Genomic DNA, 70,753 nt, shown 5'->3' on the forward strand with positions numbered 1-70,753 from the left:
CAACCTTGCAGCATCACGGCAGTACCTCCGGCATCAGTAGCAACGTCAATGATACCCGGCACCTCCGGTAGCCTCACGTCGGCGGTGGCCAGGCCGTCATGGGCTGATGGCGCAGCTACTCCACGGTCGACGCGGATGAAGTGATCAGCGGAATTGCGGACGGGCCACGTCCTTCAAGGCTCCTTGCTAGCCTCCTGCGTTTTGAGCGCCTCTGGCCGTCGGCGTGTGTGGGTCACACGACGTCATGGCACCATCGCAGCTGCGTCGTGTCGCCTCCGGCCGGTCAGCATGGCATCGTCGTCGTCTCCCATAGCGCCATTGGCATCCCGTAGTGTATAGGCGCCATCTCCAGAGTGTCCAGTGGTTTCGTGGCATCTTGATCTGGCTCCTCCGCAAGCTGCACCCCCAAGACGAAGGCCATGGCTTCCTTCTCGCTTGCTTGTCTCGCTTGCTTGCTTTCGGCTGGACTCCAATCCGGCGTGACCGCCGGCTCCGAGCAACAACGTAACGTTGAGAGACGAGCCGTCAACGATGGTCGTGAAGAGTGCGGCCGGTTTGGTGAGGATGGACACCGGCCTCTCGACGGAGTGTGTCAGTCTTGACTCTGGAGAACGTCTGGGCGGATGAACGGCTCTGAAGCGTGTGCCTGATGAGAATCCCACGATGTAATCAGGAAGCGCATGTACATGTATAATCCAAATCTTGTTTGGTATCCTCCTGGTTTCCATGTGACATCTGATCCCTTACTTGCTGGCCTATTAGTCAAGATGTTAATCGGCCGAACATGACAGGGGCTTCTAGAATTTCCCGGCATCTAGAATCTTCCATCAGCCATCCTGCGGGCACGACAGTAGCTCTGTATAGTGGATCCCGATGCGTATGTGACGACCGATTCGGGAGAACACTCGTGCACGCACATAACCATCTTGGCCTTGTGTACACACCAATGGTTAGTTGTATTAGTCTGTCATGCACGTGCGTGGAGCTTCTACACCTGCTAGCTTGCTTCTTTCCTCTTCTATTGGTCACAAAGCCATCCGTAAAAGAACGTGCAGATTCATCGGCTGGTCAATTATCCAGGATAGCTCATTAGCACTGATAACCGCACCATCGGCAGAAGTGAATTGGACATCAGCCTTGACGTAATCTGTCGACGTGTTGATAGACGGCCGGAGCAATCGCAACATCGGCCTTCTTTGTGCTCGATAAAAATAACTCTTGGCCGTCGTCGTCTTCGTCCCCCGGCACGTCCGCGGGCGTCTCGCCCCATTCGGCACCCACTCAGCAAGATGTCGCCGTCGGGCTCGGCGCGCTGTCGTGGTGACGGAACTTGGCGCTGGCGTCGGCGAGGAGGTGGTAGGCGACATGGTGGAACTCATCGACGCCCGAGGAACCAGCGAGGTGGTCGACGGCGGCGGCGAACAACAAGAAGGGGGCGCGGGCGGAAGCGGTCGACGGCGAGGTCGTCGGCGGAGAGCCCGATCTGCTCCTTCTTCTGGTTGATGAATCCACCGCTGTGGCACGAGTCGGACACCATAGTGAAGGTCGCACCCTGCGGCACACGGTCCACGAGCTGCCGGAAATCCACATCAGTGATGAGGTTGAAGTCGCAGGGCACGATGGCCTCGTCCGGGCGCTGTAGTGGAAGAAGAGCATGTCCCCGGGCACCACGCGGGACACCTCGGCCAACGCGCGCCTAATGTTGGCGCCGGTGGGGACCACGGCGGACGACGGCGAGGAGCCACGGTCGCAATCATCATCGTTGGTGAAAACGGTGGTGTCGCTGGGCGTGAAGTCGAAGCGAGCGACGAAGGTGTCGCGCATGGCGAGGACGTTGTTGATGCAGCCCCGCAGCTCGTGCGGCGTGTCGGCGTAGCGGTGGCAACGGCAGCGACACGACCGTGTGGAGTTGCGACCTCATTGCCTTCCCTCTCGCTCGCTCGGCGCGCGCTGTCTTGTGGCATATCGGCTCTTGGTTATGACGAGGCCGTGGCCGGCCAGATGATAGAAGGCCACTCAATTCTGAAAGATTGGCAATAATGTGTCAGCAGCTCAGCCCCTGCTTCCTCATTGGTTACAAGGTTATTCATCGCCCACTGTAGTGTCGATAACTAAAGAAGGTAATGCAGGCGCGTAGCATCGGCTCCAATAATAACCACACATGCTCAAACTCTGCCTCAAGAGGAACCAACCAACGATAACCTCTATCCCTCAGGAAAATCTAGACTCAGCCAATCCACACCACGACTTCGTTGGCTTCCGATTTTCACATATTTTATTCTAAAGACGACACCATGGGTATCGGCTGTTTTGAAGTTGATAGCATGCATCGGCTCTATCACGCATCGCTGATTAGAATAAACTCTCTGATCCGATCATTGGGTCAGCTTGACTTCTTTGATCAAATATCTTGTGGAAATAATCTTTCCAGACAGAAGCATTCGACATCTTCAAATTTTCAAACCAATAAATCGGCTGTAGCTATGCTAGCCGATCCGTCGGCTGGAACGACTTTAATTTCATCATCTTACCGTTGAATTAAACAATCGTTAATCCAAACATAGCTTCTGAAAAATCCACAACAAGATGCTCTTGATCTTCAATTAAATCTGTTACGGCCATTGGAATCATGTTGCTTGGAGCTTATTCTTAATCGCCATTGGAAATATCAATCGGGTCCCACTGGGCGTGCCGCAAAATCTAGACTTCAGGCTTCAACGTTGAGCAACACGGAAAACCTGAGAGATATGCTTAACTCCAGTGCAGGCTCCAAATCGGCTCCCGTAGGTGCGCGTGCCAGTCAATTTGACCTGCAATTCATAAGGAAAATGTAAAATTCATGAACCGATGGGCGGCAAAGCCTTCGAACTCATAGGTACGTGTTCTTTGAATAAACACCATGACAGGATAGATTATTTAATATAATCATGCAGTGTAAATAAATAAAATATTAATGGCATGTGCCATCAGCTATACGAGCCGACGGGCTAGAATAAAAGAATTATAAAACGACAGTCATAGAAGGAAGCTCTTATTAACCACGCGCTTATTAGATAAGCTAATAGATCTAGCCAATATCTTGATAAGTGTTTCGAACTCAGACAAGGTAACACAAATGAGAGGGCAATGGCATCAATCTACTAACTTGAAAGATTAGAACATAGCAACAAGGATCAGCCGATACTGACTATACACAAGCCAGATAGATTAATAGATCTTAATTAATATCTTGATAAGTGTATTGAACTTAGACAAGGTAACACGAATGAGAGGGCATTAACCTCGATCTGTCAATATAAAAGACTAGAACACAATCACCGATGACCTCTTGCCTACCTCTTGCAAACCTGATTAAGATAAAAAAAATCTAATCAATGTCATGACCGTGTAATTGAACTTACACAACGTAACACGGTGAGAGGGCATTAACTTCGACCCGTTAATCTTAACAGACAGGCTGGCGGCAGCAAGGCCTCGCACGCGCCCCTATCGACTCAATGACATCATCACGCTCCTGAGAGAAACGGATAAGACCTGTCCGAAGGATCGGCTCCCAACAGTAGCGTGCTGATGTCAAGGGCCCAACGGTTAGCAATACGAGAGGCATGGGTAAAGATCTATCAGACTTAGCATATGTAAAGTAATAAAAGCATGCTAGATCTACCAGCCGATATGATCTGATAACTATGAATGTTTAAACAAGGTGAGGGAGCCGACGAAGATAACCTAACTAGATCTAAAACGTTCGATAACTTGAGCAACGTCGAAGACAAGCAGAATATTGGACAAAGCCTAGAAAATTCTACTTGTAATCTAAGAATACTCGATTACTAGCCACACAACAATATCAAAATATAAGACTTAACTTAGAAAGTTCTGATAGAGGTCGTAATGACCGGGTGACGGTACTTACAAGCTCGCCTGAGATCGAAGCCGATGCAGCCCTACGTGCTAGAAGGAATTCATTGAAAAGCTATATTACTCCTACTCCTAAGGGTTTGGCGGCGTGACACTAAAAGATTGTATTGATTGATCGAGAGATACCCCTTTACAATAGCCAGGGGTACACATTTATATCCTGGACTAATGACTCCTAATCAGCTAGGATAATGACTCGTATAAGACTTCCCTAACAGTAAAAGTAAATATTAAGATACATGGATTCTAATTTTCCTTCTTGTATAGAATCCTTGCTAATAAAGCTTTTCCTCCGGGCCTTCGCATGCACGTACTACCCTTTCCTTCTTAATTAATCAATCCGGCCACCATCCTTTCTTTAATTATGTTGCATCCAGTCTAACATCAATTTCCAATGTATGTACCCATGCAAATAATCCTCATGACCCATGCAGCACCTATCTCCATGTATACCCATGCAACTCCGAATGTCATACTTGCAGGCATCCGTACATCATACAAACAAAATCATCGGCTTGGTTCCTCTCATTGCGTGTGACTCCCGCAGATGTATGCCAATGGCCGATTATCTTCCCTTACTTCGGATTTTGCTAGCCAAAATCCAGTGTCACCTTGGGGGTAGTTTGTGCACTTGAATTGTTTTGCAGGCATGGTGAAGCGCTTTTATGAAAAGAGAAGAAATTAAAGGATAATAAAGATAATAAAAGTGAAGAAGTATAAAGATAAGTACCGGACGCTGAGAACAAGGATTTCAACAATCACAAAAAGTTTCATCTTCTTCTTCTATACCTAGCACAATTCTAAGAATGGGGGAGAACTTGGCGGACAAAGAATACAAGGATCACAGTCGCAAGAAGATGCTTATTTTTCTTCTTCCATGCTAAACACAATGCTTAAGCATGGGGGAAGCTATGCTACACTTCATTACAAGCATCTAAAGGACGGTAAATTCTTCCTCAACCTTCTCCCATCTCTTTCTAAATGCCTGTGTATATAAGCCTTCAACCAGAGACTCAATGCAACCTTTGTATATCTCTCGATAATAACATGGCTATTAGGAGTACAACCTAGTTTTTATTTTGTTTAAATCATGATCACCATCACCTCGTGCTAACCACAATGTTATTAATTTTGGTATAATCTTGCTTATGGAAAAATGATGAAGGTTGCTGCCTTGTTTTATCTACACAATGTTATATATGATTTGACTAATTGCTCTCTATTTAATGAACATAAATTGATTAAATATGGGCTGTTTTAATTGTGGAGGTTAAATGACTAAATTCTAGACCCACAAACTCTATGTTGATCTTTGATTTAAGTTTTCTGATGACCTAATAACTTGATTTGTTTTTATTTTAAAATTAATTCATATGCTATCTACATTTGTGAATCTCTTGCAAAGTTCAACCTACTAGAGCCTATATACATACATGATCTTTCATGATGAAACCTTTAGATTGCAAACTTATATTTTGATGAGTTGGATTAAGATTGATTTTTGTGGTTTGAGACTTAGAAGCTGGCCATCTCCTTTGTCTAAACCTTTTTCTTGCTAGCCTTTTTGTCCATGCATTGTGAATTTCTACACTGAAAATTTCACAAACATTGCTGGACATCCAACCTAAACCCAAATATATCATTTTTGTGACTATCTCCTTGACCACAACCTATTATTGAGTATGGAAAAATATTTCGACAAAGATTCAGAAGATTAATAAATGTCTTTTCAAGAAAATTAAGACCTGGAGGCGTCCACCTGTACGGAGAATAAAAAACGAAGCAAACAGAGGCCAGAAGAAGCTAGGCCCATCAGCCTGAACACCCTCAGGCTGATCGGCATGAGGTGGTTCCCCCTCTGTTCCCTCTGAATTTTGGCATGGATGATCCTTCAGAGGAATAAAATAATTTTTTGATGAAGATTGAAGATTTTGGTACTTACATCAGCAGTTTATCTTTCTTCCTTTTCATGCTCGAGGACGAGCATCGTCTAAGCATAGGGAAGGAGTCATCGCATTATCTCTTACTACTGTTGAGTAAAATACTATGTTGCAAGAAGTTCTAAGGAGAAAAAAGAAAAAAAATGAGGAAAAAGGAAGAAAGAAGAAAGAAAAGAAAAAAGAATGAAAAGGAAAAAAATAAAGAAGAAAAGAATAAAATGCTCCTCAGTTCTTTGAGCCTCGTTAAAGTTCCCTGTGCTCTCAAGATTAAGGATTGGTCCATACTCAATTTCCAACCATGTGCAATCTAATAAAGAGGACTTCATTTGTGTCTCGAGATCATTCATTTGCCACTTGCACATGTTCATTTATCTAATTGTTTTCCAACATTTATTTTCCATGGTCGTTTTGACAAGTCTCAGTAATCCCAATAGATCTCTCTTAGTTTGACAATATTTCAGATATAATGTTTTGCTAGGATTATTTTTACCTACCAAGCTCCACATAAGCCTTCCACTTTCATATATGAGTAGAATAGGTTGAAAATAATCTAGTATAGGCTTGAGTAACTTGATGAGATGAGTGTTTCCATGAGCTTTTGCAAGAGAATCTCACTTGTGTTGGATTTGCATCTTTTTAAAAAAACTCTTCACGATGAAACAAGGTAAAGGTCCGAAGATCACCTAAGTTTAAGAGCATTGTATTTATTTTATTATGGTATATTCTTTACTGCTACTCTATCTTCCATGATGAAAAAGTAGCAGGTCACAACTTGAACTTGAAATGCTAAATTCTTGAGACAGCAATGTGTCTTGTTATGTATAACTGAGTGCAGGGATGACATCGAAGGGCAATATTGATTGCCTGATCAAGCAAGTATCCTGGACTTGCTCGAAGAAGAGTAAGGTTTAAGCATAGGGGAATTGTTGACGCTCGTTACTGACACACTTTTAGTGCCATTTAAATAGTGTTTTCATACATATTCTTATACTAACCTGTCACTTGGTACCTGAAATAACCCCGTTTTCCCATATGCATTATATTTTGGAGGACATTTTTGCAGGAAATTGAACCTAAAAGTATATTTTTGAATAAAGCCATGAACAAGATATGAACTCAAAGATGAAGGCCAGCGGGCTCAGAAAGAGCCCAGGCCGATCGGCCTGGTGAAGCCCAAGCCGATCGGCCAGGGGTTTTCTTACCCCTTCTGACGCTCATTTTTTGCAAGCACTCCTCCAAGATTACTTAAGGGCTAAGATTGTGAAGATATGGCAAGTATCACTTCGGGACCAAAGAGGAATCGAAAAAGACCAAGCGGAGATTTGGAAAGTTATCAAAGATCAATCTCATCCCGAAGCTATCGATGTGCCAGGCCCACATGCATACAAAAATAAGCTTCCAAAACATCAGAGAAGACTTGGCGATGAAGTTGGGCGCGAGGGGATAAAAGGAAGGGCCAGGCCGATCAGCCTGAGGCTTTCCTTGCTTCCCTCGCCTTCCAATTTTTACCACACGCTCTCTAGACTATAAATACCCTGAAAATTCATTGAGCCCAAAAATCAATCCACCATAACTCGACGAATAGAGTGACACACACCAGAGGGAGCTAAGGGCCGCTGCAAGTCTTTGAGATTGTCTAGGAGATGGCTTAGGCTAGACCCTAGCCGCCAAGGTCATCCCTACGCGGCGAAGCCATGGTGGAGTTTTGGAGCCGAGCCTTGTGATCATCAAGGCTTATGTACACACGATGGTGATATCAATCTAAAATTCTGCTTACTTTGATCTACTATGATGCATGCTTATTCTCATATGTCTAGCTAGCATATGTTCTTAGTAGGAATAGATGTAATCGTGGTGATTAGTCTATATCTTGCGGATACATCTTAGTAGTGCGTAGGAAGTCGGTGTGAGTACCCTTGCGTGGTGACAGCATGCGAGTAGGGAAAAGGCCGAACAATTGCGTAATGTGGAGTAGGATCGATGGTGAGTATTGTGGGAGTCGTTGGGGTAAAGCTTTGGGAAACCAGAGGCATCAACACACACCTCACAGTGGCGACCACAAAAAAGTAGGCCACTTGCGAGACACCTTTCTGAGAGATGACTCTTTATCAAGGTATGAGATACATTGGCTATCGCTTTGGTTGGAGCTACAACTAGAAGACGATAGACCCTTATTACCCTTGGTAGTGTTATCTTATTTATATCTGTGGATGTGATCAATCTTTGTTCTATCATTCATATCTATTAGGGTTACCCTTCTTATGCAATCTATGCTTCATGTTAGGATTAGATCTATTAGATTAGATGGAAAACCCTAGTTAGTTCACTGCTGATCCACGAATTGATAAACCTTGGATGGAATACTCTAAGGGAAAAGCTACGATGATCCGTGCACTTGCAATTCACAAATTGGCACGCTAGCTGCCGTCAACGGAGAGGAACTTAAGGAACATGAAATTCATTCTATATTGCTTTGAAGCTATGTCAGGCATGAACATCAATTTTGACAAGAGCGAGGTCTTTGTTATTGGAGCTGAGGTAGAGGAACAGCAGAGAGTTGCAGAGGTGTTTGGCTATAAGGTGGGGGTTTTGCCGATGATCTACCTAGAGGTTCCAGTGAGCAATCTTAACATAAATAAGTTGCAGAGCTATACAGTGGATAAAGCAAATAGAAGATTGGGTACTTGGAAATGCGACACCATGTCCTCGGGAGAAAGGTCAATTTTAATAAACTCATGCCTATCCAATACACCTATGTATATTATGGGTGTGTATATGCTATACAAAGGCAACTACCAGGCTCTTGATACGATCAGATCTAGGTTCTACTGGCAAGGGACAAACAAGAAGAGAAAATATCGCATGGTGAAATGGGAAGCGCTCGCAAGACCTAAAGAGTTTGGAGGGCTCAACTTTATGGATGTTAGAGTTATGAACACCTGTTTGTTGGGGAAGTGGATAGACAGATTGGAAAGGGGAGGCAAAAGCATTTGCATTGAGTTGCTAAGAAGGAAATATTTAGGAGATAAGAGTATTTTCCAAATAAACAATGTTTCTAGGTAACAATTCTGGAGAGGTATACTCAAGGTAAGGAAATGGTTCCAGCGGGATAGAGTGATGGAGGTGAGAAGTGGATTTCAAACCAGGTTTTGGGAAGACACATGGCTGGGAGGCTGTACTCTGAAGATTGAGTTTGACCAGCTATTTAGATATTGTAGTAACCCTAACATCTCCGTACAGGAGGTGCTTGGAGGAGGTTTTCACCTATCATTTAGAAGATCCCTGACACCAGGGGAGTTGCAGGACTGGCATAGACTAAGGGAGAGGGTTAGTCAGGTGCTAGTGACAGAGGGTAGAGACGAGATGAGATGGATGCTGGAGAAGAAAGGGAGATACACCACAAGATCACTATACAAAATCATGACATTTGGAGGGGTGCGAGACATGGTAATGGAAGCCGTGTGGAATTGTAGAGTGCCTTTAAAATACAAATCTTTCTCTGGATGGCTTTCCACAACAGGATCCAGTCGGCGGTGTAGTTGAAAAAGAGGAGATGGGCTAGCCTTGCTCAATGCAAGCTATGTGAAGAGTTAGAAACGACAGACCATATCTTGTTCCAGTGCCCTGTTGCGAGGTTTTTGTGGGCCTTTATTAGAGAAAGCCTTGGTTGGAGCTCGATGCCATTTTCTTGCTAGAATTTAGTAGAGGTAGTGCTAAGAAACAATAATGGTAAACTATGTGCTAAAAAACTCTTTGTTTCTGCAGGAGCGATGTGGACTTTGTGGAAGGCAAGAAACGACATGGTGTTTGAAGACAAGTTGATGGCAGCCTCAGAGATGATGGTGTACAAGCTACTAGCTCTCCTCACACATTGGAAGCTGCTGCTGAAGCAAAAGGAGACGGGGGAGGTGGAGGCAATGAGCAGCAAACTTGTGCAGGAATGCCGCAGGTTGTCTCCGTGAACCTACCCGAGAGATAGCTGCTTTTGTGTAGAATGGTGATGCTCCTTTTCTCTGAAGATTTAGTCTTGAGGAGCTCTTTAGATTGAGAGAAACTACTTAATGTCTGGTGTGAGTTGGCCTCGAATAGGTGTTAACCCTTGTTATTGATATACTTTTAGTGTTTTCAAGCATATTCTTATACTAACCTGCCACTTGGCACCTGAAATACCCCCATATTAGCATATGTGTTATGTTTTGGATCATATTGTAAGATTATAGGAAATATGACATAAATGAAGGGTTTTTCTACAAGTTGGATTTGGGCCCGGACTTTGGGATATTGAAAGGCCCAAATACGAACATTGAACTGCAGGCCCGTAGGAAGAGCTAAAACTTGCACGGGCCATATCTTCCTCATCCAAACTCTGATTGGGGTGAATTTACAGGGAAAATTGCATGACTCGACAAGATCTACAACTTTCGTATGAAGTGCTCAGGCATTAGAGGCCAAAATAGGGTAGGTTGATCGGCCTATGAGGGTCCAGGCCGATCGGCCTGACCCGTTTTCAGCTTTGTTCGTCGCCCCCTTTCACCAGGAGGAAGCCCACGAGGTCCCTAGGGTTATTTTCCAGATACTTGGCCTTGAAGGCACCCTACCGACGCCCCAACTATAAATACCTAAGACATTCAACAAAGAGGGGGATCCCGACGAGTTTAGACCTAATTGTCGCCACCACAAGAGAAGAAATAGGGATTTAGATCTGATCAGGAGTTCCATCGTTGAAGTGGACCTCTAGAGGAGGGAGGAAACCCCTAGGCCGATTGGCCTAGGGTGCCCCAGGCCAATCGGCCTGAGGCCCTTGTGTCTCCCCTCGTCTTCGTCTTCGGTCAAGGTGTTCTCCATGTGCTCTATACCCCCTTTAACCGTCAACATGTGTAAGATCATGGGGTAAAGCCTTTGTCCATCCCTAGGGTAGTTATGATCCTTGATATGTAACTACTACATGTTCTTTATGCCCATTAATGCATCATGATCTATGTCGTTGCAATGCTTCGTTACATATGTGAGCTCTTGTTCTATATAACATATGTTCTTAGTAGAGTTTCTGATAATCGTGGTGATTAGCTTAACTCTATGGATGCTTCGATATAGTGTGTGCGAGCAAGGCGTTGAGTATCCCTGCGTAGTGACAGTATGTGGGAGGGAAAAGGTCGAGCAAGCACGTAACCGTTGTGATAGCTAGTAAGGGTAGCACCCATCTGTGTAGTAGATGCATATTCTTGTGAACCTAGATCCTAGGGAGGGAACGCTTATATCTATCTTTATCTCCTATCTTTTGTTACCTTTGCTATATTGTCTCAATCTCTGTTATTAGTTTAGTTTGTCTCTCTACAAAATACATACACTCAGTTTCGTTAGCAAGATTGGTATAAAGTGAGAGACAGCAATTCATTTGTTCCACAGATTGATAAACCTTTAGGGAATACTATAAGGGAAAAGCAATAACTGATCCGTGCGCTTGCGGTTTACGAATTGGCGCGCAAACTGCTATCAACAATAGGCGTTTTGTTTCCCTTGCACTATGCGTCTTTTGGACCCGTTGTAATGTGGCTGGTAACTCGGCTCCCGATGGAATGTAAAATGCTAATTAAGCTTTCAATAAAGCTGGGTGTGATGCCTTTGGTCGAAAAAATGACCTAGCTAGATCTTAAGACCTCCCTCTTATAAATGGATGTGGTTATTACTGCAAATGGTAGCTAAATGTCATCTAAGTGAATTAATAGAGCTGCTGATATTGTTTAGTAGCACTAGCTGAGACCAACGGTGCATGCATTCATTGCTGCAAAATAGTACCTTCGCAAAAAAAATAGAAAAATATGGTTTCCCTCTCTCTTTTAGGGCTTCTATGTGGCTCGTGGAAGCCAGTTAAGGCTTCCACTTTAAAGCCTGTTAGATCCAAATTAGAAGATTAATTCAACGTTTTAGCATATCAAATTCAACATTTTTTAAAAATCATATCAACATTTGCAAATACTTAATTCAACATTTTATAAAAGATAGATGAACATTTTGAAGAAAAATACCACATTCAACATATTTTTGAACACATATTTCAACATCTTAAAAGAACATATTTAATATTTTTCTAAACCTATGTCAATATTTTTTTAAAAAATACCCACTGTTTCCTCTTCTTCGGTGTCGGTAGGGGCAGTAGCTGGGGAGGGGCTGGCAGGCGTGGCAGCCACGACGGCGGTGCTGGCGGGTGCGGCATGTAGAAGGTGAGGAGGAAGCTGGGGTTGAGGGGTCATGAGATGCATCCAACAAACTATATTGTGTGCACGAATATGAAACATATGAAACAACAGAAGAAACTACGTTTCTCGCTTTTTTAGGCTAGAAATCCCGTCTCTAGAAAGGAAGACAAGCTCAGCGGCCCAACAGGCCCACACAAATAAGACACCCGTTCTCTGGCTTATTCTCTGGTCCGGTGGGCTTAAAGCCTAGAAAAACATCATGGTCCTCCTTGCAGAATGCCACCCACTAATTCACTTGGACTGGATTGTATTCTAAATGTTTTTACAGCCCACAGCAGGGCCCAGACCAAATTTTGTGATATCTTTTTCCTACAATCAAAATTGTTGAGTATTGGTTATGTTTCAAAGAAAAAAGAATATTGGGTTTTGATGCAAAATTTCAGAAAATAATCGTTTGTTACTTGAGTTAGTGTCTTTCATTTAACTATAGTTCACCAAAAGAAAAAAGGTTAAATTGAAAAATTATGATGACACTGACGCTTTACAAGGTAAAGTTTCCAGAGCAAGACAGCGTGCATTGATCTAGAACGAAATATGTTTTGGCTGGACCCAGTAGTTCTCTAATAACAAAAAAAAAAAATCGTGCGCTGCTGCAATTGTCAGCAACATGTAACATTTACCTAATGCTGACGTGATATTTACATAATGCTGTACGTGTTAAGTTGTGGCATGAACAGTGTACATTACCTACACCTGTCATTGATGATTGGTACCGCTATCAGATGATGAACCGGTGTTGTTGGTTAAACCAAAACATGGTACTTCCCTATTATAAACAACCTTGAAGATCTATCATAGATAAGCAGTGTGGGTCCAAACTTAGAAATGTGTCTCTGCCACAGGTACATCAAGATGATGTGGCAACAGAAAAGTTGAACTTGTGGGTGACTGGTGCCCAGATGTGAGTGATAATCAAATACTTTACCTGCGGAGAAATTTCTTAGTTTGTCGAAGAAAAGAGAAAATTCGTACGAGGCACCACGACCTACCGAACCATGTGGATGGATATTTTTTACTCAAAACACTAATTGTCAAAGTTTTCAGTGACGTGTATCGAATTAGGCCATGAATAATTTTTCATACATGTGACTCTTAAAGTTGGAGATATAAAAAATATAAATCAGAATGATAATGTTCCAACTCAAAATTCTCCGTTTTCACTTCGTGTAAAGATCTCATGGAGGAATAGCCAAAAGTCCAAAACACTGGGAGATCGAGCAAGAAATAAAATATATAGAGGACCATTATATTATTCAAACGTAGCCCAGGGACCTTGGTTTAACTTTACCCAGACAAGCCAGCATGGCAAGCAAACCCATTAAGAATTTAAGATTGAGAATTGAACAACTGTCCTAGCAAGTGCTAACGGCAGGTGGCACTGCAAAAGAAAGTGTAAAGGAAAAGTTTGGACGGCGCAAAACGGCAGGAACACGTTGGACTGACGTGGTTTCCGGCCAGCTCCCGTGCTCATCAGTCTTATTTTCTTTCACCCTGGAGGAAGGCAGCTAGCTCGTCACATTTGCAGCGTGGTTCTGTTTTCCATTCTCAATTGAACACAAATCTATGTATACGCTTTAATTTTGGAAAAAGAAAAGCAAACTCTCGCAAGAATAAGTTTAGCTGCCCGTGAGCCAAATGAAGTAGAAGGCTAAAAGCCCGACATAGGAAGCCGAGCTATCAAAGCCAAACCGAGCCAGCCGAGGTGCTCTATGCGGGTGAATTTTAGAGTTTACAACTTTATAATTACTATTTTTAATATTTAATATATGTTTTGACGTTAATCCAAATTTACATCAACTCACGAGCCTAAAGCCCGAGCTACTAATAAGCCGAGCCAACCTTTTTAGCTCGTTTTGTAAACGAGCCGAGCTGAGCTAGCTTGTTAGGCTAACAAATCAGACCGAGTCGAGCTGAACTGGCTCGACGTACAGCCCTATGTGGAACCCTAGGGGAGACACTACATCTGCATGTATTTTTATAGTTGTGCTAAAAACTCATCTAATATGTAATTAGACTGTCTTCAAAACAAAATCGTTAGATGAGGATCATACTATTCCATTATTGTCTTGCTTTCGTCCGATTATAGTCCTTCACTACATGACTTTTGTTTTCTCATCATGAGGATCTTTTACTACCATATTCTCTCTCAACCTACCACTCACCATATCTGGCAGCTCTTTTACTACCAGATTCTCTGTCACAACAATTGATAATTCCCTCTCACACACCTATCATTAACGTCTCCCGTCTTCCCTCATACATAACTCGTTGTTCGGCTCTCTATCTCCTCCTTCATCTCTAAACCCTAATCTATATTAACTCGAACCTCGTTTCGGCAAGTGTAGCTTATCATTTGAAGTTTATTCTTATCCAAACAATTTATATGTAGGAGAAGGAAGGTGGCAATCTTACAGTCGAGGAAAGGGAAAGATCAACAATTTATAAACGGATCACTAAACCCTAGGTGCATCGATACATCACCGACGGTGACATATCCACCAGCATCGCCTAAAGGGGGATGTGCGCGGTGACAAATCCACCAGCATCGCCTAAAGGGGGATGTGCGCGGTGCAAAATCCACCAGCATCGCCTAAAGGGGGATGTGCACGTAGGCTAGCCCACTGTCGTACATACATCTATGGGCTCACCAGAAGGTTTGGACAGTCCTAAATATAGCACTGGATACCGAGACGCATCTGACATGTAGACCATGGTGCAGGACGGCGTAGTCTACATGGAAAGGCAGGAACTAGTCGAGGATTAGGAAAGTACTCGTTGTAATAAGAGTAGAACTCCTCTAGTCGTATCCGACTAGTATTCTTGTAACCAACCGACCTGTAACCCTACCCCCGACTATATAAGGCAAGGCAGGGACCCCCTCCAAAAAAATTCAATCCAACCAACACAAAAGACATAGGGTATTACGCAATCTAGCGGTTCGAACCTGTCTAAATCGTGTGTCTGCGTTTACCTTCAAGTTCCTGATCTCGATGAGCCCCACTAACCAAAACACTACCTCGGGCACCCCCCTCGGTAGGTCGACGGGTCTAAACACCGACAGCTGGCGTGCCAGGTAGGGGCTCTCGCTGAGAATCCACTAGCGAACTCGATGGCATAATTCATCATTAAGACAATCGTCGCGTTTGAAGCAGGCGCGACATTCGTCTTCGGCTCCTGGGTTTGCATCGCAGACGGCATTGGAAATTTTCGTCACCATATTGCGTCGACCCCGGAGAAGAAGCAATAAACCATGAAGCTTCAGCGCCAAGCTTTGGAGGATCTTGAGAATTTTGGTGAATTTTCAATTTCTGACCTAGTCAGAGGTTGGGGGGACGAGTCTGAGTTCAACTCAACTTCTTCCACCAGTCGGATTGACTTTCACGAGCTGGCACATAAGCCATCATACGAGTCTGATTACCACCAGAGTTGATTCCGGTTCGGACTCCGCAACGTGACCACTGTTTATCAGGCGGCTCGGTCCAGATTACAATCCGATACAGATGCAATCGAGGACCTCAACTACTACTCGGATCCGGACGAGGAAGCTCCTTTATTGGGTCCACAGCATAGCCTGGTAATCACATCAACTCCTCAAGATAAATTCGTCTACTAGCCCAACATGAAGCCACCTGCTCTTGCCAAGCACGACGATTCACACCTTATCGCCTACCTCGACACTCTCCCATACCATGAGGGAGCTCCTCTGTTGCCCATCTACGAGAAAGACAGCACCACGGAGGTCATCACTTCAAGCTCAGGAAGCTACTCTCTAGAGAGAGAAATCTTCATCGTAATTGCTGGACAAGAGGATGAAGAAGAAGAGCAACAGGACAAAAACCCTCGACATGAGCGTCGCCCGGACGACGTCTCGCAGGATGAGCTCACTACCAATATTGTTGGAGAAGAGACAGAAGCTTAAAGAACTCGACGACGAGCAAGAAAAACCGCAAGAGCAGAGCGCCGCCACTGCCTTGCACCGGATCTACCAATTCAGAACCTGGATAACGCCTTTGAAGAAGTTCAAACGCGACACTATCATACTCCCCTAGCTACCATCGCATCTATTGATCTCATCACCCGCATGATGCCCAAGAACAAGTAAACTAGACAGTTGGCTGAACTGGCAAAACTTGTGTACGAACAACTCAATCAGCAAAATTTGATACAGTCAGTCCAACCCTCCGCATCCCAGCGAAGTCAACATGGCAGCAGCCATAGAGGCTCTCCGTCCAGATCAAGTCAACTCGGAGGTGCCAGACCAAGCCAAGCTGGAGCTGAAGGTAGTTGGGCAGGACTCTCAGGAGGCCGTGGCCACCGTGGGGCTAACCCAGAGCCTGAACGTCCAGTAGGAGGCCTCCACAACAAGATCAACACCAGTCACGATGCCCGCACCATCATCGATGGACGGCGCAGCGAGCGCGAGCAAGAAGTCGAACACCCAAAGGATGATACTGATGGATTCCCTACTTTCTCCAGACGTGTGAGGAGGACAACTCTACCTGAAAAGTTCAAACCCCCGGGCATCACCAAGTACGATGGCAAACAAGACCCAGTCCAATGGTTGCGGTGCTACTCACTGTCAGTACAAGCAGTTGGGGGAAACGACGACACCAAAGTCATCTACTTTCCCATCTACGTGGAGGCGGCGCCACTCACATGGTTCAAATCGTTGGACAAGAACTCCATCGACTCATGGAAGGACCTCAAGGTGGCGTCCACCAACAACTACATAAGGGCAATGCAGCGTCCTGGCAACAGGATCGACTTGTCTCAGGTCAAGCAACAAGAAGGCGAGACCCTGCGGAGCTACTTACATTGCTTCGTCGACAAGGAGGCCACAATCGTGGATGTCACGGAGCGCGACGTCATTGACTGCTTCCAAAACGGGCTCCACGAATGTCGTGACTCAAGACTTCGGCAGAAGATGCCCCGCAAATGTCAAATCTCTCAAGATCATGATACAAACATGGGCAGATGAAGAAGACAGGGAGATCGAAAGGTTCGAGTCCAATCGCAACAAGGGCTAGAACAACAACAATCAGAACAATGGCCAACGCAATGACAGGAACCACAACGATTGCCCCAACAATGAAAACCGAAATAACTACTCAAAAAGTCACAACCACAAGTGCAAGCCAGACATTACTGTCGTGACAATCTCGCAGTCGTCCAAGAAGGGTGGTGGCAAGAACCAAGACATGCCCTTGTTTAACGAGCTCCTGAAGAAACAGTGCCCATGGCACCAATACCACAAGCACTCTACGTTAAGAACCAAGACATGCCCTCGTTTAACGAGCTCCTGAAGAAACAGTGCCCATGGCACCAATACCACAAGCACTCTATGTTAGATTGTTTTAGTCTACGCAGAGTCATGAAGGACCTGCCAGAACCATCAGGCACCAAAGACAAAGGTAAGGCTAAGGAAGATGAAGACGATGTTGACAATGGCAAGTTTCAGAACCCATCCAACACCATCAACGTCATCTTCGATGGAACCCCGGGTACTGCTACTTAACGGTCCCAGAAGCTCCTCTTCAAGAGATAATGTCCATTGAACCCGCGGTGCCAACGTTCCTCAAATGGTCTGAGGTACCAATTTCCTTCTCTAGGAAAGACCAATGGACTTGTTTCTCAAACCCAGGACGGTATCCCCTCGTCCAGGACCCGGTCGTCGCTAGCTCTAGACTTACGAAAGTTCTCATCGACGGCGGCAGTGGTCTCAACGTCCTGTTCGCCAAGACACTAAAGAAGATGGACCTCGACGTCACCGATATGCTCACCCCAACGAACTCTCTGTTCTATGGGATCATCCTGGGCAACGCGGCTGTACCACTCGGACAGGTGGTTTTGCCAGTTACCTTTGGGATCAAAGAACACTACCGGACAGAATACAACCGGTTCGAGGTGGCGGACTTTGAAACATTGTACCACGTCATACTCGGAAGACCAGCATTGGCCAAATTCATGGCCATCCCACACTACGTGTACTTAGTACTCAAGATGCTAGGACCCAAGGGAGTACTCTCCCTGCACGGAGACTTCACGAGGTCGTACGACTGCAACACAGAAGCCATGAAGCTAGCAGCAACTACCTAGGTACCAAACTTGATGATGCAAGTCTTCACCGCATCCAAGAAGCTATCCCCGTCAGAGCTTGAGATTCCAGAAAAGAAGTCGGGGGCAACCAAGGTCAAGCTGGCAAGTGTAACGACCGTAAAATTCACCAACCAAAATCACTCGTTAAACATCGATTTCAAAATCTTTCACTGCTTGGGCTCTCTAAAATCCAGTCTTCCCGGCAAGTTCGCCATCCCAGCATCGAAGCCGACCGTCGTCCATCCGTGTTCCCCTTTTATCTCTCCGCGAGTCATGCCGCGTGCTGGATGTAAGACCACCGTGCATGCCTGCGAACCGTTCCTGCAATCACCGCCATCTCTCCCTTTTTCTTCTCTTTTTCCTTCCCTTTTTCCCTTCATTTTTCTTCCTTTTTCTTCTCTTCCTTATTTCCTTTCTTTTCTTCTTCTCCCTTCCTTTTTCCTTTTCTTTTTCCCTTCCTCCCATTTTCTCTCACGTGCCGCATCTTGCTTCTTTTTCCCCTGCCGCATGCATGCATGCATGCATGCACCGATATTTTTTTTATTTCTTTCTTCCTGGTCGTGCCTGGCTCTCATGCGCACAGCACCCCTGCTAGCCCCCTGCATGCGCACATGCGCCCTTGGTCTCCTGCCGCTTGCATGCACCGCTTCCCCCCTATTGCATGTACCGGCCCCACCTATGCCTGCCTCCTTTCCCTGGCACACGCGCCTGCTCCCACGGCCTGGCCCCCCAGCGCTGGCTCCCCTACTGCATGCCACCTGCGCCTGGTGCCGGGCCCACAACTGCCGCCGGCCCCACCTGCACAGCGCACCCACCCCAGCGTAGCGCTACCCAGCGCTTGGCTCCTCCCTCACGCGTGCCCCTGCGCCAGCCCAGCACACCACACACCGTTTGCCACCGCGCTTGCTCACCGCGCGCCGGCACGCGTCCCTGCCGCCTGCCCCTCCCAGCGCACGACATCGCGCTAGTGCTACACCCCGCCGCACGCGCCCACGCATAGCACCACCGCGCACCCGCCTCCCCGACGTGAGCGCGCTCGCCGCGGTCACCGCCCGGTGTGCCTCGACGACGCCGTGCCACACCAACAACTCGCCACCAGCGCCCGACCACGCCGTCCACGTGCATCGTCGCTCAAGCACGCCACCGCATCCCTGTTCGCCTCACCACGCACGTGGAGCTCTACCTCACCACACCACCGTCCTGTGCGCTTCCTGTTCCCGAGCATCTCGGTAGCCATTAACTCCGCCGTTCCTGTGCGCCGCCCGTCGGCAACCCCTCCCCTCGCCTCCGGCCTAGGCCCTCTGCTCTGCTCTCGACTCCACCACCGAGCTTCCGGCCAACTCCCCTCGCTCCCGTGCTTCCAGTGCCGTTCCCGCAGTCTCCCGCCCGCCGTCGTGGAGCCGCCTCAGCCCAAGGTAAGGAGAGGAATCGAATCCCCTCGGCCTCCTCTCTATTTTCCCCCACTTTCTGGTCGTCACCATGCCCCGGCGCCGCCTCTCCCCAACTGTGCTGCCCTCCTGTTTTTCCCGTGCGAGACGTTCTGTCTCGAGGAAGAAGAAAGGTCATTTTGCATTTTCACCCATCCACTTTTTCCTTTTTGCATACAGACCCTCCCACCTCTCCCAAACTTTCTTCACAGATCAGCCCCTCCATCTCCCAAAGATAATTACAAACAAGTCCCTGGTTCTCGTAGATTGGTCCTAAGCCCTATTTTAACCCCTAAATACATTGTTATCTTGTCATTTCATGCGCCAAACTTCCTCCAATTAATCCCAAATTTGACCACGGCGTCCTCCAATATATTCCTGCCGAGTCATCTCCAAATTCCATGAAAATACTCATTCCTCCTAATTTCCATTCACGTTCTCTGTCCAACCTCATCGGGTAAAGCTTTATTTTTCTTTTATTTATTGTGTGCCCAATTATGTGTGTCGTAGATCACGGAGTGCCCGAGGAGTAGCCCGAAGAGGAGCTTGACGACTAGTACTGTGAGCTGGAGCCCGAAGACCAGCACCGCGAGCAGATACTCCCGGAAGGCTTTGAGGACGGCAAGTCCAATCTCACCCTTTTATGCATACTTATCCTAATTTTTCAAACACAATATATTGGCCTATTTTATAAAATTGCATATTGTTTTACTGCTGAAACATGGTTGGATAGCCACCCCTTGATTGTTATGATTATTCCTTGATTGTCCTATAATTATCTCTAAATATGATTTGCTCTGTTTGGATGATAATTACTGCTAGAATGCTTAGGACCTTGTTACTCAATTCAATCATGACTACAATGTGTTTTGTTAAAGAATAAATGTGTGGGTGTTCTAAAAGGAAAAATAGGTTTTCCGAAATAAAGGAAAGAAATGCTTAGATGAGATGGATGGGTGTTTCTTGTGTGAAATTCCAATAAGTTGGGCTCGTACCTTTGTGGTTGAGCAAGGTTGGGAGATATCCATCTTGTCACAATTAAGGACCAAGTTGATGTGTCATCTTGCCTAACCCAACCATCGTGCAACCACTCGACCATTGTATGCGGCAACGGCTTAGCATAAATCCCACTAGCTAGTCTGTTAGTCATCAAGAGAGCTGGTGAGCAACGGGAGACCATGGAGAAGGAGTAAGATCTTTGTGACTTAGGTCCCGGTTAAGACCCTATTGGTAGGTCATTAACCCCTTGGTTACTTCCTTGTTGGCTAGTCAGGCTTAGCTAAGGTGGGTAATGGCTTTGATAGGATCTACACCGACACTAAGATGATCGTGCTGTGGTACCCTACTTGTGGGAAAACTGTGCAACCTCTGTAGAGTTAAAACCTATCCGAGTAGCCGTGTCCACGGCATTGGACGAGTTACGACTTGGTCACATAACTAGTGCTTGGAGATCGATGGTTTTCATGGCGTGTGTTGGATTTTGGAAGTGTCCGGCAGTTTTGTCGTGAGCTACTGCGAACGGGGCGTCTGGTACCATTAAAACTTGGATCCTTTGTGTAGGATCAACCCCACTTAATGATTCGGTTACTAAAGAAATGCTTTGCAAAAATCCTTTTGAAAATAAACCCTTGCATGTGTTAAAATCTAGCTTCATTGCAAATAAACCTTAGCCTTATCATTGATATATCTTGTGCATATTCTTGATTGTATCCCCCTCTGTGGATGGGGTTGGACTTGTTGAGTACTTTTGTACTCACCCTTGTTTTGTTGCTTCAGAGGAAGACCTGGACTTCGTCGCCGAGGATTTCGAGTAGGAGGTCGCTTTCGCACCCACACTGCCTGTGGTGTTGGCCTTTGCAGAATGCTTCCGCTGCCATGTAGTCCCGAGTGTTGTCTCTTGACAGTAGCTTGGCTCGCTGCTGTTGTTTATTTACTTATCGTTTCGGCGTGGCTTTCACACCCACTCCATCAGGAGTTGTACGGTTTATGAACCATTTGTTGAATAAATGTGTTATCAGCCTCCTAGGAGTGATATTTGTATCACATTTAGTCTCTACTTATGTGGGGACGCTTCAGCAAGTGAAGTAGACATCAAAGCCATTGATCTTGAAACTGGTGATAGCTCCAAGACAGCCCTAATTGGCATAGGGCGGGATCTTAAATAGGAAAACGTGCTCGTCAGCTTCCTCCAAGCCAATCGAGACATCTTCGTGTGGAAACCAGCGGACATGCCGGGCCGTCGGGGGTGCCCAAGGAGTTGATCGAGCACTCACTCAACGTGAATCCAAAAGCTACACCAAAAAGGCAACACCTTCAATGATTCTCCCAAGATAGAACGGAAGCCATCAAAAAGAGCTGGGCAAACTACTCGCGTTGGGCTTTATAAAAGAAGTTTATCATCCAGAGTGGCTTGCCAATCCTATCCTAATGCGAAAGAAAAACAACAATGAGTTGAGGATGTGTGTCGACTACACAGACCTCAACAAGCATTGTCCAAAGGATCCCTTCGAGCTCCCTAGGATTGATCAAGTCATCGACTCCACCGCTGGATGCGCCCTCCTCTATTTGCTCAATTGCTACTCGGGGTATCACCAAATAGCTCTCAAGGAGAAAGTGCAGATCAAGACCGCATTCATCACCCCATACGGAGCTTTCTGCTACACAATAATATCTTTCGGGTTGAAGAACGCAGGCGCTACTTATCAACGGGCAATCCAGGAGTGCTTCAAGAAGCAGCTACACCGCAACGTAGAGGCGTACATGGACGGTGTGGTCGTACAGACCAGAAATCCAGACGACAGGATTGCAGATCTAGAAGAAACTTTTACAAGTCTGCAAGAGTTCCGATAGAAGCTCAACCCGACAAAGTGTGTCTTCTGCGTGCCTTCCGGGAAACTACTCGAGTTAATCATCAGTCACCGATGCATTAAAGCTAACCCCGAGAAGATCTCCGCCATCACAGATATGCATGCCCCATCAGGCATCAAGCACATCCAGAACCTGACTAGATACATGGCGGCCCTCAACAGATTCATCTCAAGGCTTGGAGAGTGGGGCATACCCTTCTTCAAACTACTCAAGCAGCAAGATAAGTTTCAGTGGACCAATGAGGTAGATCAAGCCCTACAACAATTGAAAGACTTTCTATCAAAACCACCAGTCCTCATGGTGCCAAATCCCAATGAAGACTTGCAACTTTACATCGCCGCAACTACTCACATTGTCACCACGGCGATTGTGGTTGAAATACCGGAACAAGGCCATGTATTTAAAGTACAGTGGTCTGTCTACTTCGTAAATGAGGTGTTGTTAGATTCCAAGACTAGATATCCACTGATTCAGAAGCTGCTATACGTGATACTACTCACCTCGCAGAAGTTACAACATTACTTCCAGGAGCACAAGATCTCCGTTGTCACCAACTTTCCCCTGGAAGAAATCCTTCACAATCGGGATGCAACAGGAAGAATATCTAAGTGGGCGGTAGAACTCGGAGCATTGTCCCTGGAATTTAAATCGAGGACTACAATCAAGTCTCAGACCCTAGTCGATTTCATTGCAGAGTGGCAGGAAAATTAACTACCAACACCAGCAGAGCATCTAGAGCATTGGGTCATGTATTTCTATGGATCCCTCAAGCTCGAGGATGCCGGTGCAGAAGTACTCTTGATATCTCCCAAAGGCGAACTACTCAAGTACATCCTGCAAATCTTCTGGGATGTTCCAACAATGAAGCTAAATACGAGGCGCTTCTGCACAGGCTCCGCCTGGCAATCTCGCTTGGAATAAAGCGATTGCTGGTCTACGGCGATTCACTGGTGCTGATCAATCAAGTCAATGATGAGTGGGAACACCCCCAAGGAGAACATGGATGCGTACTTTCTAGAAGTACACAAGCTAGAGAACAAATTCTCTAGTTTGGAGTTCCACCATGTCACTCGCGACAACAACATTGCTGCGGACATCCTATCAAAGCTCGGATCTACTCACGCTCAAGTTCCAGCAGGAGTTTTCATCCATGAGCTAAACAAGCCACCCATAATAGAGCCGACACCATCAACAACCATTAATCGAGATTGGGAGGTTATGATGATCGATGTAGACTGAACCGCTCCCTTGATCAACTACATCAAAGAACACAAGCTACCCTCAGACAAGAAAGAGGCAGAATAATTCTCACGGTGCAGCAAGAACTATGTTCTAGCCGGAGACAAGCATTACAGAAGAGGCACATCGTCAGGAGTGCTCATGAAGTGTGTCTCACGCCAAGACAGCACGGGCATATTGGAGGAGATCCACAAAGGCATTTTTGGCAACCACGCGTCCTTACACACAATCGTGGGTAAAGCTTTTAGATCAGGGTTCTACTGGACTACAACTCTCACTGACGCCGAGGAACTAGTCCGCCGATGCTAAGGGTGACAATTCTTCACCAAGCAGTAGCACATCCCTGCCTACAAGCTAATCACCATACCACCCTCTTGGCTCTTTGCGTGCTAGGGGCTCGACATGATTGGCCCACAGCCCGCGACATCAAGAGGATTCAACCGAATTCTGGTGATCATTGACAAGTTTACCAAGTGGATCGAGGCGAAGCCAATCACTTGCCCTAAAGCAAACAAGGTACTCGACTTCCTTGATGAGCTTGTTCATCGCTATGGCTTCCCTAATCCTATAATCACAGACCTGGATTCAAACTTCAACAACCATGGATTCTGAGAATACTGCGAGAACAATGGGATCAACGTCCTGTACATCTCTGTCGCTCATCCGTGGGTCAATAGCTAGGTTGAGCGCGCCAACGGGATAGTGCTAGACGCCCTCAAGAAAAGGCTGCACGACATCTCCAACACCAAGCAAGGCAAGTGGGTCAAGGAGCTACCCAACGTACTCTAGGGGCTACGTACCCAGCCATGCAAGCCTACAACACAATCATCCTACTTCCTCATCTACAGATCTGAAGCCATGTTGCCCACTAACATCATGTGGAAATCCCCAACAGTTGAGTATATGAGGAAGGCGCAGCAGAAGAAATAAGGCATGTAGACATTGACAGCCTCGAAGAAGCTCATTGTGCAGCACTCGTCCAGCCGCAAGATACCTCGAAGGGATCCGCAGCTACCATGACCGAAACGTCAAAGAACGATCGTTCAACATAGGTGACATGGTCCTTCGTCGTATCCAGGACATAAAGGGGCTGCACAAGCTCAAGTCATCATGGGAGGGGCCTTTCATTGTCTTCAAGGTTACTGTACCTGGATCGTATCGACTAGAACACCCCTCTGGTGAAGACGTCGACAACTCGTGGAACATCGAGCAACTCTGTCAATTTTATCCTTAACTTAGATTTACATATTCATGTAAATTGGCCATCGACCCTAGTTGTAGATTTACAACTCAACAAAGCAGTCATATTTTTAACGTAATTCTACTGCTTATTTCTACCTTATCGCGGCTTGCAGAAGCAAGTTCGCAGTACTCCTAATGAGTTATTCGACTCCTTGGGCAAAATTGTCCAAACATGGCTTGTAATGACAAGTCCACAATACCACAATGAGCTATTCAGCTCCCGGGGCAAAATCGCCTAATCGCGGCTTGTAATAACAAGACTGCACAACTCCAACGAGCTATTCAGCTCCCTAGGCAAAATCACCCAAATAAGGCTTGTAATAACAAGTCTCCAAAATTCTTGTAAGTTATTCAATTCACTGGACAAAATCATCCAATTGCGGCTTGCAAAGCAAGTCTGCAATAAACTTCATGAGTTAGTTAGCTCATTGGAAAAATTTATCCTTTGGCAGCTTGTAGAAAAGAAGCCATCAGTACCTCAGGAGTTAATTAACTACCTGAGTAACTATTCACCAGACAAATCTATCTAGTCGCAGCTTGTAATAACAAGTCTGCAGTTCCAGGCTTTCAAGAGCGTAACATCAATACAACTCAGGGAAGTTGTAAAGATAGGCTATAGTCGTCAAAGCCCTAAAGAGATTACTCGTCCAGTAGTCTACTATCCAGATAGCTTGAGTACTCACGCTCCGCAAAAGGACACGTGTCCTAAGTACTTTACAATGTGCATCTGATGAGGCTCACAAAAGAAGTCTTGTGCGTAGACACTCACATTAATCTAACGAGCAACGATCAGGATTAATTGTGAGAGGCACTAAAAATAACAAGTCGCAAAGCAAAAAATAATTGTGCACAGACTGATGTATATATTACATATGGAGCATACATAACTATTTTCTTTACAATACTAATGTTTGCTTGATATAGATCTACTCAAGGTTCAATTGCTTAGCCACTTCCTGAGCAATGGGATCCATCTCCAGCATAATTTCCTTGAAGCGATCGTCGGAGCAATCATCTGCTATCCCTTCAGCCATGGGCTCGAGATTAGCCCTTGGGTAGAAAGACTTCACGAAACTCAAGACTTGCTGGGTAACGGATCTAGCCATCCTATGAATATAGCCGGAAAGCAACTCCGACACATCCTTGAGTATATCTGTCAGCGGACGAGACTCAACGCCCTCGACTCGGGACTCAACCATGTTTGTAATTAGCTGGGCGTCTTCGACAATTTTGCTCAAAGTGGATGTTGCCATCATCATCTAAGCCTCGCACTCCTGGATGGTCTTAATGGCATTGACCAAGTTGATTTTCACCATCTTTACGCATTTTCTTCTCCTTCTCCAGGTGATGCTCCAGATTCTCATATTTTAATACAAGCTTATCATGATGATCAGTTACGTGATAATGCACGTTCTTCCAATCTGTGAGTTGTCCCTGGAGATCTTCATTTGACTTTTCGAGCGGTGCACAAATAATGCATAAGAGGATCAATATTACAAATAAAATCAGTACTCAGAATCCAATGAGGAGAGCAATTACCTTTGATTTGCTGGTTCAACGATTTGTTGCGCCCGCTAAGACGGTCATTCTCTTCCTCAAGTTGCTGAATGCGGTTACAATACTCGGGAGCAGCCCCATCGTATTTCATCAATAGTCGGGAGGAGTATTCTCTCTCCTCGGCAAGTTTTCTTTTGAGGGCCTTGGCACGGAGAACTATGTCCCCATAGCCTTCAAACATTTGAGATTTACGGTTGGAGCACTTGATAACATCCTACGCCACAACAATAAGTACTCTTATCAAGGTATGGGTACTACTTGCAAGCTATGTGTCAATGGAACAAGCCGAAACAAGCATACCTCTGTGTAAGCGCCGATATGGTGGTGTATCTCCATCACTCCAACAACCACATCCACGTGCAATAGAGGGTCGTCAATCAACTGGATTTCTTCAAGACGTATATTCCTAGCCGACAAAGGATTCACATCAGCCTCAGAACTAATTGCGCCTTGCGGAACCATAGCCAGGTTTTCAGACGGACCCAGCTCGAAAGATACATTGGCGACCAAGGCTTCGAGTGTTGTCGTCACCTCAATTTCTTGCTCTAGCTCATGGGCTACAGAAGTACTCACGGCACCAAATGTAGCCACTGCATCCTCAAGCACCTGTGGCCCAGGGGCTGATGCCACCATACCTCCAGAAGATGAAAATACCTCCCGCATGAGGGCCGCCACAGCAGATATGGCTTTTGGACTGGATGTTTTCTCCATGGGTTGTTCCTGTGGCTGGAGGATTGGCTCGAGCGGAGCAATATCTCAAGTTGAGCGGCTATCGCCATCAACCGAAGGACTGGAGTCAGGTCTAGACAAATGCATATCCGAAGATTTCTTGAATAGATAAGTTCTCGTCAAATAGACAGAAAGGAGAGTTACAATAAGTACTCAAAGAGAGAAGCAAGAACTACCTTGTAGATCTCCGCAACTTCAATTTGGATTCTCTCATAAGGCATAGAGTTTTAACGCCAGGAGATGGTGCCTTTGGCGTGGCCTGACTGGTCGCAGTGCGATCCTTGCCAACCTCATCCTCTGCCTTTATCGTTCGAGTTGTCCATATGTGTTGATATCATCAACAACATTGGGCTCTGGATCATCTTCAATGTTGATTACCTCCTCGATGACCGGCGACTTGTCTTGCGTAGCTAGAGCAGCCGCCTTTTCAACATCCGTCACCGGCTCAAGTACCTGCAGTCCACCAGTGTCATCTTGAGTAGACACAGTGTTGACATTTGAAACATCCTTTGGAAGTACATGATAATCAGGATCTTGTCCTTCCTCATAGGTAATTACCTTGGGAGGCGCATCATCTGCAGATACAGAATTCTTCACAACCCGCTTCGCAATGACGGTCCTCTTTTTCTTCGGTGGCGGAGGGATTGCGGCTTCAACCTCATTTGTTGCAGAGCGTTTCTTCACTGTAGAGGAAGACCCAGCCTTAGCAGACAATTGGGCCTCGACTTCATCCGCGGCATCAGAACTACTGCTGCTGGAGGACTCGACTACCTCCTCCTCTTGGTCATCACCTCTCATAACTTCCCGCGTAAACAAACGAGGAACGGCTTCACAAATATCTTCAGATCCAGGAGCAGGAGGAGCGGAGAAGTACAAAGCAGCATCTTCCTGCAAAATGAGACAAGTCAGTTGACAAGTACATTCAAAATAAGTACTCGGGGGCTAGGGTCACGGGTACTTACAGGCTTCGGCCGGTGTGAGGCACTGAATTCCCGCACAATAGTGGGGATCCCACATACGTTCTTGAACATTCATTTGAGCCTAACATGATTTCATCTGTGCTGATTTCATCAGGAGAGAAATTGGATGGATCATTAAAGCTGATGTACTCGTAGCCTAAATGACAGCGCTACTGCAGCGGCTGAATCTATTGCTTAATAAAGCTGAATGCAACGCCAAAACCGATCAGACCTTATTTCTTCAAATCTGATATCCGCTTCACCAGCTCAGGTACTTGCAAGCAATCACCATGCTTTGGCTCATCAAGCCACCGGTTGTTCCAAGAGGGACGGTGTCCTGTCAGCTTGGGGAGTTTTGGATCATGGTTGCCAATGTAGCACCATTTTTATTTCCACCCAACATTGGAGTCTATCAATTTGTAGTCCAAATATTGGCTACTTACTGTCTCTTGCATCTGGATCCCGACGCCTCCAATCAAGAGGGTATGATCTTTTGAGGGTTATGGCTTCACACGAAAAAACTTCCGAAATAATTGAAAGTGCGGCCTGATCCCCAGAAAAGCTTCGCAAAAATGGATGAAAACAGCAGTATGGAGGATCCCATTGGGGTTTAGATGAACCAATTCCAATTTATAGAAATCCAGCAAGCCCCGAAAGAAATCTGAAGTTGGCAATGCGAGACCCCACTCAATGAAGTGGGCAAATATTACCGTCTCATTGGGATAAGTCTCTAACGGACAGGCGTTGTCATATGCAGATATTGAGTTGATGAAATTCTGATCTTGGAGTAACTTGGCGGCTACGAGCGCCTTAATTTCCTCCTCCATTAGAGTTGACCACTTCCAGGCACATACCGGATTTGGCGGCGCGGTTTGACTGGTTTTCCCATATTTGGGCGCCAACAACTGCGGCTCTTTTTTTTCATCGGACCTTTTCTTCTTCTCTCCTTCATCCGCTTTGGACACAGCAGCTTTCCTTCCCATCTTAATGTCACGAGCGTTTTCAATCGCATATGCTCGGGGGCTGTGAGGTTGGGGACGGCGGTAGTGTTCGAAGATCGAACAGTGGCAGCAGCGTTAGGGCTATGGTGTAGAAGTTGGAAAGGTAAATGGCAAGAGTAAAACAGAAGGGATAACTTTCTCCGTTATTTATAATAATGGCATGGTAACAACTACACAAATGAATGAAGGGATTTCGATTTAAAGGATCCCCATAATTCAGTACACCTGATTGGCAGTTTCCTTTATTTCATGAGGAGATAAGATCTCTTTCCAGAGATGATCACGTTGACCAAAGGTTGACCCTTATACCTACCAAACTAGTCAGCTAAAGCTCACGGGCTGTGTGCCACGTGTCCATCGACAGAAAAGTTTTTTCTTCGAGTTTTAAGGGGAAAGTGATACAAATTATAGATTGACCATTAGCCTGATTCTTCGATTCAACCTAAGGCTTGGGGGCTACTCCATATGGAGTACGGCTTTCGTCACACTTCCATATAAAATTCAAGGTTGAAGGATATGAGCCTGAGTTAAATGAAGATTGAGCACATTCTAGTCGCATGACAGTTTTTGGTACCTTTGAAAACTCAACTAGATGAAGTACTCGAAGAGCACCAAAACTAATCAGTGAAGTTTACAAAAGTACTCGAAACTGCTGCATTCAACTAAAAAAGTATTCAGGGGCTTGTCGTACATATATCTATGGACCTACCAGAAGGTTTGGACAGTCCTAAATATAGGGCTAGACACCAAGACGCATCTGACATGGAGACCATGGTACAGGACGGCGTAGTCTACGTGGAAAGACAGGAACTAGTCGAGGATAAGGAAAGTACTCGTTGTAATAAGAGTAGAACTCCTTTAGTCGTATCTAACTAATATTCTTGTAACCAACCGACCTGTAACCCTGCCCCCAACTATATAATGTGAGGCAGGGACTTCCTCCAAAGCAATTCAATCCAACCAACACACAGGGTATTACGCAATCTACTGGCCCGAACCTATCTAAATCGTGTGTCTGCGTTTACCTCCAAGTTCCTAATCTCGACGAGCCCTACTAACCAAAACACTACCTCGGACACCCCTCTCGGTAGGTTGCCGGGTCTAAACACCAACACCCACGAAGACATCGTCTTCGTCTTCAGCAACTGGCGCACCGACACCCACCGTTCGCCCTGCGCCTTCTGCCATCCTTCTGCTTGCGTGCTCTCCCAGCTTGCCCCCGCGCCACCCTCCTCCTCCATCTCCAGCGGCTCCCGCACCGAATTCGCTCTCGTCGGCAGCCGCCATCCTAACCCGACTCTGTCGGGAAGCTCACCGTCACATCCCCTCCTCCACCACCACCCACTAGTTGTCCTCTGCCGCCCGCGGCCATCAGCGCCCCACCACCTCGCGCCTCGCAACCCGTCGCCACCACCGGTCCCCCCCTCCCCCCCAAAGGACCCTTCCTCTATCACCCTAACATCAAACCCTGACAACCCCAAATTCGAACCTCAAACCTAACCCTAATCGACAGAGCAAGCTGCGCGTGTGGAAGAATTAAGGAAGGGGACGCGAGGAAGAAGGGCGAGCATTGGAATCTCATTGCACATGGGAAATCCGGTAATAGTGTAATACCTCCGTATATGCATCAAATAAATCGAGTATATACGGGCAGGATTTGAGGTATACTTGTACAACACCGTTAAGATGAGTACGGCCGTCCCGTCCGACCCTAATTCCAAGAAGGGCACATCAAATCTCGAAAGATTCCCAAAGCTGACCCTCCAGAAAACCAAGAAATCTCACTCCTCCCCCCTCCTCTCTCCCCTCTCGCCCCCGTCGCCATGGCCGGCCGCCTCCTCCCCTTCCTCCTGCTGCTGGCGCTGCTCCCCTCGCCGGCGCCGGCTGCTGCATCTGCACGAAATAAGGCGCCGGTGGAGCCGGATTCGGGGTGGTGTCCGGGCCTGGAAGAAGGTGGACTGCCGCCGTTCGCCGCCGCGCTCCGGGCAACCTGCCCCGTCTCGGCGGAGGGGTACTCGGCCGAGGAGGTGCGTGCGTGTCTCCCAGCTCTATCCTCCGGCCGTTTGGCTGTTTGGTTGGCCACAAAATCTGTGCTTTCGGGAGGGTGAATCGGGCGGTTCGGCGTACGGTTCTTGGCGGATCTCACACTTGCGCGCGTTCAGATGCTGATGCTGAGAAATTCCTGTGCCGTTCACACTTCTTGATGCTGTTCCCGTCGCAAAAAAAAAAACAACTAGTTCCTCTTGGTTTCTTCACTGATTAGGGTGGATTCTCCTGGGTAGCTATGGATATGGATAAATAATCTTCTGTTTTTCAAAGGTTCGCCGAGACGGTTGGATGCGTCTGGATCAAACTGTGCTGAGTGGATTGCTTATTCATTACTTTCTTGGTAGAATCGCTTCCGTGATCCCCTTTACTTCGTGTTGACGGAATTTACCTGTTCTTTGTTTATTTTTCAAGAAAGATAGCTAAACTAAGTCAACGCAGGAGTATCAAGAACAGTGTGATGCATAGCCTATGTTCTTGGCCTTTCGTTTTACCATTCTATTAGAGTTTGAGACTATACGACCCTAGACTCCTGGTTCATCGAAAGTATTACCTTTCAAGAATTTCTCGCTTGTGATTTGCTTTTGTATTTTTTATTGGTTGAGGTGGCAACTTTCCAACAATTGAACTATTTTTTTTCTTGTATTATTTGCATCTTCAGTTGTTTAAGTGTATGATGCACATGGTCCCAGTTGGAATGACTCAAAAGTTCATTTGATAGTGAATGGCAGTGTAGCACTAATGGGAAAGCTAGGAACTAATGTAGAGTCATGAAGTAGTGCTGCTGGGTAGGATCAGGGGCTGGTAGAGATGTACATGGTGCTTCAATGGAATTTAATTAGCTACAAGTGAAAACAGACGGCCGCTGTATGTTGCTTTGTCCACGTTATTCTTTAATTCGGCAGGAGGCATTAATGTGACAAGGGAGTGTAATACAGTGGATAGCCCATAATAACTTTGTATAGCGAATATATCGTAGGGATTAGATTATTTGCAAAGGAGAATGGAAAACCATATCATGACTTTTTGCTGGTTGGCTTGGAGTTCTATTGTGTAATGTGTAGGGTAACGTACTAACATTTGTTGAGTAACTTTGGATCTGAGGTGTCTAATATGAAACTCATTTCAAACATTTTGGCAGGTTAATGGGGAGGAACTTGTCAGGATGTTAGATGGCAAGAAAGAGTACACAGCTGTCCTTTTCTACGCATCATGGTGCCCTTTCTCACAACGAATGAGACCACTCTTTGATGATCTGAGCTCAATGTTTCCACAGATTAAGCACTTGGCTGTTGAAGAGTCCAACGTCATGCCTGCGTAAGACCCAAATATGTTTTAGTGTTGTTACCTTTCATGGGCATCAATAAGCCAAGGCCCATGGTTAAAACCTCTTTCCTTCTATTATTTGCAGTATTTTTTCAAGATATGCTGTCCGTACCCTGCCTTCCATAATAATAACCCATGGTTCATACGCATTCTGGCCTCTTGGTTCTAAAGATCTGGACTCTATGGCCAACTTTTACACTGCTGTAACAGGTATGCTTTATTTTTATTATGTATTAAAACCTGTGGTTCGAATCTTGCAATATTTACATCATGTCCGTGCGTGCGTGTGTACTCTGTGTGTATGTTGTGTATTCGATTTTTTGTGTGCACTTGTGCGTGTGCATGCATGCGCGCGTGTGCGTGTGCTCACCTGCTAGTGTACTCTGTGTCTATGGTGTATATGTGTTTTCATTTTTTTTTCTGCGTGTGTGTACTCTTTATGTATGTCGTGTATTTGTTTTCCCTTCTTTAATGAAATGATATGAACTATGCCGAATATATTGTTGCAACTACCATTATATTACATTACATTTGTTGTATGCTGCACTGTTCTTGGTTAATAATAATTGGATAATTTTGAACATTATTGGTGGGAAAGAAGAAACCAATTTATGTTACTTTACTCTACTCAAGCAAGAGTTGGTTTCATGCAGGTCAAGAACCAGTCGCATATATTGGTCCTCGGAAGTGGAGCGCAGCTCAGAACACACACTATGCTAAGTTTTGGAACAGCTCTATTAGTGAAGCAGTGAAGCAAGAACCCTACCTAGCATTCAGTATCCTATTTATTTGCCTGAGGATATTCATGTTCTTCTTCCCAAAGTGCTTCGCTCTCATCAAAGGCTTCTGGACCCAATATTTCCAGCAGATCAACCTTGGAATCCTTGCCAAGTTGAACCAGCTGCTTGAATGTGTGCCTCATGCTGTGGACGTGAGGAAGGTGTGGAGCAAGTTGAGGCTCGTGGCTGGAGCTAAGAATGCTAGGGCCTGGGCGTCGTCTCTAGCTTCGGTGTCGCTTGGTGGGCAATCTTCTCCCCGAGCTGCTGTTGGATTGATGGGCTCGACCTTTTAACTGTGAAAAAGGTGTGCTGATTCATTGAATTGCGCTGGATGAAGTAGCTCCTGTAGCTCGCATGAGCATGTAGAGGCAGATAAGATCTCTGCTCAGAAAGATACATCTTGTTTGTAGCATGTAAATCTTAGGGATACTGTTGAGCTTTTGTAAATCATACTGTAACATTAGCCCTGAGCGACCATCAGGCTGCGTCTAGGCCTTTAGCAACAGAAGACGCAGCATAAATTCGTTTCTTCCCCTCCCCTGAAAGCATTGTCAAGACATCTTCTAGCTTCATTTTCTAATGTCTTTGATTTTCAATGTAGAAGTCCTTCATTTGCTTGTAATACGTAAAGCGTTTCAGGCGATCCGTTAGCATCAATCTAACATTTTGATTTATGTTATTTGATTGTGCAAGAACTTTGAAACAAAACACTGAAAAAGATACAAAATTTAATTTGCCGTAATGTTGTAATGCTTTTGATGGACATATTGACCTCTCTTGTCATCTACAGAGGACTGCTAAGAAGTTTTCTTTTGAACAAGGAAAAGTAGTAACTGGTGATACAGAATTACAGATGGGACTGAGTACAAACTAACAACAGCTATGCACCTCCTCGAATCAAAATGTGCCCAATTTCTCATGTCAGGACGGTAACTGAGCTCACCGCCTAATCAATCAATCCTCGCCGAGGGTGTACCGGATAAACCTTCGAACCTTGATGTTCTCCCCGAGGGAGGCTATCGTCTCCTTCACAAGATCCTTCACTGTCTTGCTGTCGTCCTTGATATAGGGCTGCTCCAGGAGGGCCATCACCCCAAGCCTCTTCGCTATGCGTCCTTCGACAATCTTCTCCCTGATGTTCTCAGGTTTGGACTGCAGGTCATCCCTCTGCATCTCAATCTCCTTCTCCTTGCTGATGATGCTCTCTGGGATGTCCTCCACCGAGACATAGTCAACCTGTGGGCATGCCACCACTTGCATCGCGAGGTCGTTCACGAGCTCCTTGAACTTCTCGTTGCGAGCCACAAAGTCGGTCTCAGAGTTGACCTCAATCATGCATCCGATGCGGTTGTCGTGGATGTAGGAGCCAATAAGGCCTTCAGCAGCTAGGCGAGATGATTTCTTATCTGCAGATGAGAGACCCTTCTTCCTGAGGAACTCCTGAGCCTGCTGAAGGTCACCACCGGTCTCAGCCAGCGCTTTCTTGCAGTCCATCATACCAGCACCAGTTTCATCGCGGAGTTGCTTTACCAATGCAGCTGAAACTGCAACAGCTGGCTTCCTGGAACATGTATGTCAAATGTGAGCAGTGTTACCTCTACAAAAGCATAACAGCGTAATTCAGTAAGAAATGCCTAAAACACACACCGGTGCACATGTTGTGCACACAGCGTAATTCAGTAAGAAATGCCTAAAACACACACCGGTGCACATGTTGTGCACACACTCACAAACATAAGCACACAGGCATGAGGGGGGAGATTACTTCTCAGCAGCTTCTGTTGTTTCAGCAGGCTTGTCCTCCTTTGGAGGAGCAGATGGCGGTGGCTTCGCTGCTGTCTGGGCTGCAACTTCAGCAGCAAAATCCTGGTTTTTCTTCTCCAACCCTTCACCAAGGTTGTACCGGGCAAATCTCTTGACCTTCATGTTCTCTCCAGTTGTAGCTATGGTTTGCTTCACCCATTCACTTATTGTTACCTTGTCATTCTTGATGAATGGCTGTTCAAACAATGCAAATTCTCCAAGCCTCTTCTTTACACGTCCTTCAACAATCTTAGCCCGGATCTGCTCAGGCTTTGACAAGAGGTCCTCCCTCTGCATCTCTAGCTCTGTCTCCTTCTTCACAACCTCCTCAGGGACGTCATCAATGGAGATGTACTGCACTTGAGGGCAAGCAGCAACTTGCATGGCAAGATCCTCAACTAATTCTTTGAAGATGTCACCTCGGGATACAAAGTCGGTCTCACAATTCACTTCAATAAGGACCCCAATCCTGCTGTCATGTATATAAGAACCAATTCTTCCCTCAGCAGTAGCTCTGCCAGCCCTCTTGTCAGCAGCTGCCAAACCTTTCTTTCGTAGGAATTCTTGAGCTTTCTCAATGTCACCCCCTGTTTCTGCAAGAGCCTTTTTGCAGTCCATCATGCCTGCTCCAGTTGCTTCACGCAGTTGCTTCACAAGGGAAGGAGAAATAATGGCTGCTCAAGTGCAGAAAAGACCATCAAAATCTTTCTTGTGCTGACCTTAGTTTGGCAACAAATTGCAATGTGCAGTGAATTTTTGCCAAGGAAAATGCAGGGTAGTCCATAAAGGAGAATGAAGTAATTACAAGAAATGAAAATTCAAATACAATACTTTAGTAGCATTCTTAATTTGCACTAACAATTTTGAGAATTATGTTCTATAATCACATTGTGGAATAAACAAACACTGGTGGAAATAAAAAAAATTGAACAATGCAGTTACATATTTCAAGAAATATAGTAATTAGCCAGGTTACATGACTTTATTTATATACCATCAGGAGGTCAGCCTTGTTTATGTTTAGAGCATCAGTAGACAAGTAACATATGTTTATCATATACAATAGTTTGAGCAAAGCATGCAGTTGACATGTCACAGAAAACACAAATAAAAAAATATTCACAAATGTGGAGAAATGCTTTATTGAAAGAATACAGCAGAAGGTGAGGTTGAATTGTTTGTGACCTTGTACAGCAAAAGAGTAACAACCAGGTCAACCCTTTTGGCTATTAGAGGCAGAACTCAAGGATTGCTAAGTGTTGAACCTTGGAGTTCACCATGTGTGAAACAACAATGGACCAAATAAATTAACATGAGATATCTGTGACAGTAATTGGAAAAAAAGCAGTAGCTTGAACAGGTTTCTTGCAATCTATTCTAGTATCCCCTAATCTAATTAGGCAGGGTTGCTTCAGAGGCTTTTGCAGATAAGGCGTGGCTTATCAGATTATTGCATGCCAAAGCCTTTAGGGGATAACATCACTACTCGCTCATAAAATTACTACAGACCTGTAGTGGTGCTTGCTGTTACAGGAACCTCTTCAACTGCTGAAGATTCTTCAGGCTCGGCAGGTTTGTCCTCAGTTTCTGAAACTGAAGACACACTAGTTTCTGGGACCCCATTGGAGGACAGCTCAACACCAACTGTAGATTCTACAGTTTGGTCATCAGCTGCATCTGCCACAGAAGTAGAAACCTCAATTCCCTCCTGAGAAGAGACTTCGGATACAGGGGCAGGAACATCAGTTGCTACTTCTGACACAGTGCTCAATTCTTCACCACTTTCCTCATCCGCCGGAGCAGCTTCCTCGATACTGGTGGTGGCAGCTTCAATGGAAGAGCTAACCTCCTCTTTGCCTTCAGTTTCTGTAGCAGAAACTGAACTATCCGCTTCAACTAATTCAGCCGTGCCTGTTTCGCTTTCCTTGTCCTCGATTTGATCACTGCTTGCTTCAGCATCAACTACAGTGTCCACTGCTACTCCAGCAGCTGCATGTACTTCTGGCACTTTTGTCTTTTCCCTCTGATCCAAGAATGCAGAGATCTCCTTGTTCCTACGGAAAGCCAACTCAAATGCATTGGTTCCTCTGGACCAGTCCCGCTTAAGCTCCATGTTTAGCGTTTGCAAATCGTCTTCATCATCTTCCAAATCTTTCATGGTCAAAGTGGCCTGACCTTGTGCTACATTCAGTACTTTAACCCTTATCTGTTTACCAACTTCCATTGCAGATTGTCCAATAAGGGTAAACAGTGCCACTGCTTCCTCTTCTCTGGGAAGGAACCCTTCACTCCCATCAGGAAGTGTCACAAATGTCCCAGCTCTTGTTGTACTTTTCACAGTGCCCTTCAGAGATTGCCCTGGTGCATATTTTGACTCCCCTGTTGCCTTGGCTTCCTGTCTTTCCTTTGTTTGCCTAGGTGAGCTTCTGGGGGTCGCAGTGGCACTCCGCCCATTACTTTCAGCCTTAGGTGCTTCCTTTTTCGGCTTGACATAGTCATCACCTTCCCTCATGGTCAAAGAGATGCGCCCCGTTTCCTTATTTGCTTCAAGCAATCTGACCGACACATCTTGTCCAACAGTGAAGAGGGAAGATATATCTTTTACAAACCCGTCACTTACTCGGGAGATATGAACAAGGCCTTCCGTGAATGCTCCAATGTCAACAAAAACTCCAAATGGCTTGATAGACCTCACCTTCCCAGTAAAAGATGCACCAGGAACTAGATCCTCATCAGTCAATGGAGGCATCTCACTCTTCCGTATGTTGCGTCCTGATTTACGGGCAGAAGAAGCTTGGTCCGTGCTAGCCTCACCCTGCTCACTTGCTTCAACAGCGTCAGGTGCAGCCTCAGAGGCTTCATCGGAAGCTTCTCCTGAGGGGGATGGATTCTGATCCTCCACTGTGACATCAGTCCCTACAGTTGCAGCAGACAAGGTTCTTGGCCTCTGGGCTGAGGACCAGCTTCTTCTTTTGTAGATACTGATCAAGTGAAATGCTGTTTGTGGCTGCAACAGTCTTCGAGGTGATGGTGATGCTACCCTTGAATACCCAGTTGAGCCCTGGAATCTTCTTATCTGGATCTCTCGGCTGGTCCTGATACTTCCAATGTGAAACAGGCTAATATTGCCAACAGAACAATGAATCACAGGTGTCATTTTGAATCAAGGGAATGAAGTATCCAGAAACTATATCAGAATCTTGATTCCTTCAGAACCCTGTGCAACAGAGGGAGCTCTTTAGACAAAAAGCAATGAGGTCCCAATGCCAGTGCATTGGTTGAACAAAAAAGGATATACCATAGGACAGATATAGCTAGGGCATTTGCTGAAAGGAAATACAAAACCAGAACTAAAAATTGCAGGAGTACTGTTGCAAACTTTAAGCATAAGACATCATAATTCCACCACAAAAGAGTAGCATTTTCAGGGAAAGCAAGCTGAATCATTCCCAAACAAGAAGACTCTCTATTGGTATATTTTCATGCTTGAATATAAAGTGTTTATCTCCGCAAGTCAAAACTGGAGTCATTCCACATCACATCACCTAATGCAATAAAATAGCCCACTAGCTAAAAGAGCAACTGTGGAAAGGTTGCAGCGTTAGACCGAGCATTTCAATTATGAGTAAGATCATCTAAGCAGTATCTTGCAAACTGTAATCGAATCTCAGTGCAGTTGAACAAGGGCAGATGTTTCTGCTCCAATTTGAAATGTCGAACGAACCGGAAAGAAACCAGATCTCTACATTGCTGCAGAGCAGGACTACATGTCGTAAATTTGAACTCGAAAGTTGGAATAGAACCGCCTCTGTCATCAGTGAACTTGGATATTAACCTTCCGCGGCTGCCGTAAAGTTGTTGTTATGTCTCAATTTGCACGCAAACACAGATTTTATTCCCCCCAAGCTTAAAGTGGCCGACAGACACAAGAAGCTACTAGCCGAGCGCAAATGGGGCGAGTGGAGCAGGTCAGTGGCGCGCTAGCACTCAAGCACTACAGCAGGAGCGAAGCAGAGCATCCAAGGCAGCAGGTGGAGAAGACTAAAGACGACTGCATATGCACGGAGAGCGCATGGGAAAAATTTACGGGCCTGCGGAGAGGTCACTAATGCCGCCGCCGCCATGGAAGCGGCATGGAAGGACGAGCCGCTGCCGTCGCACGAACGAGGCTGCTACCACTCCCGCGGAATCGGGGCAGGGGCGTATCCACAAACACATTGCATGCGCGCGCGGCAAGAAACGGGACGGGGGAACCTGGCGTCACCTGGTCATACACACCACGCCGCCGGCCGGTGCGGTGCGGTGGTGGCGGGGCTGCGCGGCTGGCTGGCCCCGTCCTCGTCGCCGAGGGGAGTGGGAGGGGGAGGGGAGGGGAGGAGGGAGGAGGAGGGGAGAGCGGGAGAGGATTAGCTCGGTGGATTTATAGCCTTATCCCGAAGCGGCTCGGGTTCGTTCGGGAGCGAAGCGAAGCGAGGGCGGCCATCAGGAGAGGAGAGGACGGGCAGGAGGATGTGGTTGGGGGGCCAACTCGTGTCCCAACGCCGGCTTCGTGAAAATCGCAAGAAACCACGGCGAGGCCACCCGGCTTACTGCCCACCAAAGGGTAGCCGGACGGAATTCGACAGACACACACTCCATACGAACACGGAGAGCTTTCGTCGCCATTTTTTTTTTTTTTTGCGTATGTTTGTATCAAGAAGGAGAGCTTTCGTCGCCAAGCCCGTCACATTCACATCTCTCTCCTCCTCGGCTCCGGCTACTCCCTCGGCCATTCTATCAGCTCGCTTGGTGAAAGGAGTGGCCAAACAATAACGGATGTGTTCGATGCATATACTAAGGTTCTATTGAACAAAGTTTGTTAAATTTGTGCAAGGTTAAGCCACCAAATTCCTCGTCATGCTTTGGCGAATTAGGAGAATCTTGCCGCACTTTTACTAGTCTTTGACAAGTGAAAATTTGGGACTTTTGAAGCCATAACCAAACTAGTCAAGACCTTACTCATCTTAGACGTGACAAAATGTGCAATTTACGGCTTCGAAAGTCCCAAATCGGCCTGGAAGATCTCCGTCGGGATAGGTCACGGCACAGCATGAGTACGAAATTGTGTGCCGTCACTTCGAAGCACAAGAATTCAACTGAATTGGAATCAATTTAAATACTGATGTGACATTCTCCATCCAAAATCCATGTCAAGGTTCCAAGTTGGCCATGACTTATCAACATTGCAAGGTTGCCATCGAGAACCAGCTCAAATGCAAATCAAACGCATGCAGGAGCGCATCTGCGAGTGATACCAGCTGATCACATGCGATTGTTAGACTGTAACGGCAATTTCAGAGGCTTGGGCCTTTGCAGGTCACGACAGCGTTCCGTAACACTAGGCTACACGACCACGCGAGCCATCACGAAGCATGGGCTCGTTTTCTTGTACAATAACCTACATTATCACTGTTCTTAAACTTCCTAGGGCGGAGCCATGAGAGAAGCAGCTCCTCCATTTTTGTTTCACCTTGCCTGCCTTGATCTATTCATCACTTGGGGTCCCCTCCTTGGTGCCTTTGTCGGCGGCACCATCTGCAGCAGGGCTTTCCTCCTGCAGCCATCACAAAGAAAAAGGTCAAGCAGAACATTAGGACACCGTCCACTGAGAAAGAGAAACAATAGTTCCGCTGCAGCCTGCAGGAAATTAAGCCACTGTGAAAGCATGCAGGGCTATATCATCACATGCTCCTTGATTGCAGAAATAACAAGATACTCATCGTTTGCTTCTAATGTTCATCCAGACAAGGACGATCCCCAACCCCAGATACGGTTTATCATCATGGATGAAGATGAAAAGAACAGTATGCATCGCTTCCCTTTTTCCGGGTCTACTTCTATTGACTAACAGTGCAGTCCCTGCATTTCTCAGATGACATTTTATTTTGTTGTGTGACAACAAATGCAATCCAAGGGGTTCTTTTCATCACAGAAAAGAAAATGGATCCTTGTATTGAAGATGATCTAGGTAGTGTTTGGGTAGATGGATGGACATGGATGGGAGATGGCCATCCCTGTTTTTGTAGTGTTTGGTTGGTGACAAGGTGGATGGGCCAGCCATGAGGATGGTATATACCCTCTAGATGGTGGATGGAGTTAGTTGGGTTTTTTTGCTGGATGAGCTCGTCCAACTTGGCTAATCATAATCATTAGTAAAAGGGTTAGTAATAATTAGCATGCAGTATTACTAATTAGTATTTATTATTATGTGATTGTTGTTGGTAAGTGCGCAATGGGTGTGCCAATTAGAGTACGATTAACGATGATCAGTGTACCTTGGTGTTAATTAGCAATTACTATGCCATGATTAGCCAACCTTGCGCTCAAACCAAACTAATCCCTAGATGGCAGCACATGTTTGGTCCCTCAAAATATTTCATGTTATTCCCTCTAAACTATGATGATATTATAAAGAAAATGGTTTCTCACTCTTGTGTAATCAGACAGACAGTATCTTCAATTTTGACATATCACACACATGGATCATGCTACAATTAGATGAAAAATATAAAATACCATTCTGAATTTCAGAAATGATGCCACTCTCAATTTTCATGGAACTGGGAAAATACTCACTACCCAGCTTTTGAAGGCTATAACATACAAAAGAAGAGTTTTTGTTGCTACTTTGTTCTAGTCATCCATGTAACAAGTAATTACTTACAGTCTTGTCATCCTTAGCGTCTCTGCTTTCATCATGATTTTCAGAAGCATCACCCAACTGGATATGAAGGCAAAAAATGGTTAAGGAATCACTTATTGAAAAGGCATTTAAGTCTTACTAAAAAAAGGCATCTAAGTCAACTAACAAAAGTCATCTACATATGTTGGAAACGACCTAAGCGGCTAAGCTAGCCATTCTACAAGTAAACTATGAGCTACTTACTTTCAAGCTCCCTAAGTTAGCTGACAAGTCCTCATTTGTATTCTCCTCTCCACTTCCTTTGCTCCCATCATTTTCAGTAGCATCTTGAAGCTGAGATGAACAGATTTAAGCATATTGTGCAGAGAAAGTTCCCATACATCAGAAATTGACATGAATGCAGAAAGGCAATTACCCCCAAATTCTTTAAGCTAAGTGACACATCTTCCTGCTGTTTCTTAAGGGTGGTCCTCAGCTCTTGGAAATCCTGGAAAGGAACAGGACAGGAAAGATTTTCAAAAAGAACTAAATGCAGAGATGAACAGCAGAAATTTTAGAATGCAAGTGTGATCCTTACTGAACGAAGCTGTTCTATTTCATTATTGAGTGCACTTTTGATATCAGAAAGTTCCTGCAAGGCAGATAAAATGATAAATGAAGTGCTAATAAATAAACTGCCATGCAACCTGCAACTAAAAGAACTCTGCTGCTAGCTTAAGATTAGCATGGGTTTGCTCAAGGTAGGTTTTAGCTTTATGCTTTACAAACAGGAATTATCAAAAGCATACAACCTTTACAATCCTAAAAGATCTCTAGTTAAATTTTTATTTAATATTTAGCAAAATAAATATTTACACAACCAAGTCAGAAACTAAAGAAAAGGGTAAGCTTTCACTTTAATCTTTAAAAGGAAACTAATATTGTAAAAAGCAAGTATAGATAATCATAAAGAAAACAATACAATAAAGAATATAATCAGACTTGAATACAGCAAATGGCATTAATGTGAAACGCAAAGAAACTCACAACTTTGTATTTTGTCACTTGGGTGTCTAAATTGCTCCTCCAATTCTGCAGATCCTGAAACATCATAAAATAAGAATTTATATTAATGGTTCTGTTATGAGAACTCCACAAAATTCAAAGTACCATACTAATAACAGTGTAAATAAAACATGTCAAGCATGTCACCGTTCAAAAAGGAAAAGAGGAAAGAAAACCCATCACTCCTACATTTGGAAGCAATTGTCCAAAAGGGAAACAGCATATTTTATGCAAAATTCCAAAATTAGGCACTAGAAATAAAAACTTCAATGACAAAATCTGGTTCTCCTATTTATAATGAAGCCAATCTCCTGATAGCTAGATATCCAAATGGAATGAGCAAACTTGCAAATATATCAAAAAGTAGTCATATGTTCATGTGGATTCCATGAGAACTTATTACCCAAAGCATCTAAATTCTAGCAGATCGAGACTGCAACAACTGATTCACAAAAGTACATGATTCATAAGGTAATAAATAACATAAAATACAGTGAATGTACCAAGTTAACAAAATTACAACACACCTCCTTAAGTCCTCGGAGTCTCCCTAAAAGCTCTGATTGTGATTCATTCAATTCCTGCTCAAAACAAAAGCACGGAAGTTAGTTTCATTCAATGTTCATTATGGAGATCTAGATGTTACTTCCAAAAGAAACTTCTGAAAATAACAAGCTCAGAGAAGAGAACTATTCCAGACCAAAAGAAGAAGATGATGATCAGCAAAGAAATTGGTGTCAGAAGACACATGACAGTATACGTGTTAAATATAGCTTCACAACTACTAAGCAGGTTAGCATGTGATATTCTGATTTATTAGGGAGATGAAAATGTTACTTAACACCTGTACTCAGAATGTGAGCACCGTGCATCGGCGTCATATCTGTCAAGGAATAATACGTCAACACATGAAACTTGCATTGCTATGAGTTAGGGCAGGTGACCTAAGTTTGAATGATGTGTTGCTTGTCTAGTGTTGCTCATAGACAGAAAAGGCACATCTTCTCGTTGAGATCAACCCTACAACTCGAATCTGTTTATATTGAAACTCGACCTCTGATCTCCTTGACCTGTACCCTTGATTTCATGATCATTGTATCAGTGATTCAGTTCAATCCCACAACCACATAAGTGACCGTGCACAGTGAAGTTGTTGGTGCCACAAAATATTTGGGCTCTGAGGTGCCACAATCTTTTCAGATTTCCCAGACAAGACCGCACCACATTAACACCCAAAGCATTTGGAGAACCTCCTAACTAATTTCCACACACTGATGCTTCTTTTTTTCTAGAATAGAGATGCTGGAGCCTGATTGGCAGTAAGTTCCGGCAGCATTTGGTAGCTCCCAGTACCTAGCGCAATCACTGTGACACCAAATAACAGCCACGCGGAACATAGCAACGTGCCCCCACCCAACCCACGCACGCACAACATCATCTCCGCCCGTCGCCGCGCCTAAGCAAATGGAGGTAAAAAGAAGAGGGGGGAAACAGTAGTGTAAACCCTAGGTGTAGGAGTGACGGATCCTCACCGAGATCTTTTCCCCCACGGGCAGCAGCTCCTCCTTCCTCTGCGAATCCAGACACAGAACCAACAGCGACGAAAGGAAAATCAGATTTGGCACTGCGGGAATCGAAGGAGACGGGAAGGGGGCGCTGCGCTCACCGCCGGGGACGGGGTCGGGGAGCTCTCGAAGGACGCCGCGGGCGCCGCGGTGGGCGGAGCGGGCTGCTCCGCCGGGGACGCTTCGGAGTCCGACATCTGGAGGGGGGCGGCGGCGGGTAGGGCAGGGTTAGGGTTCCGCGGGGCGGCGAGGAGCTCAGGAGCGGGGGAGCGGGGCGGCGAGGAGCGGGGGAGATAGAGAGAGGAGAGGAGGGGAGATTTGAAATTGAAGGGGAAAGGAAAGGGGGAAGAGCGCAGGGGAGCGGAGATAGGGGAAGTCCGTACGGGAACTGCAGGAACACGGATCCGCTGATCTGAGCCGTCCGATCCTCTCGAGATGCACTATCGGCGCGGAGTGTTCTCGCGTGTTCAGACACGCGCCCACGCCCATCAACGACAACACGGCATCATATTTAGTTTTTGATTGTTTTTTTCAAGCTCGGATGCAGTTTTGGTGGGTTTTCGAAATGATTGGCACAAATTCAGGTAGAAGTTTGTACTAATGTAGATAAAAAGGTACCGAGTAGATAATTGAAACTAATCGTGGTGCTCCTGCACGTTTAGAAACTTGTTCGCACGACCGAATTGGAAAGAGAGACAATTGAAATGGGCAAATCCATGAGCACCCGTCTGCTTGCTCGCGTGCCCTCTCCGTCGAGCCATCGCCTTGGCCCATTGCCTCGATCCGCTGCCTAAGCTGCCTACCCATACTACCACATACCTACCTCATAGTCCTTCAGTTGTCTCCTCTTCTTAGGAAAAAAAAGCATGACTAGATCATTCCTTCTCAATGGCCAGCGTTTTTATGGGACAAGGCCTTTTTGCACCGTGTGCAAAGCTACTCCAACATGTCATGGAAGTATTGATCGCAATGATATGGACATATAGTGTGAATATAGAAATTTCTGTGGGAATATGAACAAACCGTTCAGTAGTGTTGATTGCAACAGCAAGATGTAGCAATGAAGCCAGCCTACTAGCAGTAAAATCTACTACAGCTACTCGTTGCTTGGCTTTTTGCTGTTCAGCTGCCCTGTGAAGCTACTGCTGCTTGGGCTGCAACCGAGCGGTTGTGCTGTACAGTCGCAGCCCAAAACAGTCCCAATAAGCAGAAGCGAACGCGCTAGCACCTAGATAAATTTAAAGCGCTGGGTTTAATGGATTCCCATGAGATAACTCTGATTTCCCGTGGGATAGGAACATTTCTTCACGTTTCAAATGGTCTAAGGCTTGTTTAAAAACTCAAGACTTTCATGTAAAAGACAACTAATCAAACTCGAGAGTATAGGGGGGCTTGAGCCCCCAGACCCCCACATGGTCACAATAGATCATCCTGCTAACTCGTGTAGTAAAGAAGTTGATCATAACATAAGGTTAATAAAATAACAAATATGGCTTTTAGAGTTCTGTTGATGACCTTAGTTTTATTTGCTAGTTAAAATAATATATACTTTTTAAAATGTGTTTCGTTGAAAAATTACTCAACCTTTTTTACTTATCAATCTTTTATTAGATGGGTACGGCTTAAGTTTGTAATAATTTTTAAGCCCCGAATTAGATATTTATATATCTTTAATAGTTGCAAAGAAAATACAAATAAGCGGGTGGTAAATTTATATAAAAGTAATAAAAAAAAGTCAATACGTCTCGCTCCTATTTTTGTACGAAATTGGCAACACGAAAACGAGCGGTGCTATATACCTATGCATTTCAAAAGGGAAAAACAAAAGCCGCTACAACATTACATGGATATCCATTTTGTACAAGTTGTCGTTTCCTAAAATTTTCGTACAAATTGAGCAGCATAAACCAGCAAAAGGACATAAAAAAGAGCAGTACTATATATGTGTCCTATCCATTTCACAAAGAAGAACAAAAGGGGTCAACATTTGTATGTGTGGAGTACTACATTCCTATCCATTTGAAAAGGAAAAAACAAAAGCTGCATAAACGCTATGTTTCTATCCATTTTGCACAAGTTCACGTTATCGAAAGATTTTGTACAAAATTCAGCAGCATAATCCATCAGAGAGGTCACAAACGTGAAACGAGAGGTCACATCCTCTTCTGACGGTCTGTCTGCAATTCTGCTGCTACTCTAAATATAATATATGTGTGCCTTTTTCAAAACACACACACACACACACACTACCAATCTAAGTTATACATGGTCTTTTGTCCTGTGTATCAGAATCAGCAATTATTGTCGACGATCAGAAGTTCTCCTTGTGGAAGACGAACTTGGTTGTGGTCTTGTGCGAGAAGTCATGCGACAGGCGGCGGAGCTCCGGCGTAAGCTTCTGGTCGCCGCAGAAGAAGACTCCCACGCGCTGGCCCTGGTGATCGCAGGCCACCCGCTTGAAGACGTCCCTCCACTTGGGGCGCGCGAAGTGCGTGCGCACCCGCGTCCCGGACACGACGTCGACGCCGCTCTTGGCGTGGTGAAGCGCCTGCAGCATCACCAGCAGCGCCGACCGGGCGTCCCCTTCCCCGTACACGCTCGTGCAGTGGTTGTGGAGCTCCACCACCTCGCCGGCGGCGTCCCGCTCCGCCACCTCGTTCATCACGCCGCGGAACCACTCGAAGGACCCTTCCTCACGCGTGCACCAGTAGAAGTACACCCGCCGCGTCATGAACTCGGGCGATGGCTGCTGCTCGCCGCCGGCGCCGGAGATGGGGATGACGTTGTTGAGCACGTCCTTGACGATGCTGATGAGCGGGGTGGCGCCGATGCCGAGGCCGATGAGGAGGAGCACGTCGTACTTGCGGTAGTCCTGGGCCGGGGCGCCGTAAGGCCCGTCGATCAGCAGCTTCGGGAACTTGCCGGACACCGCCGCCACGGGGGAGGTGAGGTCGGCGCGGAGGAGGCCGCTCTGACCGGCGGCGGGGGGCCGGCACACCTGCGAGAAGAGTGCCCGGAAGCTGGTCGTCCAGTCGCCGCGGCACCGGATGTGCATGCTCAGGTAGTCGTCGCCGGGCGCCGAGGTGAAGGTGAACGGGTGCCTAAGGCAAATTGAACGGAGAATTTATCAACCGTCCATGGCGTTCGATTGCCGACAATGACGGCGCAATCGGAGAGGCCGGCTTGCTTACCACTCGAACGGTGAGACCTCGCCGCAGTTGACGTAGATGTACTGGCCGCTCTTGTAGCTGAACCCGCACGGCTTGCTCATGTGGATGGCGATCACGTTCCCCGGGTACACGGCCACCTTCTCGATCCTCACCGTCGTCAGGCCATGGGACCTCAGCGCCCGGAGAAGCCGCTCGCCGGCGTAAAGCAGGAGAGGGATGGCAAGGTACATCCATGTCTGAATTTCCATTTCAAGACAGTTTTTTGTCAGAACAAAAAGCATGAACATCATCTCCAATCAAATTTTACTGAACTTGAATTCCCTTACCGTCTGCTTGTACCAGGTCCGGTTGATGTAGAGGCAGACGCCATGGACGACAAAGGCGATGTAGACGATGACGAAGAGGTGGTGTGAGTACCAGAACATGTTGAACCCGCTGAGCCGCCGCAGCGGGTTGCCCTCGCTGAGCCTCCCTCGCCGGAACCACGGGTGGGCCAGCGTGTAGGCGATGGCCATCAGCACCACCATGATCACGCCGGTGATCCCCTCCACGCCCTTGACGAACCACCAGTAGTTGGGGATCCGCCGCTGGCCGAAGTAGGCCTTCATCGGCTCGTAGGCGGCGTTGCTGGCGTGCAGCAGCCGCGGGAAGTCGCACGTCAGGTGCGTCACGGCGTGCAGCGCCACGCCGACGGCCACGCCGCCGGCGACCACCTTGTGGAAGTTGATGTTGTCGTTGAACGGGACGACGGCGCCGAGCCGGGTCCGCGACCGGAGCCAGGTGATGGTGTTCCGGCACACTGGCAGGAGGATCAGGGCCATGTTGAACTTGGTGGTCTCGGCGCCGCCCTTGGCGACGCAGACGCAGTACCCCATGACGTCGAAGGTAGGGTGGCGGCGGTAGGCGATGAACTTCCAGGTGAAGAGGGCGGCGTTGATGGCGAGCCAGAGGGACATGACCCACACGCGCTTCCAGTTGTCCTCCAGGAAGTAGAGGAGGCTCCGGGCGGCGCGGCGCAGCGGGTTGCGGTCGGGCGCGGGAGCCAGCTTCTGGCTGATCAGCTGGCTGATGTTGGAGCTCTGCGTCAACAGCCGGGATTGCGCCTGCGACGGCGGCTGCAGAAGCAGTGACTCCAGGTTCGCAATCTGTTTTTTTTTTTTTGTTAGTTTCAGAGGTCAGTGTGAGATGAACAATGATAGTGCACGGAACAGTGTAGTAGGATTGAGAGGGGAAGAGTATGTATGGACCTCAATGTAGCCGAGGTTGTCGGGATCGAGCTCCTCCATGATCAGTGCGGTGTACTCATCAACGCGCTCCAGGATCTTGGACAGCTTGTTCGCCGAGGCGGTCAAAGTGAGGACCTGATGGTGCAGGAAATTCAGAATGTTTAGAGTCCGGATTCTTCACTGAATTAAGTTTATCGAGTAATGTAATGAGGTGTTTGTTTCTGTTGATTAGTTCGTACCTCTTTCAGCTCCTCTTCTGTGATCTGACCATCAGCATTCTTGTCAACCCTGCAACAAGTTCAGAATCAAGCAAGTTCAGACACCAACAGACTGAAACTCAGGGTCTTTGGGTACACAAACTGAACACGTACATGTCAAAGAAGGTCCGAAGCTTTGCATCAAATCCTGGGTCAGAGAGCTGCTCCCAGAACTCCCGGACCTGATCCTTGGTGAGCACCTGAGCTGTGATCCCCCTTCGCCGCGCAAGAGCGTCGAAGATCTGCACCGCAAACTCCTCCGATCCAACCATACCTGAATCATTAGGTGGACAAGAACATTTCAGTACATGGTTCAGAGTTGAGAGAAAACATGCAACAACGGCAAGCTCACCGATGCACTGGCCGAAGCGGGAGCGGAGGAGGAAGCCGTCGACGGCGAGGCGGTGGAAGCGCTTCTCGACCTCGGGCCAGCCCTCGGTGACGGCGGCCTGGTTGAGGAACTGGAGCCCCCTAAGGGCGCTGGTGGCGCCGGTGACGCTCCGGTCCAGCCTGGCGGGCCGGTCGCCGCGAAGCAGCGCAGAGAGGGGCACCGCGCCGCGCTTGGTGTTGTTGTTCCCCGACGCGATGCGCCGGAGGGCCCTGAGCTTGGACGACAGCCCGCCGGGTCCCGGCGCCGCCGGAACCTGCCGCTCCAGGAGCGCCTCCTCCTGCATGTCCGCGGCGCCGCCACCGCCGCCGCCGCCCGGGACGCCCTTGACGCTCCGCACGGCGACCGCGTCGCCGTCGCCCCGGATGTCGAGCGTGACCTCGACGTACTCGTCCTCGTCCTTGAACCGCGTGCTCCGGCGCTTCCCGTCCGTGGACGGGCTCTTGAACGCCGTCGCCGGCGGTGGCCCGGCCCTGGCGCCGCCGCCGCTCCCGGCCTGGCCCGACATGCCCACCCGAACGAAGCTCCTGCAAGGGGCGCATTGCGACGGCGAGGAACATCAGCACCGGCCAAGTACAGAGGAAACAGAGCAGACTGGTACTGTAGCAATTAAGTTGGCATAACAAAGATTCATCAGCAAAACCGAAACGTCCGCATCAAGTTGTTCTTCCTCGGCATTTCAGATAGTAAAAGTGTGATTACAACAAGCTACCTAGCGCATGAAGATAACTAAAATCTAGGACGATGTTACTGTCAAGACTACTCACGAACATGGCAAGTGACATCACATTATTCTCCAGGTAGTTGTTGTTGGCAGCAGCCGCAGCACTACTTACTTTCCACCACGAACGGAACCCGATAACGAACAGTTTTGTCAAAGCAAATGTCAAGATAACCGAGACCCAAAACCCCTGTCCCTCTGAGTCAATCAGGAGCGGAGAATCCACAAGCACCATCAGCGACGCGAAAAACAGAAAGAAAAACCGAGAGCAATTCATGTCGCCCCCACTCACCTCGAGTCTTTAGCCTTTGAATTCGAGCTCCTCTCAGCCCGTCGCAGCTGCCAGGGCAGAACAACCGCCGTGCGGTCCGAATCTGAACGATGAGCTCCAAGAAGAAGAAGAAGAAGAAGAATGTTGCTGGTGGTGCTGAGATGATGTCCAGGGGGCCAAGAACGCGGCGCGGCAGGATATATACGCAGGGCAGGAACAGGGTGCGGAGGTTTGGTAGAGGAGCTCCTCCTAGCAGTCTCCTCTCCTTCACTGGAGAAGGAGATTGGATGGGGACATTGATCGGGGGCTGGTCGTGGTCGTCGGTGTTGGGCTGGGTGGCAAGCAGCGCAGCGAGAGCGCGGCGGGCACGAGTCAAAGGGGAAGGAAGGAGGGGGGACAGCGAGGCAGAGGCGGCGGCGGTGTGAGGCGCCGATACAGGGGGCGCCCCCAAGGTTGGCGTTGGCGCGGCGCTCCGGCACCCGGGAATGGGCTAAACCACCCGTACACCCGGGACTACCCCTGGAAACCAGTGAAGCTCTCAGCCGGTTTTGGCGTTCCGGGGTTGGTTGTTGATCGATGATGATGAGATTTGGTGCCTTTTGCACGTGAGCTGTAACTACATTCTTTCTTTCCGATGTTTGCATAATTGTATATGCTACAAAGGCAAAGCTTTGTAGATATAAAAAGTTCTTCGTAAGGACGTGTGTTCATCTCACCATGGCCGTCGCTATCACCGCGGTTAACCAACTTCTTCGACTACTCTTATGACTCTACCCATGCATGTGCATGCTAGCTGCATTCCAGCAAAGGAGACAAAAGGCTGGATCACTACGCTAATGTAAGGTCTTAGCCATAGGCTCATATACTTACTGGGTAAATGCGCAAGTGCCGAGACTATAACGGTGGTTGTGGGTGGATCGGTGCAGAGACCAGTGGGGAAACCGGATGCACCCTGCTCCTTGTTTTGGCACGAATGGCGCGTGGAGAGCGGAGAGAGGAGATCACGACGCCATGGAGACTTGGTCCGGCGCTGTTTGGCTGTTTGGTACAGCAGCGGGGTGAGGTGCTTCTCAAATAAACGGCATTAAGAAAAAAATATTTCTCTGATAAGCGAGTCATAGTTCAGTTTATACGTTTTATATAAATAGGAGTGGTAGGAAGAAGCGCGGTCAGAAGAAGCTGAAAAAAAAGTCCCATTTAGCTAGTAGTTTCAGATTATTTTGGCTATAAGCAGGCCGTTCCAAACAGATCCTGTCGCCTCTGCGTAAAAAACAAGTGAACTTTAATTTCCTCTTTTTTCGTATTTTATTTTTTAAATAAAAATTGAAGCTACAGTAACAGGGTGCTCCGGACCTCTGGCGGGGAAGCGGGGCCTTGTATCCTCTGAGCCCACACTCTCATAATCCTACAGTACGTGCTTATTAAAAAACCGTACGTGCAGGTGTGTTCGCGTTCCGTACGAGTAGCTTTAGCTTAGTCTATCGCACTTGTCTCCTCTATTTCCATCTCTTAAAAGGAATATTCTATTCTAGTTATCAAGATTCTCTACTCTATACTTATTTCTCCTGTACCGTATTATCTCTATTCCATACTCTATACCTACTATTCCGTATTTTATTCTCCTCCCTCCTCTTTCTCTCTCTCCCTAACTCTCTCTTTCTCCTTTTAGCGTTGCTCCGCTGAAACGCTGGAAGTAGCGGTCCGTGGCCCGCGCGGTAGCGTTCCGCGGCGCATGCAGGCGCGCGGTGCAGCGCATGCAGGTCCCAGGCGTGCATGCAGGCGCACATGCAGTGCTGCGGTGCGGTCAGCCTTAACCTCCAGTATCAGATTGTGTTCAGGGGTCACAAGATTCTTTTTTTTTCCCCGAAACAAAGTATCACAAGATCTTGGAGCCTTATGAGTGTCAAGTGTCAACACTCTGTTGGCATGAGGGATAGAGACAGAGAATGTGTGTGAGAGAGAGCGTGTTAGTCCCATCGAATTAGCATCAGGCCGGCTCTACGATTTTAAGGGCCCTCGAGCGAACTAGAGGCCTTTAGGCTAAATATTTTTTCATTATAATATGATAAAGAAGATAATAATAATAATAGCTATTTAATTCTTGAAGAACAATGTTAATAGCACAAGTCAAAAGAGCGGCAAAATAAAAGAGCGACTGTCCCATGCAGCCGTGCTACCGTTAGGCGTAAGTTGCCGGCAGCCCAAGCCTTAGGAGCGGCGAGGGGGCTCGCAACAGAGATATTCGACAGCCACGCGAACCACGATTTGATCATTCAGCCATTCAGTAGTCCGTTTTGGAAAATTTAATCCCTATCATATCGAATGGTTGGATACTAAGATTCTATTTGGTTGGGCTATGATTTTTGAAAAAACTGTTGTGAGCTGTAGACTATAGAAAAATAGTTGTGAGAAAGTAACTGTGGAAAAAGTAGAAAACCGTTTGGTTAGAGCAGCTGTGAAACTGTAGGCCGTGTAAGAAATACCTATAATATCCTTAAAGGTTTGAGGGTCTGTTTATATGTAAATTACTCGTAACAAAATAATGTGTTTACTAATTCGCGTGTAAATGACTATTTTAGAAAGGAAAAAAAATATATTTTCTATATTTTTCAACTATCAAAGTGATTGGTCCATATTGGGTAACTTATTTTGATTCAACATAGGAACAATACTCTCACATATGACAAGAAAATAATCTGACAAATATGGAAACAAATCAGTAGTGCTTTATCATCTCTAAAAGAACAAGAGAAATCTGTTTAACCTAATGTATCTTTGGTTCTATAATTCCAGGTATGCACAGCTAGAGCAACCAGAAGAACACTCTTTCTTTCTGTTGCCAATTCATTGCCATGCTATCTAGAGAGAACACTCGATCAAGCAGCTGCAACGGTGGGCGGCAGCGACCGCAACGGCACGGCTCTAACCTTTAGTGGCCGCTTCATGACGATGGTGAACTCGAGCTTCTCGGCGAGGTCTACCTCCTCGCCGGCGGCCGTGGCGGCCGGGCGGGATGCAAAGGCTGCGCCACACTGGACGAGGGTGAGGGCGTGGTGCGCGGCGACGCGGCTGACGACGAAGATGGTGGGGTGGGAAACATGAACTAGCAGTCAGAGATGTACCTCGGAGCAGATTTGGTGGCGGGTGGCGATCGGGTGGGGCGGGCGGCTTGTGGTGGGTGGCTGGGGTGGCGGGCCGCCTGGGGCGGGAGTCGAACGGAAATAGAACGGAGAAAATGAATCGGTATCTTTCATAATCAGTGGCAGGTAGGTAATTTTTTTGCTCCCAAAGCAGCTGAAAGCAGGGAGGAAAGTGCCTTTTGATTTTGTACTAGAGCAACAACAGCTTTTGGCCTAAAGCATATATGACTTTTAGGTCCTTTGGTTAGCTTTTGGCTTTTGCAGAAGCAGCAGCAGGTTGGAAAGTCTAACCAAAGGTACCCTAATTAGGAGTATTAAATATAGGTTAATTACAAAACCAATTGCATAAATGAAAGCTAACTCGCAAGATGAATCTATTAAGTCTAATTAGTCCATGATTTGACATGTGATGCTACAGTAAATATATGCTAATCATGGACTAATTAGACTTAATAGATTCGTCTCGTGAATTAACCACGGTTTATGCAATTAGTTTTATAATTAGTTCACGTTTAGTCCTAATTGATATTAAATATCCGATGAGACTCGAACAAAATTAGTGCATGATACGACCACTTTATTTCCTGAGCTCTTTGGGCGCGTTTGGATCCAGTGGCAAGCCTCGCTTCACCTTGTTCGCACAAAAGTTGGAGACAGTAGATGAGTTTAGTTTGCTTGACGTGTTGCCTAGGGGTCTATGCAAGTAAAGGCACGTTTGGTTCTTGTGGCGGATCCACTTCGGATTAGCTTGATTAAACATGATTAAGTCGCCTAATATGTGACACTCATGCCTTAGCCAAGTTAACACGAAGTGCCGTCGGATTTCATCCGATTTAACCACTTGAACAGGACCGAGTTAGCAAACTCACACGAATGTGAGCGGTTCCAGAGAATACAACGAGTCCACTAAGTTAAACGATTGACCATTTAGTTCAACACTTAAAATAAACATCGGAGTTTTACAAGGTTCAAGAAAAACAACAGAAGGTAAAACAACAAGTGGGAGCTACTTCGTCGGGGTCGGACATCCCTGGTGAGGCCAACCAGGACATCAGTGATCCCTCTCCTCGCCATCCGAGGAGGGATCCCACTCAACCGTCCAACCCGGAGGGAGTTGGGGCGGCCGAGCGCCAATAGAGGAGGGCTCAAGAGCAGCAACTTCACCTAAAAAAGAAGAACCACAACAAGGCTGAGCTACTAAGCTCAACAAGACTTAACCGACAGGGAGTAGAGCTACTCCACCACTCTAGACATGCAAGGCTTCTTTGGCTAAGGGGTTTGTTTGCCAAAAAGCACTAGGTGTATTCCTACTTTCAAGTTTTAGCTCAGGTTCTAATTTCATTATCCGATCTAAGTTTGCAACCGATTCTAAGCAACATAGAACCAACCAAAAGGTATATATATCATCATCAAGACCATGTCATCATCAGATTCCTTTATTACTCAGGGTGACATAGCGATCAAGCAGTCTCAAACTGTGAGAGGCAGACGAATCGATTCAAGTTCTTTAACCATGCATGGTGAACCTAACCTCATGACATCCGCGCACCACCGAGGGTCGCTTCCTGTGTCGGCCTTCCCCATCAATCCCCTAACCCGTGTCGGGCCCATTTCCTTTGGTGCAATGTTCCACAGACCCGACCTCTGCCGTTCTGTGACCATACTTGCCACCACGTGCGGCCGCAGGGGAACTCCGTTCCAAGGACAATGGGGCGATCGCTCACGTCTAAGTTCAATCCGGTACTCGGCTTCCTCATCCCATAATAAGTATGAGGTTAGTACTTTCAAACACTTGATCACGAACACCACCACTGCCAGGCCTTAGCAAGTTTCATAGACAGATGGGGCGATCAGCCAACCACCAAAGAGTTACCCAAAACCCGGCCCCGTCCATCGTCCTTATAGTTGTAACAGAAAGGAAACAGCCAACTCCTACAACTCGCGAGTGACAGGAGATCACTCGGCTTTTACCGCTTCCTAGTTAAGCATGGCAACTACTCGGTCCAACAGCTAGTGTTCGAAACAGGGAACTAAGTCATGCATCTATGGTTCCAAACAACTCCTATACGTAAATGCACAAACAAGATAAAGAAGGTGTTGACGCTAGATTTCGTCACAAGTGAAATCGGCGCCAGGAGGAGAGGAAACGAGATGGTACAGTAGAATGCGGAGGTGACAGTTGGAAATCGGCCGAATGGCGCTACAGTAAGGGATCGGTTGGTTGGCGCTACAGTCCAAGATCGGCCGATGCTACAGTACAGGATTGGCCGATGGATCTTTAGGACTTCTGCCTCGCTTAACCCTTGGGGGTTTGGATCGGACACGCCAGGTTCCCGATCGGTTACCCTTTGCCGATGAGGAATCGGCTGATTAGGAGGTTGAAAATAATTGGGCCGGTATGGGCTTGGAAGGGAGCAGTAGGATGAAGAGGAAATCAGCCCGTGAAGCGTATAATAACCAACCTAGTACGAATCATACTTGTAAATATTCGTTTTCTATTTGAATTAGGGATATAGTTCTAGTCAGGTAAGGAGTCGCTTGTACGGGGCTATAAATAGCTACCTTTGTAGATCTGTAATCATCAACTATTCAATACAACCAATTACTATTTCCTCGCACTTACTTTCAAGCAGGCGACTTCGCCAAATACTTTCTTCTTTTTCACGAGTTCGTACGGGTTGGCAGGGCTGCATCAACTTGACCTCCGGCCGATCTTGTAAGTTCCGTTTATCGAGTAAATTCTAAGCTTTAACTTCGGGCGCATCGTTGTTGTTTCGTTTAGATTTATTCACCAGTTATCGATATTTACTAGAATTGTAGGTTTTACCTGTTCTTCTAGTTTTTATCACCAGTTATCCAGCTAGGAATCGGCAGTTTCGGCTTTTCTCACATTCTGCTATTTAATTTACTTATCCCACGCATAGCCGATTAGATCTGTTCCTAGTGTTGCTACTGTAGCGTTGTACCGATTACTTCAGACTAGTCATCATTCACGCTGCTTGATAGTCGGCTGCTTCATAGCCGATTTCTTTATTACGCCAAATCGGCCGATTCGCTGATAAGCTTCCTCGAGATCGGAAATTTAGCCGATCGTGACTTTTGAATCTGACACGTACTCTTCCTTGCCAATCAACAGGTCAGATTGGCTGGCACGCCGCGCGAACCGCACCAGGGCAATCACTCGAACAGGAGTTAAGCGGATTCTCCTGGGTCGTGTGTCGGACGCTGGGGATTCGGTTGACCGATTTCTAGCGCCAACAGAAGGCATGCGCAAGTTTGGTAAAACATAGGGGGTTCATGCATCCGGGGCTTGCCTTCAAGCGAGAAGGAAGGAAGCTGCTCTTCCGCTTGGGCGGCTTCGGCTTCTGGAGGCAGGAGCTCGGCTACACCTTCGTCTTCTGGCGCCGGGTGCAGCTCGTAGAAGCCGTCGGCGAGACGCAGCTCTACACGAATGCAATGCATGGGTTAGCATTTAGACGGTTATTTCAACAGCAACACTTGCAAGTTTGAGCCCAGAAACTTGCGGCAAGTTACGGGAGAGGTGGGGAGGTTCGCTTGAGTTAGTGGAGATGAAGATATGAGGGTCGGATGGAAGGAAACTTATGATCAGACCCTTAAACTAGAGGAATAGACGTGCTGGGGTCCTCAGACTTAGCGCAGAGAAGTCCCCGAGTTTTACACATATACCCTCGGTTCAAGGAAAAAGATACAGACGAGCCCTCGGGCGAGGCGAAGAAAGGTCGGCGAAACAGACAGGGTCAGGCGAGGCGGAGCAGGGGTCGGGCGGATAGGAGGGGTCGGACGAGACGGACAAAGGGTCGGCAGCTTACCTTCGTCTTACAGATGAAGCTTGGGGCCGGGAAAGAGCAGACTTGGGCAGAAAGACTAAGGCTTGGGCAGCGGCGATGATGTCCGACGGTGCTTCGGCGGCGGTGGTGCTTCTTGCAGACCACAAGCAAGCTCTCGCGCAGAGCGGAGGAGCAAGAGGCTGGGCGGATTGGGGAAAACGGTGTGGAGCGGAGAGGAGAGTTCCTCAGGAACTTAGGCGGTGGCGCTGTGCAGGGAGCAAAGCGGGAGGGCAGCGATGGCGAAGGGGAACTCCGGCATTCCCTTTTTATAGCTGCGCGGAAGAGAGAAGGTTGGAGCGGCGCAAGGATCGGGGAAGAAACGATCGAGTGCACCGCCGGGGCGGCGATTGAGCAACGAGGGCGGTGGAGCAGGACTTCGGGGATGACACCGGCGGTCATTGGGAACGATGACAGGGCGGCGCAGGCGCGGGTTTGCCGGTGGTTGAGATTTGGCGGAGGCGGGCGTCGTCGTGCGGTGGATCTGATGGAAGTGACCGCGGGAACGGCGCTAGGAACGAGGGCGCACAGGTGAGAAGACAGGCGACTGCGGTCGCGCGGGCGAGCGCGGAGCAACAGATTATCGGGGGCGGAGCTCTGACAGGGCGGAAAAGGAGCTGTCGCAGCCGTGGTCTGGATTTGCGACGGAGGAATCGTCGCGTAGCGCAGTCTGGGCAGCGTGACTGTGGAGGGGCGGCGGAAAAGGTGGGAGGCATCGGACTCCGCAGCCGGGGGGGGGGGTCCGGTGGGGTGATGATGGGCGCGGGCGGCGAGGTGCTGCAGAAAGGGTTGCAGAGGGCTTCCGCTGCGATTGGGGAAGGGGGCGCGGGTATCCATCCGGTCGCGGCCGGCGACGGGGCGGAGTGGCGGGAGTCGGAAGAGTTGAGCCACGCGGCGGGGGAACTCTGAAGCGGGCATGCTACTCGAGTGCGCCTGTCGCGGGAGATCTGGGGGAAAAGATTTTTGTGGGTCCACCGGTCAGTCTCGGTTAGTCCACTTGCTCAGATCGAGAGAGATGCGGTGGGAAGACTTAAAAGGATCCGGTGGTATGGGCTTGGGGTCGGCAGGGTCGGAACTGGGGTCGGTGGAGAGGGGTCGGATCTCAGGGGTCGGAAGTTGAGTACTTAAACTCGGTAAACCTGAGACAGGGGATTAGGGACTCGGATTAAGATTAACTCATGAGATTTGGGGTCAGTCGTCATAGTTCTCTCGCCGGTTGCTGTGTGGCCTTGCCCAGCAAGGTAGCACAGTTCTTAATTGGTGTCTTGTTCCCTCGTCTAGCTGCCTCGGTGCCCATGCTGGCAAGATTTGGCTTGCTGCCATGGGAGAGCCAGATCGGCTTGCCCGGACAGGCAAGCTTCTTGTTACCCGCGCCGGCCAGGCAAGGCGAGGGGATAAGAGAACCAAATGTGCCCTTAAGTTTTTGCTTGCTGAAGCAAGCCAGCCGGAACGGCTCTCCGCCGCCGGTAAAGCAAGCCTTGCCCCTCCGCCACCGGTAAAGCAAGCCTTGCCCGGCAAAGTGAGGTTAGGCAAAGCTATGTCCAAAACCAAACGTGCCCTTGGTCTCCTGACTCCCGTATCCTCAGTTGCCGTGGTGGCCTCCCGTCTTCTCGATTGTGGGGGGGGGGTTTGGTTCCCTTTACTTATTTTTAGCAAGTGTCACATCAAATATTTAGATACTAATTAGAAGTATTAAACGTAGGCTATTTACAAAACCCATTACATAAGCGGAGGCTAAACGGCGAGACGAACCTATTAAGCCTAATTAATCCATCATTAGCAAATGTTTACTGTAGCAACACATTGTCAAATCATGAACTAATTAGGCTTAATAGATTCGTCTCGCCGTTTAGCCTCCACTTATGTAATGGATTTTGTAAATAATCTACATTTAATACTCCTAATTAGTATCTAAACATTCGATGTAACGGATGATTAAAAATAAGCAACCGAACCAAACCAGACCATCGCGCGCAGCTGCGCAGGACTGCAGGAGGCCTGACAGACTGCGGGGGTGTCCTTTTGCCCATACTAGCTGTTGGGCCCCTCTTTGCCATGGGCTCCCGGTCATCGCCTGAGCTGCATGGCTCTAGAGCCGGCCCTGATTAGCATAAGCTAATTAGGCTACCTCGCTGCACTATACCTCTTTACATCAACATCTCCATCTGGAATAACCTATATTGATTAGCTCTTTTGTGCGTTTAATCATACTCATACCCATAGAATATTTTGGTTATCTTAATTAATGCGTAGTTAAACGTTGTATTCCACTTTGTTCCACGGATTGATAAATCTTACAGGAATACTCTAAATAAAAAAGTTACAATTAATCCGTGTACTTGCGGTTCACCAACTTGACGTGCCAACAGCCACCAACAACGTACGGGAGCTAGCCGACGTCGCTTGTTCGCAAGTGAGGTGCCACAGACAAAAATGGTGAAGTTTAATTTACATTTGAGTACTTTAGTCAAACCGGCCTGGTCATTTTATTAGAGACCGGTTTGCCCAGATCTGTCTAACGCCGGCTCAACCGACAGAGGTCGGCTCAGCCGAGAAAGTTAACATAGTTAACATTTTTATGCAGAGACCATTTTTCAGTCCAGCTTATGGCTGAACCGAGGTCAAACCTGGCTGAGCCGAGAATGTCAACAATTACCTTGTAAACGCCAATCACAACTTTTTCGTACCACAAGAAGAAACCTAGCTTGAGGCGAATTATTCTATCTTTTCCTATCTTTTTACAACCTATCAAGATGCGTGCTCTCTAAGAAGAGAACCATCGTGCTTGTCGCCATCACCGCGGTTAACGAACCAATTAGGCTCCACCCATGCATGTTAGCTGCATTATCCAGCAAACGAGACAAAGAGCTGGATCACCCATGCGTGCCGCCGACCTGGACGGTGGCTGTGCTCCTTGTTCTCGCATAGATGCCGCGTGGAGGCCGGAGAGCAGAGAGCTGTCAGCAGACTCTCCTGTTTGGCTGTTCCCGTGTCGTGTTCGTTGCCTCTGCTCGTGCCGGTCCCAACCCACAGTGTCTAGATAAGGCTCCAGTGAGCCACATCGACAACACAATTTTTTTCACGGATCCCACTATAAATTATATTATTATCTCTCTCCATGATATCTCTCGTCTTCTCCCTCGTCTCTTTCCTCTCTTCTCTCTCCGAACAAACCTACATACATGGCGGTGGCGGCGGCGGGCCGTAGTGAGCTGGCGATGGAGCAAAAGGGCCACGACGAGATAGCGGCCGGCAGTCCCAAGCACAGGAGCGCAGCACCGACGTGGAGGCCGCGCTCAAGCCTCCGCAACGAGCCAGCGGGCTGGGCCAAGGTTGAGCTGCGACCGAGGAAGCTACAGCGAGGTCCTGCACTCCTGGCCATGGCGGACGCCTGGGCATGGGCATGGCTCGAGTCAGTCCGCTGGCGGGTCCAACAAAAGGCGTTGGTGAAGAAACGCATGTGCTCCGACTGTGTCGACTGTCGAGTGCGTTGGATGTCGAGTCGATCCACTTTCGTGCATGCGAAACGTTATCTTGGTTTTATGCTCCCTCTCTCTCCTCAATAATTCCTTGGTAACTTAGGCCTTGTTTAGTTCGCCAAATTGGAAGGTGCCAAATTACTGTGCCAGCACTATAGCACACTGTAGCATTTCGTTTGTATTTGTGAATTATTGTTCAAATATTGACTAATTAGGCTCAAAAGATTCGTCTCGCAAAGTAAAACAAAACTGTGCAATTAGTTTTTAATTTCATCTACATTTAGTACTCTATGCATGTACTGCAAGTTTGATGTGATGGGGAATCTTCTTTTTGCATAGTGTCAAAGTTAGAAGTTGGGAGGTAACTAAACATGACCTTAGACCATGTTTAGTCCCTCCAAACTCCCAACTTTAACACTATGCAAAAAGAAGATTCTCCATCACATCAAATTTGCGGTACATGCATGGAGTACATTTATGTAGACGAAATCAAAAACTAATTGCACAGTTTTGTTGTACTTTGCGAGACGAATCTTTTGAGCCTAATTAGTCAATATTTAGACAATAATTCACAAATACAAACGAAATGCTACAGTTGCGCATTTATGGCAAAATGCCAATTTTGCTACTCCCAAATTAGAAACTAATCAAGGCTTTATTAAATGAGAAACCACCTGAAGGGTTGGGACCGGCTTTCCAAATTGGAAGTGATAAATTTTACATTTTACTATAAATACGTAATTATAGTATTTTGTTTGTATTTATAATTACTCTCCCGGAGAGGAGGGGTAGTAGTAATAAAAGGGAAAAGGGCCCCCTCGGACGACGGCACTGCAGCTTGGCCAGACGCCCAGGCCCGGCGCCCGCAGCCGCACCGCGCCAGTGTTACGTCCACCTCACTTTCCCCTCGCTTTTATCGGGCGTGGGTCAGAGATGCTGTTTGGGGCAAGAAGCCGCTGCACCAGAGCCAGGGCCCCGCCTGGCGACCCCACTGCGCGGACCCTGTTCCCGTTCCCTGGACACCGTCCATGCACGAGCCGGATCGTTGGACGAACGAATCCTTCACGCTTGACTCCTGCATCTGCATGGCTTATCCGTCAAGGAGGACCGGGTCCACTCATGGTCGTCGATCAGCCGCAGCGACCGTCTCGTCCGACGTCCGTGGCCCGCCTGGGAACTCCGCACGTTGTCCGCTGCTCGGCGCCGGGGCCCGCCGCCCGCGCGCCAGCTGCCGCAAAAGCACATGAACAGTCGGGGCATCGTTGGCTTGCGAATGGCGATCGGGGAGAGGGAGAGAAAAGCTTTCACGACGAGTAGCAGCAGAGGCAGGCTAGCAGCTAATGGCCAGGGGGCGTGCGTGCGTGGCTTCCTTGGTCTTTGCGGCGGCAGCGAGACATCAACCTGCCCGCGCCGCAGCGGTGGTGACAGGTCGGGGGAGGAGGTCAGGAGAAGCCGCTCTGCTTTTTCTCTCTGCGGCGCGAGGAGGAAGCTAGCGGAGGAACACGGGGTGGTGGCGCCCGGCGGGGCCGCGCCCACGCGCGCGTTGTCGTCGTCGCCGCTGTGGGCCTGTGGCGACGGGCGCTCTGCTCCTGCCAATGCTAATGCTGATGCTGTTCGCCTGCTCGTGTGTTCCCCTGCGCGCCGCGTCGTTTGCTTTTGATTAGCTACCGAGGGGATCGATCGGCTTCCTTTTTTTATGTCTTCTCAGGGGTGCCGGCGGCCATGAATGGGGTCGGGCGCTGCCAAGAGGATCGTTGTTGTTTTTTCATGGAGGCTTTTGGATCGGCTATGACACGTGACGAGGGCCGGGGTCGGTGTGGAAGCACGTCTGTCACGAAGTGTGCCGATCCATCGAGTACAGTTCCATGCAATGCAAGCAGCGAGCAAACATTTTGATCTGCACGTGAGGTGTAAGATTAGAAATGCAGAAGCAGAACCTCCCTTCCACCCTCGGTTTTGCGATCACGGTTGCAAGGATGTGAGTTCACTTGCAGAGTATCCTGTATCCCTCGCGGCCGCAGCACACGGAGCAGAGAGCATCGGACGGACCCGCTGGTTATCGGAGCGTGCACTAGTGGCAGCCCGGAGCAGAGGAGCATTGGCAAAGGACCGAAGGAGCCGCGCATCAACCTCGCAAGCGAATTGGCAAAGGAGGCCGGCGTTTCCAACATGCTTCTGTTCATCTTCCTTCGACGAGATACCGATACGCAAGCAATGAAGCAACGGCGATTTACTACTACCATTTCTTCAGCACGACACGCAAAAGGAGCCCTGTGTTTGGCAGCTGCACGAGCGGGCCGCTACTAGCAGGCGGGCGGGTGGTACAGTGCAGCAAGGCTCGCGGATCGGCGGGTGGAAATGGCGCGCGGCCGACATGGCGGCAACAGGCGTGGTGCCCGGGCTTCCTCTGACGAGCTCGCATGTCTGTTCGCCGGCCGTCTCTTTATTTCAGACTGAAGATTCTGCCTTCGGCCGTGGCAGCTGTTCAGCGTGCGTGGCTGCGTGAGTCAAAAGAACACGCAAGTTTCAAAGACGCCAGATATAGAGCTCGCGTGTCTGTGCTGTCGTGTACATTTCCGTTTGTAAACAGGCACGCATGCATGCATCGCAGCAGATAAAGATCTTCAAGGCAGCAGTCCTCATAGTAGAAGCCTTTTCGCCTATTAACAGCTTACAGCTACGGTGGTTAGGTTTTGAAAAAGCACGCATGCGCCATGCTCACGCGTTCGTGGATAGTAAACACGATATGTTTCGACCGAGTAGCCGGCCGGCCTTATGGCGCATGCGCCATGCAGCTGGCCGGTGGATGCTAACGTTAGATGATGGATCGTACATGTGCGTACCAAAGACAGGGCCAAACCGCAAAAGAAGCTAAAAATGGTGGTCATGTGATCCAATCCAATTTTGGCCTCCGTCCATCACCGACGTCTTCACATCGGATTTTTGGGTACTAGTCCATCAACACGTGCTCCCGTACGGGCTAATATTTTTAGAAGTTATTGTATTTAAAAATTTATTTAGAAATTAAACTTCTAGCTAATAATCAAAATTAATTACCTACTACTCTCTTATTTTTTTCAACACGTCAACATAATACTTATATAGATATCTACCTATCTTTATCCAGTTGTGATTGATTTTTAATTAATAATTACTCTATGCACTTTTTCATCCATATTCATACTTTTTCCATTTTGTATCACACCTCCAATCCTCCATATATTATGTTTATCATACAAATCAATAATTTTTCATCGATTCCTCACATACATGTATAAATGGTCTAAATGGTGACACTCATCATGTGTATATACTTTAACTTAGTATTTTTATATTAATAATGACATAAATAGGTAATTTAGAATCATATATTAGTTTACTTTTTGACATTTTTGTATGATACACATGAAGATAATTAGATTAAGATTTAGATGTTTAATTTAGGTTATTTTTAATAACAACCTATGTGGGTAATATAGATAAAATTTTAGAATGACATTTTAAGTTATGTTTTATAATGATATGTATTAGTAAATTGGTTGAAGATTATGGGTTACTTTAGATTATTTTTTATAATAGCTGAGCTCGGTAATTTAGATATAGGTTTAGAGCTCATTTTTGAATATTTTCACAATGATAATGGTGGGTAACTTTTTTACAAAATATAATAGATCAAAGAGAGTCAATAATGTTTCAATAGCGTCTTACCTTACACCGCGTGGAACATCTGGTAGGAGAAAAACGCATGTACTTTTCAAGAAAAATCAAGAACCGAGACGAACTTCACAATTGAACATAGATATCAACCAAAGAAAATCGGTCTATTTTCTTCATTGCACTATCTACATAGCTTTTGCACCTTGAATGATACGGCCTTTCGACCTCTGGGAGCGTTATTGTTTTCTGCCAAAAAAAAAGACCTTTCTATCTCCATCTTGATGGTGATGCAGTTCAATTTTTGTTTCAGTATTCTCATCACTTCCTCTATATCTTTATAAATGGTGACACATCATATATATAGACCTTAATTATTATATCATATACTAATAGTGCAAGATATAGACGATTTAGAATCATGTATTGCTGTATATTTTTAATTAAGGTTATTTGATTCAAACGTAGGGTTATCATGTTATTTTTAATAATAGCATGTGTGGCTAATATAGATGCAAATTTAACGGGTTATTTTAAGTTTTAAGTTTTTAAGTAATAGTGGTGGGCATTCGATTGCAAATCAGGGGGTTATTTTAAATATTGTTTATAATGGTATAAGTGGGTAATTTTGATGAAGATTAGGGGGTTGCTTTAGTTTATTTTATATAAGACAGATGTGGGTAATTTATATATAGATTTAGGGGTTACTTTAGGCTATTTTCATAATGGCATAGGTGGGTAATTTTTTAGAAAACATAATAGAGCCAATGGCTATGATGATTTGAATTTATCGATTGGTGGTCGGATGTTTTGCTTTTTTGTGAGAATTTCTAGGATTTCTCTCTTTTTCTAAGGTGTCCACCTAGGAATCCTAGGTGGCTTCACCTGGAAACTTTAAAAGGAGCCTCCAATTAGTAATAGTAAGATTGTCCAAACATTGACTAATTAGGATCAAAAGATTCGTCTCGCAAAAAGTACAACAAAACTGTGCAATTAGTTTTTAATTTCGTCTACATTTAGTACTCCATGCATGTACCGCAAGTTTGATGTGACGGGAAATTTTCTTTTTCGTAGTGTCAAAGTTGGGAAAAAGGCGAACATTACTCTTGCTACTAAACACAAGCAGCAGGTCACGTGACATGTGAGAGAAAATGAGGTTCATGTGTCCTTGTCTCCTTGAAAAAGGTTGGACAGGGACGGGTGCCATATGCTTTGGCTGGAAGGTAGGGCCCTGCGGACCCACTCGTCAGGACCTCATGTTGTGGCGCGGCCAAGCACAGACGCTGACCGGCGTGTAGGGGCAGCAGAGCGGCAGCCGGCGGTGCGCTGGGCATGATGGGGGGAGCCAAGCGAACGACGGATCGGGCGGCCGGCGTGCTCAGGAGGCATGCAGAGGCCCCGCGCAGGCGGACTTGCCCCAACGCCGGCGCGGAGCTTGGCCATGGTGGCGCCCTGCGGAGCTCAGGGGTGGCAACTTAAAAAGGATTTTGCTGCTTTCCACGGCGTTTTTAAAAAGATAGCAATTAGCAATGCATGGTCGTCAAACATGATTCATTGTTTTAATATTTTGAGTTTGGATATTTAACTTCAGTTCTTTTTGATGAAACTGGATGTTAAAAATGACACGAGTAGGACGAACGGCGGCTTGCGGTGTGGATGTCGTCGCGGTTGGACGCATCAATAATGCAAGCGGAACGAGGAGGAGTTGAGGACGCCGTGGCTGTTTAGTTTAATTGGTGGATGATTGATGTGAATCGTGTATTTCTCATGGAATAAATGGCAGACTGGTAAATGGAGACATTTAAATGGCATGATGACTCCAAAGATGTAGCTTATTGGCTATACTGTTACAAATTTTCTTTGAGCGATGGAAGCTTAGAAAATTTAGGAGTGCTGTTTTTTTTTTCTTGGAGGGATGTTTATATCAACTGGAAAGAAGGCTAAGATGCTTTTCATAGAGATGGTAGTCCTAAGGCTCACAAACAGCAGCCTTCTTCAGCCGCTAATAGCCTCACTATTTCTGCTGCAACAATTGTAACGGTGGCTCCGTGGAGCTGCTATGCTATAGCCTACTGTTTAAAACACCGATCCTGAGCATCGGTAAGCAGCAGTTTGAGCCAACGAGGCAAGGTCCAGAAATGTGCTTGCAGTAAGTTCTTTTACAAAATATATATGCTGTCGGCAGAAAATGACCTAGTATATTGTGCCAATTTAAATCTGCGGGAGTAAATCTCAAGTACTTTTAGCCTTGACATTTGAATTAAGAAGCTGAACAGAAAGTCCAAATATAAAATCCATAGGTATTGTCTCTTTTGTTTCTTATCTCAGTTATTGGCACTCGCACTACCAATAAAAAAAGGTCAAAATAAAATGATGGTGAAAAGGGTACCTTTAAAATATAGAACGACTAAAATGACCAAAACATTTGTGATCGGTGGGAGCAGCTTTTTAACGTTTGCACATGTTTTTAGAGAATTTGAGCAAATTGGCAAGAGCTCATATCTGTCCTTCCTACCTTTTCATCACCATGACTAAAATGAAGGGCATAGATTAGTCGCGTGTGTACGGACTATGGAGATATATGCACTGACATAGCTGCTGCTGGCAAGATTACAGCTACCTGCAACCTCGACGACAGCAGCGCCACGAAGCTCCGATCCAACCACTGGATTTCCATGTGGCGATCAGCGAAGGAACCCAGCACAGCCGACGTGCGGAGCGTGCAAGTGATCGAAGCAATAACCTTCGTGATGAACAGGGTCGAGTCATTGCACCTGCATGATAATTCTTCCATCACGACTGTTATCCCCGAGCACATTTTGCTGCCAACATGGGACACTGGTGATACTGTCATGTGGGGCCTCAAGTGGTGCCGTGTCGAGAGGTGCCCGATAATGGACACCGTCTTCATCATCCCGGACGTTCTAAACTACCTTCAAGAACTGGAGACCCTTCAGGCGGCAGATCTCTGTCATGTCCCTGGTGAGCATTCCATCTCTACAAGATGGGAGCAGCAATGGACGTCAGGAGTAAAAGGAATAGCAGACGGAAGCAGGCAAGGAGGAGTGTCTGAAATATGCCGGGCGCGCAAGAGTGCATGGCGTGTTAGACGAACGTCAGAGCGTGCAGTAGCGCGCGTGTGTGCTGTGTATTAGCTGCAAACGAGTGTTGCTTAGTCATTTGATCACGACTGTTAGAAGTGGGCCCAGGTTGTTGTAACCAAAGGGGATATAGAGTGTACGGAACACATGAAAGAGAATCAATGAAGATTTGGATCTCCATTCTATTCCTGAACCTTTCTGTTGCTTCCTCCTTGTTCTGTTCTTCCTTCCCTTTCAGAGTTCTTCTTCCTGAATTTCCCTGTATTCTTCCTTCCTTTCCAGTCAGATCGCGGCTCAGACTCATGAGACCGTGACAATCTCCTTAATGTCCAAAGCATTTGGAGTACGCGACGAAGGCCACAATTTGAACGAGAACCCAACGTTTCTGTAATGGATGATGATGTTGATCTTTGCCCATCTTTCGGGAAACTAAGGAGCATCCACCTGCACTACTGCCCAAGGCTCGTGTCTCTCCTACCTCTGTCATGGTTCAGGTTCGCACACCTGCCGTACCTGCCAAGCTTGGAGACCCTCCACACATCCAGCTGCTACGATCTGAGGCAGATCTTCCCCATGGAGAGGTGCCATTGCTACCACAACCCAAGTATTTGCTTCCCCAGTCTCTGTGCGTTTTCTCAAGAATAAATTGGTGTTTGCTTCTACTACTTGAACCATTGCATCCACCAAGTTGCTGTACTGTGTGCTCGGTACCATCTGTTTGGTTTTGACTGTATCTGTGGTTCTGTTTGTTGTGATTCAAATAGGATCCTGATGGGCCGCGTCAGTGACGTGTCTATATATCATTGTCCCCGGAACTTTAAGATACATTTCATAGTGTTGATTTGGAAAAAAAAAACGAAGTGGAAACTACGTACTGTATCTGATTGTTACTGTTTGCAAATGGCTTGGTGTGATCCATATGGACCGATCATCTTCTTTTGGAGTTGCTAAATCCCAATCGCCTGAAATTCCATCAAATTTCAGTCAACGCTTCAAGAGGTAGGACTTGATTTGCCTGCCCTCAGGTCTATGTTGTTCTTAATCTGATTTTCTTATCGTTTTAACCGTACGTGACAATGACCTCATGCCCCTGAACTACTCTAGGATTAACTTCCTCCATTTTTGAGCCTTTGAATTTGTTCTTGCCCTATTTTGAGCTCTACCGCTTAATAATTAAGTAGGTGACCCACTTGTATGGAAAATGCATTTTTCAAGCTTCTCTATGCTGAACTGATATGTGTGTATGCATATACAAGCTAGGGACATCTTCCAGTTTCAATTGGAGCAGCCTCTGTTGAAAAATTTGACAAGACCTGCATTTTTCATTACCTCATATCCTTTTTTCAAATTGCTCAACGTTGATTAAGTTAGCAATCTGTTGACACAAAATCTGGACTTCAGACCATGCGTCGGCAACACTTGAGGACCTGGAAGATATGCTTCACTCTAATGTAGGCTCCAGTCGGCTCCCGAAGGTATGCGGCGTGTCAGTCAATTTGACTTGCAATTGACAAGGAAAAACTTGGTAAACGTTAAATTCTTGAGCTAATCGGCTGCGAAACCTACGAGTTCATGGGTGAAGTTACTTTGAATAAACACCATTGTAAAACATGCTTTGAATGTAATCATGAGGTGCGTGTAATAAATAACAGTATTAATGATATGTGTCATCGGCTATTTGAGCCGATAGGTTATGATAGATCTAAGATTAACATAGCAGCCATTAAAGGATAACTTGTTCATCACGTGCATATCAATCAAACTAAAAAATTTAATTATTGTCATGAGCTGATAGATTGGACCTAACCGAGACTTAAATTTGTTGATTTATAGGACTGGAACACGATAACAAGGCCTCGCATACGTGGCCATCGGCTCAAGACGTCAGCTTACTGCTGTGATAGATGACCGGATCCAACCGAGACAACATTGGCTCAACAGAAATAGTCTGACGCTAAGGATCCGAGGGCTAGTAACACGAGGGGCAAGGATAAAGATCTAGCAGATCTAATAAAGATAAAGCAATTAAAGCATGCAAGATCAATCCTAGCCGATATGATCAGATAACTGGTGAATGCTTGAAACAACTAAGAGATCGATATGATTCAACTTAATTAAAACAAGCAAACTCGATAACTAGCCTTACGATAAGAGGATCAAAATATCGAACTTAATCAAGAAAGTTTTGATACAGGTAACGTAATGACCAATAATAACATTACTTACAAGCTCGCCGAAGGTTGAAGCTGATGCAGCCCTGCTTGCTAGAAAGAACTCGTCGAGAAGCTACTCTACAACTACTCCTAGGGTTTGGTGGTGTGAAGCCGAAAAAAATTGCATTGATGAATTGATGTTTATTCTGCTCAACACCCTGAGCTTATATTTATATCCTAGAATAAGCTAAAATCCTAATCGGTTACGACATGAACCATTACAATTAATCTAAAAACTAACTAAAATAAATTTTCATGTTTTCCTTATTTGGTGGAGACGTCGTGTTCGTCCTGGACTCTCTCTGCGATTCCATCGGGTCTCAGAACCTTATCTTCATCGGTTAACCCTGGTCAAGAACCGGTGTCAATACAATCTGGCATCTTGATTAATTGTAGATTAGGACCTCCCTCAAATAAATAACTCTAGATCATCATGGCTTGTCCTAGCAAGTTTAGAACTTGGCATTTTTTTTTTTGCTTTCGAGGGAATCATAAGTAATCGACTTACACAGAAGCTTTGCGAAAGGTAAGATGGGAATGGAGCGAAGTTTAGATTGAGAAATCGCCGATGAATCCAAGTCATCCCACCCATGGACAAGTCGATGCCAGGTGTCATTTGCATGGGTTCCATATAGTTGATGGGAAATAATTTGGATTGATCGAAAAACTTGAGGGCGTAGATTGTCCATGGTGTAGTAAAAATAAAATACAAATCCTCTATAGATTGGACCAACTAAAATTGTTCGAGAGACTAAATCAAGCTGAATATTTTTCCAGGGAACTAAACGGATAAAGTGGATTGCTAAG

General features: G+C 46.6%; 4 protein-coding genes across 4 annotated transcripts; 1 reads left to right on the top strand and 3 right to left on the bottom strand.

Moving 5' to 3' along the window:
• Positions 1–30,952: 30,952 nt before the first annotated feature.
• Positions 30,953–34,009, top strand: LOC117848620 (5'-adenylylsulfate reductase-like 6). The gene is made up of 4 exons (XM_034730090.2): positions 30,953–31,263; positions 32,424–32,599; positions 32,694–32,818; positions 33,262–34,009. Exons 1-4 carry the CDS (start codon positions 31,060–31,062, stop codon positions 33,678–33,680), a joined length of 924 nt encoding a protein of 307 aa, XP_034585981.1. The 5' UTR covers positions 30,953–31,059; the 3' UTR covers positions 33,681–34,009.
• Positions 34,010–34,098: 89 nt separating this feature from the next.
• LOC117848619 (polyprotein of EF-Ts, chloroplastic) lies at positions 34,099–39,614 on the bottom strand. Its single transcript, XM_034730089.2, has 4 exons — positions 39,455–39,614; positions 36,700–38,407; positions 35,153–35,864; positions 34,099–34,948 (listed from the first exon to the last, which is right to left on the bottom strand). Exons 2-4 carry the CDS (start codon positions 38,345–38,347, stop codon positions 34,342–34,344), a joined length of 2,967 nt encoding a protein of 988 aa, XP_034585980.1. The 5' UTR covers positions 38,348–38,407; positions 39,455–39,614; the 3' UTR covers positions 34,099–34,341.
• Positions 39,615–40,320: 706 nt separating this feature from the next.
• Positions 40,321–44,805, bottom strand: LOC117848621 (uncharacterized). Its single transcript, XM_034730091.2, has 9 exons — positions 44,583–44,805; positions 44,449–44,487; positions 43,444–43,497; positions 42,899–42,952; positions 42,450–42,503; positions 42,288–42,359; positions 42,116–42,205; positions 41,894–41,950; positions 40,321–40,783 (listed from the first exon to the last, which is right to left on the bottom strand). The coding sequence occupies exons 1-9, from the start codon at positions 44,676–44,678 to the stop codon at positions 40,715–40,717; spliced, it is 585 nt and encodes a 194-aa protein (XP_034585982.1). The 5' UTR covers positions 44,679–44,805; the 3' UTR covers positions 40,321–40,714.
• A 1,717-nt stretch (positions 44,806–46,522) lies between these two features.
• Positions 46,523–51,062, bottom strand: LOC117850833 (respiratory burst oxidase homolog protein B). The gene is made up of 8 exons (XM_034732707.2): positions 50,536–51,062; positions 49,487–50,049; positions 49,249–49,408; positions 49,117–49,165; positions 48,899–49,012; positions 47,978–48,796; positions 47,673–47,887; positions 46,523–47,582 (listed from the first exon to the last, which is right to left on the bottom strand). Exons 2-8 carry the CDS (start codon positions 50,028–50,030, stop codon positions 46,793–46,795), a joined length of 2,691 nt encoding a protein of 896 aa, XP_034588598.1. The 5' UTR covers positions 50,031–50,049; positions 50,536–51,062; the 3' UTR covers positions 46,523–46,792.
• Between the last annotated feature and the right edge of the window lie 19,691 nt (positions 51,063–70,753).

This window comes from Setaria viridis, chromosome 3, assembly GCF_005286985.2.
Source record: "Setaria viridis chromosome 3, Setaria_viridis_v4.0, whole genome shotgun sequence".
Taxonomy (NCBI): Eukaryota; Viridiplantae; Streptophyta; class Magnoliopsida; order Poales; family Poaceae; genus Setaria; species Setaria viridis.

What these genes read in the sequence shown, in the direction of transcription:
- LOC117848620 (XM_034730090.2), top strand. Translation starts at nt 31,060, where the DNA reads ATGGCCGGCCGCCTCCTCCCCTTCCTCCTGCTGCTGGCGCTGCTCCCC. An exon ending in AGGGGTACTCGGCCGAGGAG is followed by an intron (nt 31,264 to 32,423) that starts GTGCGTGCGTGT and finishes ACATTTTGGCAG; the next exon opens with GTTAATGGGGAGGAACTTGT. An exon ending in GAGTCCAACGTCATGCCTGC is followed by an intron (nt 32,600 to 32,693) that starts GTAAGACCCAAA and finishes TATTATTTGCAG; the next exon opens with TATTTTTTCAAGATATGCTG.
- LOC117848619 (XM_034730089.2), bottom strand. Translation starts at nt 38,347, where the DNA reads ATGACACCTGTGATTCATTGTTCTGTTGGCAATATTAGCCTGTTTCAC. An exon ending in AACAGCAAGCACCACTACAG is followed by an intron (nt 35,865 to 36,699) that starts GTCTGTAGTAAT and finishes GCACTTGAGCAG; the next exon opens with CCATTATTTCTCCTTCCCTT. An exon ending in ACAACAGAAGCTGCTGAGAA is followed by an intron (nt 34,949 to 35,152) that starts GTAATCTCCCCC and finishes TACATGTTCCAG; the next exon opens with GAAGCCAGCTGTTGCAGTTT.
- LOC117848621 (XM_034730091.2), bottom strand. Translation starts at nt 44,678, where the DNA reads ATGTCGGACTCCGAAGCGTCCCCGGCGGAGCAGCCCGCTCCGCCCACC. An exon ending in GACTCCGAGGACTTAAGGAG is followed by an intron (nt 42,953 to 43,443) that starts GTGTGTTGTAAT and finishes ATGATGTTTCAG; the next exon opens with GATCTGCAGAATTGGAGGAG. An exon ending in ACGCTAAGGATGACAAGACT is followed by an intron (nt 40,784 to 41,893) that starts GTAAGTAATTAC and finishes TGATGGCTGCAG; the next exon opens with GAGGAAAGCCCTGCTGCAGA.
- LOC117850833 (XM_034732707.2), bottom strand. Translation starts at nt 50,030, where the DNA reads ATGTCGGGCCAGGCCGGGAGCGGCGGCGGCGCCAGGGCCGGGCCACCG. An exon ending in CCGCTTCGGCCAGTGCATCG is followed by an intron (nt 49,409 to 49,486) that starts GTGAGCTTGCCG and finishes CTAATGATTCAG; the next exon opens with GTATGGTTGGATCGGAGGAG. An exon ending in GAGGTCTCACCGTTCGAGTG is followed by an intron (nt 47,583 to 47,672) that starts GTAAGCAAGCCG and finishes AATTTGCCTTAG; the next exon opens with GCACCCGTTCACCTTCACCT.